The 72,089-nt window shown below is 35.2% G+C and overlaps 1 protein-coding gene and 1 long non-coding RNA gene across 4 annotated transcripts; both read left to right on the top strand.

Moving 5' to 3' along the window:
• The first annotated feature begins 2,220 nt into the window (after positions 1–2,220).
• Positions 2,221–22,361, top strand: LOC121418025. Its single transcript, XR_005970422.1, has 3 exons — positions 2,221–2,429; positions 8,159–8,269; positions 22,329–22,361. It is a non-coding gene; the product is annotated as an uncharacterized LOC121418025 (long non-coding RNA).
• Positions 22,362–36,066: 13,705 nt separating this feature from the next.
• Positions 36,067–62,495, top strand: LOC121419316 (tyramine receptor Ser-2-like). Of its 3 annotated transcripts, none has more exons than XM_041613723.1 (2): positions 36,067–36,090; positions 60,143–62,495. In XM_041613723.1, the coding sequence occupies exon 2, from the start codon at positions 60,235–60,237 to the stop codon at positions 61,603–61,605; it is 1,371 nt and encodes a 456-aa protein (XP_041469657.1). In that variant the 5' UTR covers positions 36,067–36,090; positions 60,143–60,234; the 3' UTR covers positions 61,606–62,495. The 3 variants fall into 3 exon arrangements, with proteins under 3 accessions (XP_041469657.1, XP_041469656.1, XP_041469655.1); XM_041613722.1 differs by lacking the exon at positions 36,067–36,090 and adding an exon at positions 52,034–52,056; XM_041613721.1 differs by lacking the exon at positions 36,067–36,090 and adding an exon at positions 55,162–55,464.
• The last annotated feature ends 9,594 nt before the right edge of the window (positions 62,496–72,089 follow it).

Here is a 72,089-nt window from a genome sequence, read left to right as displayed (position 1 = left end):
GAATGGCAGGGTTAGAGAAGCTATAATCCCCATTTAGATCCTAATGAAAAATATTTGTAATAAACAGTTTTTTCTGTTCATGCAAATTATGCAGATAATTATGCTTTTGTAAACCTCTGCTTATATTGTATTGTCACTACAAGCATGTGATGTAAAAGTTAAGTTGCTTTTGTGTACTCATGAGAGCATCACTTTCTAATTTGATATTATACTGAGTGAGTTATATAAAGTGAGTGCCTTTTTAAAGAGGGCAAGAGCCATGGATACTTGGTGAGTGCAAAACAAATTATTTATTGTTATACTTTCAATTATTTAGTCATGGCATCAGGAAATATGAGCTTGAATTATAGACGTATCATTGTTGTTGTGTGAGTGATGTAACTATTGCAGCATCTGAACCCAATGGACTTCTGCTCATATACAACCCTGAACTCGTTTTTGGAAAATACCTCTGAGAAGCTACCATAACTAAATGAGTAGATAATGCAAAATGGGAAAGATTTAAGTTAACCCAACATAAAAATTGTAATTTCTCTATTTATTTTTAACCCCCCCCCCACCCCCTTTGTCTTCCTAACCCTAAAAAAAAAAGAACCTTCTCTATTTTTTGGTGGATATTGCTCCTGAGAATGGTACTTGCTTGTGGCAGTCACTCACAAATACGTTCAGCAGGAAAGTGAAGAATGCATGCTTGAGAAGTTTGACTGGGAAAAGGTAAAAGCTTAATGCGAAAGGATCATTAGATTAATGTAATAAGTATGGATCACAATATAAATTTACAAAATAATCTCATTGAATGAAAACAAAAATATAATTAAGTTTGTCTTTCACTTGCTTGATTAGCTTGCATGTCTTTGTTTTGTTTTCTTTTAATTAGCAATACTATGTAATGTGCAGATTGGGTGTGTCCCATTATTTTGTTAATGTTTATTTATGCCTTTAAAGGCATGATTTTTGTTTGATGTAGTAAAAGTTATATTTGTGGATAGAGATTTGAAGGAAAAAGAAAAATTTATGCAGACTTTTGTTTGACTGATTAGCTTGTCTGTCTTCAATGAACAATGTATTTTATGATAGTTGATATGATAGTATGACAGTAGTTTCAGTAGTTCATAGCCATACATATTATACTGTATATATTTCCATATTCAGTCGTGTAATGCAGGTGAGATTCTGAGAGGCGTTCCACTTGTTTATTAAGTAACAGAGTTTCCATTTTAAAAAGTGATTCTTTTGATATTGATAACCATGCCCCATGGCCACTTTGGCAAACAAAATGTGGTGTGTGTAATTCAACTACATTTCACTTTTTGTAAATTTTACCCATTAATATTGGACATTAGATTGCATCTTTTATGTATCATGTCTTTTTATAGTATACTCTTTCAATATGCCTGAATATCAAACATAAAAAAATAAACAATATTTCCAAGACTTGATTCAGGCTTGAAGAGATTCGTAAAATAGTTTCGTAAAAGATTGAATAGGCATGATTTTCATGGTCATGAAGTCAACAGATACACAAGTCAATGCTCATGCTTTTCTTTTCAAGATAAAAAGGTATAGTTTTAAAATGGATTTGTAGTAGATATAACACTATTTCAAAATCTTAAAATAAGAATGAAACTGAGAGTTAATTCAGTTAAAACTTACAGGAAATACATGTCATTGAAAGCACAAGGGTTGATCCTATATATTTGATATGTTTGATATAATTAGAAAGTATTGTAATCTGAGAGCTCCAATTTAGTTCTTGAATTCCATGTAACTCGGTCATTATAATAAATATTAGATGATTTCCTTATTCTTGTTGCTATACACAGATGACTAATAATGGATTAAATATGAATATTCGTTCATGGATTTCACTTATAGTTTAATCAATATAATAGAAAATCAGCTTTTTTTACTTCAGAAATTATATAGCTAGAAATCAGTAATCCCTTGTTACTTTTAAGACTTATTGTACAGGTGTATATTTGAGGTAGACTTGGAGGGTGTGGTGATTTGTAATAGAATAACTTCCTATTGTTGTAGCATGGAGCCGGTCCTATTAAACGATTTTAAGTGAAGCCAATAAGGTAATATTGAAGGTGTTTATCAGGCAGGAAAATCGTCATGGGCAGTGTTGTGTAAAGCAATTTAGGACTGGGGAAAAGCAATTAGAGTAAAACTACACTCTTGATTGTATGTACATGTACGTCATGATGCCTTAGTGACTGCATGGACAGTGGGAGCAAACAGGACCTACTGTAATAGTTTTAATCATTGATTGTATTTAGAGTGGTGTCGTCCAGATGAAATGGAATCCCAATTGTCTGCTTTAGTTGTAGCTAGACTAAGTACTTTTACTTCATCAGGAAATGAAGCACATCTAGTACTTTGAACTTGGTAACTCTCGCTTGAATGTTCCCTAAGGAGTGAAAATGGTACATACATGTACATGTATATCGTGGGGGGAGGGGTAATTATAATTTTTTTCCTTTGGAGTGGGCAAGATGGCTTTGTTTAGATTTGCAACAAGATTTCATGTTTTGATGTTTTCAACCTAATTTTGTCATATATTTATGAATTCACCTTCTGCTGATGAGGATACTTTTGAAGACAATTGAAATGAATACATGTTGTGTAAGACCATATGACGTACATTCATCAATTTTTCCTACTGGTACCAAATGCATCATGCATTGTACTGTATTGTATTATATTCATTAAATCTTAGTAAGGGTGTGTTTATGCTTCCATTGCTTGGACAGAATCAGCGATTTCAAACGTTGATTCAAAACGCCGATCGTAAACGTAGTTCTTGGAGTGCTGTTTATGCTTCACTTTTCAGAGCAAATCATGATCTCCAGCTGGCTTCGCATCGTAAAGTGAGGTCAAATTGGGCGCGCCTTTTTTCGAAAGTTTTTTTTCCGATTGTTGTTATTACATAGAGATAACATGGAGCAATACGACTGTATTTGCCCGCGGATTTTCATCTCACCGGAAGCATGAACCAAACACGTTTACGATCATGGTTCTGTTTATGCTTCCCAAGAAAGCCTGATTCTGGTCAAACGCACCTTTTTGTGAGTTTACGATCGGCGTTTTGAAACAGCGTTTAAATGAAAGTAAGCAAGGACGCAACCGTGTTTTCGACTAACCACGTTTGGAAACGCTGATTCTGGCCTGAAAAGTGGAAGCATAAACACAGCCTAAAACTAATGTTCAGTCGAACAAACTGCTTCATCACAAACACAAAGAGTTAAAAATGACACTTTACGAAAATATTGTAAAAGTATTGCAAGTAACACAAAATGAAACATGCATTTAAATTTGTTTGTTTCACTTTGATATTACAATATGTTACTTTCATATTGGCATTACAATATATCTATCATGTATCTTTATTTTGAAAGGACAAGTCCACCCCCAACAAAAAGAGAAAAATCCAACAAGCATAACACTGAAAATTTCATCAAAATCGGATGTGAAAAAAGAAAGTTATGACATTTTAAAGTTTTGCTTAATTTCACAGAACAGTTATATGCACCTACTGGCTGGTATGCAAATGAAGAGATTGATGACGTCATCCTCTCACTATTTCCTTTGTATTTTATTATATAAAATATGAAATATTCTAATTTTCTCCTCATTGTCAAGTGAAACAACAATGATTTCTCCCTGAACATGTGGAATTGGCATTGTTTAATACTATATGGTTCAGTCAAGTTGGTCCTTATTGTTAAATCTATAAACAATGAAGTAATGTATAATTCAAACAGTAACAACAGAAATAGTGAGTGATTGACATCATCGATTGACTCATTTGCATGTCACTGAGTTGTACATAAAATGCCATAACTTTCTTATTTTACATCTGATTCTGATGAAATTTTCAGCAATATGCTGGTTTGATTTTTCTCTATTTATTCAAATCAATATTTTCCTGGGGTGGATTATCTTCTGTCCCCCAAAAAGAAAGTTTTTTTTTCTTAAAGGTGGCATGCTTTAATTCTAACATAAATATATCTTGATGCAATAACAATTAATATCAGCTTGTTAATCTGGCAGCTTATATTTTTGTAGGCGGTCTTCCGAACCGTCGTGTCACACATATAACGGTGCAAACCCATTTCAGAGAAAATTGACTTCAAAATTCCCCAGCCTTACAACATATTCATTGCTAGAAATATACATGATTGGAAATCAATTGCTTGACAATGGTATCCTTATTTTTACACAAAAGCAAGGATCAGAGAAAATATCGCTAAAGAGCTACATACTATTTTGGTTTGAGCGGTTTAGATTTCACCTGTACAAAAATGCCATAGGGAATACAACAACCCTGCATGACCGCGATTTCAATGCGCGCAGTCTGTCAAAATGTTGTATCGCTTTTCACTGGCAAAGTCAATGCAGTGCAGATGGCTGATACAACAGTTTGGCTGACCGCATGCATTTAAATCGCAGTCAGTCAAAACGTTACAGTTACAGTACACGTTTCCAATGGAATTTTCGCATTTTATGAAAAAAAAATGTATGGCATTGCCGGGAAAATCCTCTCGTATCTCAGAAAATAAAATGAATTGCTGCTTAGAAATTTAGTTATAAATAGAGTTGGACTTGTACTACAATTTTCTGCAAAAAAATCAAAATCAATTTTTTTGACCGAAATTGACTGATATGACGGTTCGGATGACCGCCGACAATTTGACCTAAAATCTTGCAAACAGTAGCTGAAAGTTACTGCATTTAAGATACCCCTTCAATTGAATCATCCTCTCACTTTAAAATGAAATATGAGAATGAGCGTCTTGAAAAAAGGACAGAATTTGTATGTTGTCATAGTGGATTAATTAGTATTCCACCTATATGGAACTATAGTACCCGTCCGGTAATTTAATCACACTTCCTGATGACATCCCAGGGAAAATCCCTTTTAGTGTCCTTCATGTGTCCATCTGTTAGGTCAGTCTGTCAGGATACAAAGTGACATATTAGTCCTCCCTGGATCGTGCTTGTGTTGCAACAGTAACCTTGTCAGTTATCTAGTTGCGCATGTACATACACGTGCCTTCTGCCATTTTAATTGTTAGTTGTGTCTGCCGAGATTTCTCTCTGTGCGATGCTGATCCATTTTCTATTTTTTACTTTTGCCTCTTATTGTCTAATTTTAGCATCATCATTATAACAAAGATTATATTTGGAACTGGCAATATGATTTTGCTATATATAGATATATATTTTCAGAATATGCTTGATTATAAAAGCACAAATTGAAAATGATATGGCATTCTTTAATTTAATTGTATTTCACACTTTAATGAAAAATTACTCTCATTTCTTTTTATACACTTTAAGAATATTACACGTATTAATCTTTTTGTTGTTGTTAGATTTCCATGTTGAAGACTATGGACAGCTGTCATATATGGCAGAGTATAAAAATGGCAATATTATAATGTCATAAAGATGTGAATTTTAGATAATATAATTGTTCAATATTTTGTTGAAAACACATATTGTGCAATATATTATGCATTCCTTATAAAATAAGACATTTTTCTACAATGAAATCTATCTCTGCTTTATTAACGGTGTTTTGTTTAGATTCCTTTGGGGTTCAATTTTTATTTCTCAGAGGACCTAATCACCAGTGTAGGATATATGTTGGTCTATTTCATGCAATACTCTTGTGATTGTGAATCAGAGAAGACTATGCCTGAGGATTAAAATGACACAAGATACTGTTGTTTTGAACTTGCTTGTTATTATCTCAATACAATCCTGAATTTGGACGAAGGAGGCTTTCCCCTGTTAATAACATTTTTCATTGTATGTAATACGAGATTTGTATTACAAAAAAAATGTATTACAATAGGTTTATAGCCAAAGATGTTTGTATTAGCCAGATTTTGATTTCGGTTGTCATGAAATTCTCATTATAGTACTACATATATTTACTATTTAAGGGACAGAACAAGAAATAAATAACTAGTAAAACTTAGGGGAATCTACAGACATCTGGAAGAGGTATTTTCATTCTTTCATTTTGAAATATATTTGTCATATGGGATGTTGCTAGAAATATGCAATTTATTTCAAGTAATCTTTAGGTCACAAAATCAATTGTAAATTTTGCACTTAATTTGAGACTTAAATGGTTGGACTGTTTCTTCAACTGAAAGTACAGATTGACTTGAAAAGAGTTGATTGAAAATTCCACCAGATTGCAATTTTTTTGCTACATAGAATATTCATGAGTGTCATATCATGGCATATTAAGAAAAAGAATATACATCTTGATCAAGCTGATGATCTCCAAGAGCTTGTTAATCAGTTATATTATAGGATGCTTCAATATATTTAAACTGACTAGAATTTGATGAAATAATAAATACATATAATGGAGATAGAAATGCTTATCAGTAATTCAGTTATCACACCACATTCATGATGAGCTCTTTGTGTAAATTGTCTGCCATTTTTTCTACTGATGTGCTTTCAACATCCTTCTTACAACAACCCTATTTAAAATATCAGCCTTTTTTGCTACATTTGTTCTCCCACCCCGATCATTATTTTGTTTTTGGACTGAAGATGACCCACTTTGATTTGTTATGCTTTAGAAATGCAGCAGATTTTTAATCGATGCATGCATAAAAACACATCAGGCCCATTTTCTGGATGATACTGGTCTGTTAGCATCTTTATTGCCTATTGTGTGCAAATTCATATCTTTACAATACAGTGATAATTACCGAATTCAAAGGAAACATATTTTTGTGATCATATAAAGTGAGTGTATATGAAGATATGAGTGATGGTTGAGGCTATGACAAGCCATTTGAGTTATCATTTCATTCAATTAATTATTCTTTCTTACACATAGTGATAATAATGATAATTTTGAATTTATAAGGATTACAATAGTCATAATACTTGTGCTAATAATAATGATAAAAATGATGCCTATATGTTTGTAATGATGCAATGCACTTGAGGGTATTTGTAATAAGCAAAAGCATAGGTGTTTTTTTATGTTATTTCAAATACCTGAGATGCCTGTATCACCTCAAACATCATAAATCTTAAATTGTATTATTTGTTTTCATAAAATGCATCAGCAGTATGAATTTGTAGTGAAAATATTGTTTGAATTCCTACAAATTTTTGAAGATCAAACAGATGAAGAGGTCACACCTGCTTTCTATTATGACATCACAAGGGTTTCTAGTATGAGCGCATAAAGTGACCATGCCTTTTGTTTCAAAGAATGCATATTTCAGATGGTGTCTCAGTTTTTATGCTTTATGGGGAAAATGATCATGTACCCAAAAAACACAGTGCTACTCCTAAAATGCATGGTTTGGATGTTGTAAAAAAATTGCATGAACATGTGACTTGGATACGCACTAACCATTGGCTACAGCCTATCTTTGAATTTGTGTTATTGAAATTATTTATTTATTTCATTTTCACAATTTTCTTTTGACCTAAAATCATTTAGATTGAAATCTGAAAGATTTCACTGGCCACTCTTCAAAGTTTAAAAGATGATAAAGGAAGTTGGGTGTTCTTTCTCCTCAAGAGCACTCGTCTCTGAAGTAATCTGGCAAGTGTACCTTTTCAGAGCAATTCGTGTCTGCTAGGTGGATCAATAATCCCAAACCTCAATTGTAAACAGAACATACTCACTGCCTATGTTATATGCATTGCCCAGACTGTACATATCTTTGTCACAATGATTAAGGAAAATGTGCATTTCAAAAGTTATGCTAAAAGAAAAAAAAACTGAGTTTAATAACAAGACCTATCTCCATTCGTTTTCCTTACCCACAGCTTTAAATATGTCTTCACCTGAGTTTGTAATCCCTACAAATGTACAGGGATTTGAATTGTTTACTTGCTAACTGAATATCATTAGGTGTTCTCAAGGGTGAAGTCAAGATTAATTGTAGAAATTCAGCAGAAATAGCTTGTTGAAACTGGAATAATCAATTCAATTTTTTTAGCTTTCCAATTGAATTGTTTTATTCGGTTAGAACAGCACTTTGGTTACACTAAATTGAAAGTCTCTTTTCTTTTCTCTCTGAGAGAAATCCCTGCTTGTAACATCACAAATTCACCTTTTTCCTCAAAGTGCATTTATTTCTTTTCTTTTTACTTCTAGATTACCAAGGATAAGTACTGGTCTACGATATAGTCTTCTCCTTCTCACTTTACATCTTACTCTGATCAATCATGCTAGCAGACTGGACAAGAAATATGTGCCCACCATTAAGTAAGTATATGTTCTTGACTCCAATAGGAATATTATAACACACTTCTACAGAGTGCAATGTTTCATCAACTGGGCGTTGTGGCGTGTGCCTGTAATCCAAGCTATGTGGGGAAGTTACAAATTGATGCAGAGGTTCGAGCCCCGGTCACGTCTTTCGGATGGTGACGTTAAAGGTCGGTCCCAAACCTAGATAATTATATCTGATTGATATACATCTGACAAAACTCAAATACACACACAATGTTTCATCTTTATTATTCATGACAAAGATACTTTATCTAGATTTCCTTGAAATTTTTTTTAATATTGTAAAGTTGATCTAGTGGGATAAAATAATTTAAACTCTTTCCACTACAGGATGAAGATAATCTGTACTTTTATTGATTGAGCTTGCAAAATGTGGTTTAAATGAATTTAAGCCCTTTTTAAACAAAGCAATAAGAATGCCAACATTGATAGAGTCTGCCTTTGCAAAAACTACCACTATAGGGTTTTCATACAAGTCCTTAATGCATCATTTTGAAGTCGGATATCAAGCAATGGATGTTGGGCATCCTTAAGAATTTTGTTTAGCAAAATGTTGCAAAATTAGAATATTCAAAAGATAGGTGCAGATAATAATTTGTATATTTTGTTTTCCATTGACACTGCAACATGTACATGATGACAGAGCCAAATAGTTATGGTACTTCCTCATAGAGTTAAGATGGAGAAAACTTATTATGACTGTCCAAACAAGCATAATTTTTTTTCTTAATGATTGTTTGCAAGCGTAGTACACAAGTGGTTGATGGGTAGCTGTGAAAATGACCCAATCGTTTCCATGCTCTGATATATTAAATACTACAGAATCTTCAGGGTTTTTATTAACTATTCCATTATTTTAAATTTTAACGTGATGAAGCCTTCTGTTCTCCTGTGAAAACAATCTAGATTCCATCTAGAATGTTGTATTTTTCAAAATTATGGAGAAAACTTTATACTGACTTGAATTTAACCTACTAATCCTTCTTTGATAAAAAAATTGTATAAGTGAAAAAGCTAAAATGCAAATTTTGTATTTGAATGTGTGTAAGATGTTAACATCTTCATAAGATAGCAAGTCACATGATTGACATTTTTCATATTAATCTTTAATTATGACTCATATTATACAGCTCTTCTTGTTGTTTATAATAAAGACCCATATAATTATGTCTGGCTCTGTAAGGAGTTAGTTCAAACTGATCCTGAATCTTTACCAAATGCACATCTTCTACTTGCACAAGTCTATATTAGATGCTGAGAAGATAAAGGCCCATCACTCGTGATTTTCTTTACTGATAAAACTTTAAAATCAATCTGCTGCACAACTGCAACCTTGTTTCACCAATGTGAGATGTAAACAACTTAAAAGATAAAGAGCCATATTATTCATGCATAATTCCGAAAGCATGATGTTGTACAAATGCATTTAATATGTTAACATCTTCATGAGATAAATAATTGTGTGCATTGCTTATTCAGACCAATATCAGCAAAGTTTCATCATGTCAAATTTACTGTGCCTTTTCCTCCTATATACTATCACAATAAAAAATCATAGAATATGCATTGTTCACAACATTTCTAAATCATAATGGTGTCACATTTTCCTAATATATTTACTTTTCACGATATTTTGTCAAGTTTCTTTGTAAAGTTGCTTCATTTTGATCATCATAGTGTTTTATATTGCAATAAAGTCTATAATTTTTAAGCTTGTGACTTAAAGCGCTAAATCATATTTTTTATATAAATGTATTCTCCTTGTATTCTCACATAGTACATGAATATGTCAATATCTTCATAAGATGAGTCATTCACACCGTCCTTAAAGGGGAATGAAACCTTTGGAACAAATAGGCTTGAGTAGAAACAGAAAATCAAAGGATAAGAATAAAGAAAGTTTGAGAAAAATCGGACAAATAGTGAGAAAGTTATGAGCATTTGAAAATTGCAATCCCTAATGCTATGGAGATCCTCCCATTGGCAATGCGACAAGGAAGTGTGATGTCACTGATGAACAACTTTCCCTTTGGTGGACTATAAAATACCCTCAAAATGTCTCTTTTTGCTTTTTCTTATGATGATACAAACTCCTTATCCATGATTTATTTTTAAAAATATGTAGTACATGCCCTCATGTTGAAAGAACACATGATTTATGGATAGATGTGATAAAAGAGGCAATTCAAGTGAAATATATACTAAAGTAATGGGGAGAGTTGTTCACAAGTGACATCACACATCTTTGTCGCATTGCCAATTTGCTATCTCCATAGCATTAGTGATCGCAATATTCAAATGCTCATAACTTTCTCATTATTTATCAGATTTTTCTCAAACTTTCGTTGATCTGTTTCTTTGATTTTTCTGTTTTCACACAAGCTATCTTGTTCCAATGGTTTCATTCTCCTTTAAGTCATGGTATTCCATGGTCAAGTCATCAATGATATTCCTCAGCTTGACCACTTGGCCACAAGTCAAGATGAAGTCACGTTATTTTCCTAACATATTTATTTTTCATATTTTGTCAAGTTTCTTTGTAAATTAAAAAATGACCATCATTTATAATTTTCTTAGTTTCACTTCACATTGTTTCCCTTGTACCATAGTTGTATAATTCAAGCTTTGGAAATATTGCAATGTATTTCATAATGGTAAGATACATTTGATTGACATGCATCAGACACCCTATATGTGTCTGATGTTGATTGCATAGAGTCTGCCATTGGCTTCAGACATGCTATATTTCACACATCGGGATAAATGAACTGTGTTAATTAAACAGTATGCTGTGATATCTTTTCATGCATGGTATGGCATCGCATGTATTGTTTCATTTGACGTCATTTATAATTTAGTAGGGAAAGTAATGGTGGATTGGGGGCTCTTTGAAAGCATACTCCACTTTATACCACTTTTTCTTCACGTTGGTGTATCTTTCTCATTTGTGTGTGACCTACATGTACACTCTTTCTTTCTCTCATTATACCTCTGTCTGTGTTTGTCTATTTTTCTCTCTCTTCCTCCTCTCTCTCCCTCTCTGACTTATATGCAAACAGTTGATGAAAATGAAAATCTATATTTTATTATTCAAAATAGGACTCTGAAATAGAAAATACTCTGAAAATTCATTTTGTCCAATCGATTTATGGGTCCAGCAGCCACTGTGCAGCACCATGTCGACATTGATCTATCCCTTGAATTGTCAAACAACTAACGGTAGCAGCAACTCGCATCTATTGATGTCTTTTGGGAATGACGTGGCTGTGGCTTGAACTCTCAACCTCCCGGTTGTGGGATGGACAACTGAGCCAACACACCAGTTCATGCATGTACACCATGCAGCAGACCATGTTACAAGCTTAAATTATCATCTTTGAGGATTTTTATCCTCACTTTTCAATGTCTTATGTAGTTTTGGCCACATTTTAATTAAAAATTTGTTCTAGTGATGTTAGTTTTGGTTTAATAATGTTGTGATTTCTTTAGAATTTTGACAAAGGATGAGTGTTCACTTTCTTTCACATATTGATTATATTAAACTAGTACATAATGTCACTCTAATATGCTTTTCACACTGCACTTTTTTTTTCTTAACCCCAGGAAATTGGTGGGGCTAAGGGGGGTCTCGGGGCTAAGTTGTCTTAGCTCCACCAATTTCCCGGGGTTAAGCATAGCCCACTTCGTTTTCACACTACGTTTTAGCAAAGTGGGCTAACAGAGCTGCCATGTAGTATGGATTTTCCATATTTAGTACTGAAAAGTGAAAAGAATACCGATGGTTTCAGAATGCAAATTTCTCAAGTTTCATTTTTATGTGTTGTCCTATGGTATTTCTTTGAAAATACTGATTACCTCGCCAAAATACTGAGTTTCAGCTTTGAAAATACTGAAATGTTCTTGTTCAGGTTGGCAGCTCTAGGCTAGCACGGTAAATAGTACAAAACTATCTGGCCCTGCAAAAAAGCAGGGTTAGCCAGCTTAATGTGGTGCTAGCACCACGATTGCGATGCTAAGAGATGCAGTGTGAAAACGAAGCAGGGCTAAGGAAAGTGGGGCTAAGCATTAGCCAATCACAGAAGTTGAATTTCACGTTTATCACGCTCTGTATGGTAAAACCATCAATATTCATGAGCTGAGGGATAGTCCGGGGTTAAGGCATTATTCCCGGCTGAGCAGACAGTATGGGGTTAAGAAAGACAGTGCGCATTGAAAAGAAGATAGTATGGGGTATGGGGTTAAGGAAATGCAGTATGGAAAGCATATAATTATACATAGAAGTCATTCTAAAAGAGGATGCTAAATTTGATTTTGATTTCAATGATTTGCTACTCTGACTGCAGAATTTCTCGAATTGGTAAAATCCTAGGTCGTTATTTTTGTACTTTTGTGTATTAAGGATTGTGCAAGTACATTTCCTTAATTGTTAAAGAAAATTCTTTCTTCATTTTAAACTACTGGCAGGATGTCTGTTATCACATTACAATAAAGTCTGTATATCTTTGAAGCTTGTGACTTTGAGTGCTTTCATGGCAAAGTACTAAGGAGGTTAGCACTGAAATGCAGGAAACATGAATTGTTATATAATCTTCTTTTTCTTAACTATTGATTTGGCTTCCAATATGGTCTTTATTAAATATTACTAAAGTAAAGAATAATTGATAATTATCGTTCACTGGGAGCATTTAATTCATTAAGGTGCACATTGTACGAGGAGGATTTAATCTCATGGGTTATTAGAAAATACAATTATAGGAAAGTGCAGTTATTTGGATAGAGCATGTGATGATACAAGTCATTATGTCTTCCTGGTAGCCGAGGCGTCTGTCTTTTGTGGGCAACATTCTTTTCATTATGGTTTATTGATAAAAAGGACTACTGCATTGATGACCTGCAGTTTCATTATTAAGTTTTTTCATTATACATGTACTAGAAGCAAAAACACATTCAGAATTCCATGGTCTTCTTGTCTCAGTGGAGAAGTTCATTTTGATTTTGGTGGTTCTGTTGATTGTGATCTATTATAGGAAAACTAAATATTACTTGTTATAACATTGATCATAATCTATGACAACTTTAGACATTGATAAAAAAAACACCAATGTACATCTGGTGTTAAGGTTTGTTCAGACCTTTCTAGTTTTCTTCTGCAGTCAATATAAGGGGCAATTTCATATGCATGGGAATCATTTTTTCTTACTTGACCATTATCTTCAAAATCAAACAATGAATTCTTGATTTATGAAATTTGATTATGATGCTCGTTCAAAAATGAAATGTTAGTTTTTACTGTGTGAAGTTGACTAGAAGTAAAGAAATCCCAAAGTCAAGCTAGTAAGTCTTACCATGTATTTAAAAAGGTACATTGTCTTGATTTCCTCTGAACAAGGTTTCCAATCTTAACACTATTGTGACCATTGAGTTAGTTGTTTTTACCAATGTAAAATATATTTTGACTTAAGATTTTTCATCGAAAAGAAGGATGGCTTTCTTGTCAACATCAAAATAGACCGTGTTATCACTCATGTCCGGAAACTCATTTCCTTCTCTGTTAATAATATGTTAAAATTGACCAACAATAACCATTACACGTACTTGATTGAATGCAGAGAAAATTCAGCAAGAGCTTAAAAAAAAATTAGAAAACAAAGTTTTAAGTTAGGGTTCACTCAAGCATGAGATGTGCATACTGTAATCTTGGTGAAACTTCCAAGCAGTCCGAAAAAGTAAGTGTCCAAGAAACTCTGGTATCTTTTCTTTTATTCAATTTCAAGACTTCAAATTTTCACAGTAAGAAGAATTGCTCTTTCATATAAGATTTTTTTTGGGGGGTTGGTTTACAAGATTTGTAAAGCAGATATATCTGTTATATAATGGCACTCAAAGTGCACAGTGGAAATGGACAACTGATACTATACAGAACTCAAATATGAATACATAGAAAATTATTTCATCAACAAATTTCAGACTCAGTTGGAGGTCAAAGTGACAATGCATCATTAATAGAAGACATTCTCAGATGTTCAACATTTGTTTGGCCATAATATGCTCATTAGTGCCTTACTACAAACACCAAACATCGGTGGTTCTATGTTATAGTTATGTATTGATGTTGAGTAATATCCCGGGGGCCTTCCACACCTGAATTGTTGGCTCTGACAGTATCTGTGAAATCATGTGTTTTTATTGGTTGAGAAGCACTGGTCTCTGTAACTATGGTAACTGCCAAAAAATCATGACTACATGAAATGGTGCAATGTAAACTGAGTGCCATATTTTTTGAAGAAAGAAAAGATTTGTTAAGTAAAATTTTTGCACTATCTCTTTTGATCAGTATTATATCAATATCGCAAAATAATTATCGAAGAAAGGGCAAGGGGTACATAAAATTACAGGACATTGATGATTTGTTGAGTGTATTTATGTTGTTTTTCAAACTCTTTGGAGTTGCCACTTCGAAAATATTTGTTTTTAAATTTGTTTGTTTCTAAATGCAGACTGCCTGTCTAGTTGAATTGGAAGGTAATTGTCTTCGGAAAAGGCAGATTAATCAATGAAATTTGTTTTGCCCTTTACCAAAGTGTTGTGGATGCTGTTAACAAGCTATTTTTGACAGTATTTTTAAAACTGAGGTCAGTGTTTGTTATTTGTTTACAGGAAGTTTACCTATTTTCTGATGTATGTTTCAAGGAAATGCTTTGTCACATTTTCACCCTAATTATGTTTACAAGTTTCAGGAAGGTCAGTGAAGGTAGTCAGCATCCTTTGTTTTTATTTTTATGCTGTATGGTATCCTGTAAACAAGCTACCATTATTAATGTTATAGGTCAGCCTTTTGCTTCAATTTCATTGTAAGTTGAGGAGAGTAGGTGGTGCTTTGTAGGAGGAGGATGCTCCAAATAGAGGGGTAAAGTGGAGGGAGTGGTATTAGACGATGAGAAAATGAGACCACCCTAATAATCAGGGACTAAACCTGGTGAAAACCATTGTTGTTAACCTTATAGAATGTATCTTTTGTTTTATCAGATCTTTGATCTATGAGAGACCTGTTCTACCTGTATTATATCCTAGTCTGTGGTGCTAGTGCAGGCAAGGATCTTAATGAGCATTTTATTTGTCTTGAAAAAGTCCAGCCTCCACCCTTCCCTCCTCTCCCTCTTCCTGTCTCTCAGCTGATCCTTCCACTTTGGAGATTATTAAAATCTTATGCTTCTTCAGCTTTTCCATCTAGCTTAGTGGGGGTATTCCTCAATAGGTGGTTTCAGACCGCCTCGAAGTTCGCCAGTTCCAGGTATTCTCTGATCGGGAAATTTACCCCGATCAGAAAATACCAGGTATTTTGGTAATGTGAAAGCAAACTACGCGTAATTTCCCCGAAAGAAAATACCCGCTAAATAGTAGGTACTTGGCGAAATTACGAGAACTTTCGTGGGGATTTTTCCAAGGTCGCAGGTATTTTGGCGATGTGAAAGCAAATTACGGGAACTTTTTAGCCCAGCGTGTCGTTGGGCGCGGCGGCGTGGGTGGCTGCTGGGCTAGTGATTTTGAATCTCGCGCCTTGCCTGCTTATCAGACCATACTGCGCATGCTCGTAACTTTGGGAACTTATCCCGAAGGATGTGTTTCGGGGCGGTGTGAATGCAAGAATAATTAACGGGTATTCTTTAGCCTTAAAAAGTTCTCGTAATTTAACGGGGATTCTTGTGATCGAGGCGGTTTGAAACCGCCTAATGTGAGCATTGAATGGGACCTTTGGCTACAGAGGCTGCACAATTTGGGTTCCTTGTTTGACTGTCGTATGGTACCTTGAATAAATCATTTCAAGCCAAAACTGGAGTGGGCCTTCACCAGAGACCATGGCCTCTAGCACCCCTGTGATACCCTCTTTCTTTTGATCAAAGTTGAGACCAACAAATATTGGTGCTCCTCAATTTGGGCTTGATGTCTTTTCCTGTCTTTCCTATTTGAAAAGTGTCCCATAAAGAAGTGGCCTTGCCATCTAAAATCTTATTTCGAGGTCTGTGAATCTCTAAAAATACCTCTAATTGCATCTCAATTATTTATATCTTTTGATTGTTCTGAACAGGATATGGCTTTTAAAAATGTTATGTTTTCCTCACAAGCCAAAAAATCAGAGAGTTTGGTCAGTCGTTTGATTTTATTTTTTTTCCTTATTTTTTTATTGTGCTGTACAAAGAAAATTATACATGGGATGATTTATTTATGCAGTCAACGTGTATATATTTAAATGTAGTTTTATTACCCATTGAATAAAGATTTGAGCAAAATTTTCACCCAAATCTGCTATTTTTTCACACAAAAAAAACATTGCATTGGTAATTTGGTATATGTTGGGTCTGCTTTAAAAAAAAAGCAACCCTGATTTTGTTTGAATTTTTAGGATTGGTCGGATCAGGGCAACTTAACACTTTTAAAAGCCTAATGTGGAAATCAAGGCTGATGGAGAAGGTCTCTAAGTATTGTGGATGTACAACATCTTTACTGTATGTACTTTCTTCATGACAAAAATCAAGCTCATCTGCATTCAGATTGCAGCACAGCTATTTATTGGTAAATCTGTTCATTTTCAAAGTTTGATTTTAATATCCAAAAAATGAAGGATAATATCATTAAACCTATGTTGTATTTAAACTGTATTCTACAGTCAGATATTAATGGGTAAAGTTTTCAGTCATACAAGTAGGTCACTTTTCTTCCGGATGAAGACATAGCTTACAGAGTGAGTCATATCATCTCAACCATTGAATTCTAAAAAAGTTGAAAATAGAAAGTAGTACTTAACCTGCGACTTTTATTGAGGTTGTTTCAACGCTTGCCTTCCTCCAAGATAAAAATAGAAGATTGCAAATTCTGGTAATTAATATTTCACTTTGATTTCTATTTGTAAGAAATATAGTGGAGGCGTATTTTTACTGTGCTATTTGCAAGGTTTGATCTATTTTTAGCTCATCCGGCCCGAAGGGCAAGATGAGCTTATGCCGTGGCGTGGCATCCGTCGTCTGTCCACAATTTCAAAATGCTACTACTTCGCCATTTCTAGTCCGATTTCAATTCTGTTTGTTTTATATGATAGCACTAGGTGGGGCATTCAAAAATTCTACACAGAATTTTGAAATTCATTAAATATGAGCACTAATTTATGCACATTTTTCAAAATTCACAAAAAATGCTACTTCTTCTTTATTTGTTGACCGATTTTGATTTTTTTGCTCCCATCTGGTAGAGCTTCATGAGGTTCACCAAACTTCTACACAGAATTTTGAAATTTTGACCAGAACAATTTTTATGCTAATTTATGTGAAATTAATTTATGCATATTTTTAAAAATTCACATAACATGCTTCTTCTTTATTTGTTGACCGATTTTGATTTTTTTTTCTTCCATCTGGTAGAGCTTCATGAGGTTCACCAATCTTGTACACAGAATTTTGAAATTTTGACTAGAACAATTTTTATGCTAATTTATGCAAAATTGATTCAGAAATCACAGAAAATGCCTCTTTTTTATTTGTTGACAGATTTTGATTTTTTTTCTTCCATCCGGTAGAACTTCATGAGGCCCACCAAACTTCTACACAGAATTTTGAAAATTTTCAGTAGAAAATTAATTCTGATAATTCATGCAAAATGTATTCATAAATCACAGAAAATTCCTCTTCTTTATTTGTTGACAGATTTGGATTTTTTTTTCTTCCATCTGGTAGAGCTGCACGAGGTTCACCAAACTTGTACACAAAATTTTGAAATTTTGTCTGGAAAATTATTTACAAAATTTAAACAGAATTTTGAAACTCATTGAATCTGCTATTTATTCATACATTTTCAAAACTCACAAAAATTGCTTACTTATTTGTTAATTGATTTTGGTTATTTTTGTTCCATCTGAGAGCTACATTAGGTTCACCAAGGTTCTACACAGAGTTTAGAAATTTCGACTAGATAATAATTAATACTTAATTCATATGAAATTTATTCATAGATCACAAAAAATGCTTCAATTTCAATTCTATATCCTCAATTTATGTCTCCAATATAATTCACTACAGTGTCAACTGGGCTGAAATTAAAATTGTGTTAAATTGTGTTGCGAGATGCCGGATGAGCTCCACATCATTGATGTGCTAGTTATTACTAACACCCACTTAGTGTTGTATGGCTTCTTTAGATAAATTTCAAATCATATTAACCTTTTAAATCTTCAATTGGTTTTTAATCCATTTGTGCTTTAACCTATAAGGTGTTTTGTGTATTCCTATTTGCACTGTAAGAAGAAAACTTAATGACCAACAGCAACTATTTACTTACTGATCATATTAGTTTGCTATCTATACTCAACAAAAAGTAAATCCCCCTTAATCAAAATACTTTAACTTTTGAACTGAATAATGGTTAGAATCAAAATATAATATTTCGCAGGTGTTTTTTACTCATTGATCAACTCCTGTGAAAAAATGAGAATGCATGAGTAATCAAAGATGAAAGTAAAATGACAGTTTTTTTAAGTCACATGAGTCCTTTTTATGGTATCATGCTCGGTGTCCGTCTGTCTGTCCGTTAACTTTTCCTTGTAAACGTGATAACTTCAGTTGAACTTAACCTAAGCTCATATAATTTGGTGTGTATGATATCAGCATGGATCTCAGGAAGCCTATTGATTTTGAGGTCAAAATGTCAAAGATCAAGATTGCAGTGACATGTTTTCGTCTTACCCTTCTGAAGTCCTTGTAAATGTGATAACTTTAGTTTAACCTAGGCTCATATAATTTGGTGTGTAGGATACTAGCATGGATCCCAGTTGGGTAAAGTTTGTTTTTGGTGGTTATGCTGTTATACTATCCATTATATAACTACTCCACACAAAATTTTGATAACATACTGGTATGTTCATGGTTGAGTGAGCACATTTTTTGTGTTTGAGACATATCATCATAAGGGTTTATGGTGCCCTCTATTAGTTTAAAAAACATGTTAAAATTTGAAGATTTTAGTGGCACCCTTCTCCACTTTCTTGGTATCCCTCCCCATTTCACATTGTGGATAAACCACTGATTTGTACAAAATTTCGATAACGTATGGTTGAGTGACCACATTTTTTTTTATTTTTGTGTGACATATCATCATAAGGGTTTATGGTGCCCTCTTTAACTTGTTAAAAATTTGAAAATTTTTGTGCCGCCCCTCCCCAATTTTTTCGCCTCCCCATTTTTACATTGTGGATCAACCACCGATTTGTCCATAAATTTGACTGATCCTGATAAATTGTTAGGAAAGAGGGCAAATGTACAATATGAAGAGTATTCCTTCTTCAGTTTTCAAGTGTGCTCGCTCAACCATGAAAGCGTAAAAAGTATGGATTTAATCTGTGTGAAGATGAAATGATGATAAAAATAACAGCAACTAAGTCACAGTTGAAATAGAAGTTGTCCCCAATATTCATTTTTCAACCACTTAAACTGAGTGTGTAATTCTGAAAATGTCATTCATGCTCACTCATCTATAAATGAATAAATTAATTTCATTTTTGCTCAGAAATCCACCCAAAGGTTGATAAACAATACTGTCAAAAGATATTGCTAAAGAATTTTTTTGAAAAAAACGTTCTACTGTATTGAATAAGGGGCTACTTATTGTTATACACATGCAAACATATTGTACAAAATATGAGAGGAAATCAAAATTTTAACAAAAGTTAAATGAGGGTTTGTTTCATCAAGGAGATTTAAGACATGAAGAACCATCCAACACTTTCCCTATATTGCCAATTTGATGCCGCAATGATAACATATGTTACACATGTGTTTAATACATTGCATATTCCTTGCAGATTGTAGACAAAAAATTCCTGCCTAACAACAGACTTACAGGCGAATTACAAAAGGAAGCATGCTTTTGTAATGATAATTACTTTACGCTGCTTCTGGTTGGATAATATGAGCAGACACATTGCTCACTTTGACAGGGAACAGTAAAAATAAATGTTGCAATATTTCTTAAAATATAATGTGAAATTACTCGACTGGCCGCATTTGGCCGCGGTTCTGACACATAGCATCACAAATTGATTAATTCCAACAAACTAATATAATATTTTGATAGTGTGTGGGATTTTGTAAAATGCTGATTTAAAAGATGTCAAATTATTTGGTTTCATCATATTTTTAAACTATTATCATTCAATATTTCGCTCAATATCAGTTTTTCCATGAAACTGGCGGCATCACAGGTTGCCACCAAAGACTGCACTGCACCTGCATATTTCTTTTGTACTTATTTAGAAATAGGAAGCTAATGGCATATCATTGTCTCTCCATTCTTGCTACTTCCATGGTTTCATGGACGATTTTTGTCACTTCTGTCTACAGTTTTGTCATAAAACTTTGCGCATGTCTGCAGAGTGACACCATCCTAAACGTGCGCTCACCAAAATAATCATTTGAACTTCTCATTTGCATAAATTTCGAATATAGTGTGCTTACTGAACTACTCCATGTAAAGTCACCTTGTTGCCGCTATGGGAATCCTCTCAGTTTGGGTGACATGGTTCGTGCAAAATTTGAAACCGCAGCATAGGCATTCTACTCACAGTGTGTGGAGTAGCATGCCCAAAATGTGCGAAGATCGCTTCCCTTAGAACGGTTGTGTCCTCACTTAATATGCTAAAACTAGTTTAACGAGGCTAAGCGATCTTGAAAATCTTGAGTCCAAAATGCATGTGCAAGATTTTTCTCAACTTTGTGTCAAAGAATTTCATTCAAAATTTTGTTGATTGTATATAAATCATTAATCAGTCAAGCTCAACATAACAACAGAATCAGAAACTAAATACCCAATCACATAGTTGAAGCCTGCAGAGTTCCACATTTGAATTATTGTTTCAGATTCCCTTTTGAAAAATATAAGGGCCTTTCCACACGTAAATCTTTATAATCATTACAATGATGATTGCAATTCGTCTTTAGAATCAGACTTTCACACAGAAAATTTGTACCATAAATAATTTGAGTGAAACTTAACTGGAATTCACCTTTTGAGTAATTTGAATTTGTGATTGTGATTAGCATTCATGATTCTAGTTTGGTTTCACATGTGCTAGAAATTCGCCACTAGCCTAATATTTCACTAGAATTATTCAAATTACGATTTTTTTACCGTGTGAAAGGGCAGTATTCACACTTGGCAATCGTACATTTGCACTTGCTGCTCCCAACTATGGAATAGCTTGCCAATTGACATAGCTCTCTATCTCACAATCCTCGATACTAAGTAAACAACCTTTCAAAGAAAGTGCTTTGTAGAATTAAGTAGAGTAAAAATAAGCGGAGCTTGATATATTCATACGCACTTTGATAAAATTGATCCCATTCCAAAAGCAGTTTAGTGAACCAGTGCCAGTGGGTTGAGATTGATATTAGGCTGAGATGAATAAGATATTGATTTTTGGAACAATGTCTGTTAGTGTGTCACCCCCCACCCCTTATCCATTCTTGCTTTTATATGATAAGGCATTAGTCAACCTGAACAATTCATATTTGATATATTATTAGCTACATTGTAACTATGCTATCTTGGGATATAGTTTTGGGGAATAAAACTGCTTCATCTTCTCTAATACCAGTATATTATCCTGTGCACCTGCCTTTATGCATGACCCAATTCTCAGAGGCAGTGGGTGTATTAACCTTCATAAATGAATACTTCATATTCCTCATGATAAAATTATTTTTTCAGTGGAATATATATTGTGTACATGTATTGGGTTTATCCTCTAATTTGTCAATTTCTCAAGGTTTATCATGTGTCACTCTTGAGCATTAATCATATTTGATTATCAAGCTATAGTATAAATTCATGAAGTAGTTTTACGCTAATGTAATTATTTGTCCATTTTATATGGAATTTTCTAAAACTGTTTTAAGTCAGTTGAAACAATTATTTTGCACTTGATTCTTGTTTTTGGTGAATAAATATTTTTGTTTGATATTGGAGAGTACTTTTACTATTTTTTATGCAGGTTCTTAAAATGTCTGTTACAGTATGCAGAGAATCTGACTACCCTGACAAGTATGGATAAAAACAAGTGGGAAGAAAGTGCTAAACTCACACAAGACTTCCTTGACCGAGTCCTCAAACATTATAGCAAGATGCTGGAACTCAATTAAAGGTAAAAGACAGTTGTTGCAGCAATCAATTATTTCATGAGAAAGTCTTTTAAATCAAGGTTAATCGTCAAAATATTATCATACATCTAGATCTAGTACATGTCATTAATGTAGACTTGCGAAATCATGAAATCTTAGCTCAAAACCAATAATTCTGATGATCACTAACACAGAAAGCATATTTGGGACAGTGTATTAATATTGCTTCAAAAAAAATACCTGACATTTGATGGAATTCCATGCTATGATTTTGCTCATTTCTCTGCATTACCAATTTTCTTCCACAGCTTTTTGGATCCTACTTTTTAAATTTATATATTCAAACTGGAATCCATGTGAACTTATTTTGAGATCGTTACCACAACTGGTATTTGTCTTTAATGTTTGTTATGGCTCTGTTTCAATGAAAACATGATTTTCAAAGAGACTGAATTCAAAATTTGTGTTTTGAAATGTGATTACTGCAGAACAATAGCAGTTATACGTCAACTGAATGCAATTGACATCTCAATCACTGATATTTTACTCTGGTCCTTCTATGAATTCGACCTGTGTTGCATACTTTTAAGGTTGATCTTTACTTTGTGTCAAACTGACAGATAAGAAAGAGGGTTTATGTTGTTTATGTTCTCTGCCCACAAAGTTCAAGCAAATGTCAGGTGTTTTCGTAAAATTATTTAAAGATATCATTAATGTATTATTGGTTGCCTTAAAAGGTTTGTTTTATTTTTGAGTAGTTGATGAAAAAAAAAAATGCTCAAACCAAGATGAACGAAACTTGTGTATGAATGCGACAAGTATATGTCCTCAAAAACCTTGAAACAGACCACAATATAGGATAAAAAACTCAAATTTAGGCACAAGTAGCAATTCAAGCCATTGACCGTACATAAAACACCTCCAGTTCAAACAATGCACCTGTATGGAGTATTTTGGAGGAATCCTACCAAGTACCAAGTAGTACCAAATATTAGCCTGATTTCCATAACCATCTGTAAGATGCATTCAGCTTATGCCCAGTTTTCTCAAGTTCAAAAAGTCTGGTGGCTGTGTTGACTGCCTTCTCCCATGCACACACTCATTAGCTGCACTGTACATTCAATGCTGGGTTCATCAAGAGTTTATGTGTTACAGATTCACTTGTCAGTGAAACCTACCCCCAATTACTTTGCCTTACATATCCAACGTTTCAAAATACTTCCTGTAAGGCTAGATATATATATATATGTATAATACTTTGAAGCTTTTAGAATGGTATTTTATACTATAAGCTTTATGTTTAGCCCATTTTCCAGAACTAAAATGATTTATTTGATAATCAGAACAAAGTGAAATGATCACTTTAATTATTTGACTGGAATATTTTTATGAATTATCTTTTAAATAAGAGATATAAACTAGGTAAAAAAAAATAATTAGATTTTTAAAGGGCACTGCACAAATTCCACTTATTGTATCAGCTACCCAAATTTAGACTATAGGCCTATGTATCTTAATTTATCTAGGAATTTGATTGCGGAGATTAAAGTCTGGAAATAGGCCCATAAATGTGAAGTCATTTCATGTGCAGTTTGTTATGTGAGTAATGCAATATAAATGGCTTCTTTTTTAAGCCTGTGTTCCACCTTCAGAAAAGTGTTATTTTTATAATATGTAAATGATATTGTCTTTCATTGTTACTCTTGCCATGTGAATGGGTAGTCACATGTATGCAGATGGTTAACCATCTGCATACATCATGATTTTTTACCATGATTGAAAGACCAGTGAACAACATGTCAATTGATATGCATAATGATTAGGATTGTTTTTGTTCTCTTACTATTAATAGAATATTGAACATGAAAACAAATATGAAAATAATAATAGCGGTATTAATAAAGCGCTTTTGCCTGAGGATACAAAGCGCTGCTATTATTACCCAGGCTTTAGCTCGAGCTGCCATCATCGGCGCTCAGTGCATGCAAGGAATTGATCCTGCCGGGTACCCATTCACCTCACCTGGGTCGAGTGCAGCACATTGCGGATAAATTTCTTGCTGAAGGAAAACACGCCATGACATTTACTCATTTCATTTCACAGTATAAACTGACAATAATTTCGAAGGAAGTGTCGTAAAATACACAAAATATATTTAAAAACATGCTGAAGGCCCTAAGCCTTGACAGGGGTAAATCTCAAACAATTAGATATAAGTACACAAAGGGATGATATTTGCATCAGGCAATTAGATACTGTATAGACTCATGATTATTATTTTCATCGATACATTATGTTGTTACTGGTTTCATCAAGTTTCACTAGAGACCACAGGCAGATCCAATGAAAAATGCAGGAAACAGGGTCGATTATTCATTGCTTAGTAACATTTAGTTATCAAGAAATTTATTACAAATCTGCTTAAAGCCCTCCCCCCCCCTTTGAGAGCCAAAGTAATAATTTGAAAGTGAAGACTTCTTTTTTCCCCTTGCTTGTGTCCCCCCCCCCTTGGAAAATCATAGATCTGCCCCTGGCTCTCTGTTAAAATACTCAGAGACATAGGGTGATTTGCAACGAAATGGCAAAAAAATGTCCTTTCAGTAGTAAAGGAGCTTCTGGTAATTACAAGTATGCCGAGTTTGTCATTAAGATATGGAAAGAAATAAAAATGATAGCCCCTTACATGCAAATTCATCTGTATTTCAATCTACAATTTCACATTCTTCCCTCCATCTGTCTTTTTCTCCCTCGGCCTTTTCCTGTCTTTCAGCTTGCTCTCCTATGACCCCCATATCACCACTAAATGTATGCAGTATATCCTTTTCTCATTTGAATATTTCCATTTTCTCTTTTTTTTTCTATTTTTTTCTCTCTTTAGTGTCTTAATACCTTCTTATGAAATTAATCAAAGTGATTCCGATTCTTTGTCATTTTTTTTAATGCATTATTTCTCACCTAAATTTTAAAATAGTTTGATGAATATGTTGTTTTCCGTAACTTGTTTGTTGATAGATTATAGATTGATATCCTAGACAATCACCCTAGTATTGTCATTCATTAATTCTATTTCATTGTTTTGACTACCATCTCCATGGCATACCACCAAATCATTATGACATTAGTTTGGTTTTGAAAGTGAAACTGGATGGTTATAAATAGATGATAATCACATGCTCATTTCTGAAGGGAAACTAAAATGAGTTGTATGGGAAATGGTAGCTATTAGAGTTTAATAACTAAATTAGGCTTAATGATGGGATGTACATCCCTTGAGAGCAAAACTAATGTGAAGCTCAAAATGCCTCATATGTATATCATTCTGATCTAGGTCTTTCTCACAGGGGCCAGATAGTTGTTAACTCACTGTGCTTAAGTGCTTGTAAAGTGTATTTGCTTTTATTTTTGTGGTAAAAATCCATTAAGTCTGCATTCTATTCATGATTTTTTTTTCAATTCCAAGTATGATTAAGAATACATTTTTTTAGTGTTGTATTTTCTTCTTTGTCAAAAGGCAACATGTCTCTGAAAAGCAGTGTAGGTTGCATGCATTACATAAACTGTTTCTCTTTTGGAATAAAAGAAATATGGTAGAAATCAAGAAATATTTGTATCAATACTATTTTTACATCATTAGGAAATCAGGCAAGTATGTGAAGGAAAGAATCTGAAAGTAGGCCCTGTGTTTGAAAGTTAAAACTTACTGAGATAGCAAGAGACAGGAGAGGAAAAGTACATTGGGGTGAGATAGAGTTCAGACATCAGTTCCTGGGGAGCATTCTTTTCACCTACCATTCCTTGTTACATTTTGTCAGATCAATCTATTGTCCTGTGTTAACACCATGCAGTATAGCGACTTTCCAGATATGCATCTTTCTCTCGCTACTTGCTTCCCTGTCATAGGGAAAAGCAATCAGGTTTCGGCTATGCAAATACCCAATGGAGGATGCCTGTCAGGCATGTTCCCATTCACAAAAGTCAATGAAACTTTCGAAATTTGATAATAAAATAGGTATCAAAGCTTAATGGGCTGTTTTTAGTGACTGCTCTAACTCTATTTTTTTTTAAATCCTATGATTCATTTTGGTATTTCATGATTTTAATTCAAATCTTCAAGAAGAAATGAATTTTAAAGGTCAAGTCCACCCCAGAAAATTGTTGATTTGCATCGATCAAAAATCAAACAAACATAACGCTGCAAATTTTATCGAAATCGTATGTAAAGTAAGAAAGTTATGGCATTTTAAAGTTTTGTTTATTTTTTCACAAAACAGTTAAATGCACAACTCAGCGATATGCAAATGAGCGAGTCGATGACGTCCATCACACACTATTTCTTTTGTTTTTTATTGTTTGAATAATACAATATTTCAATTTACATATTTGACAATAAGGACCAACTTAACTTAACCATAAACTTAAAAATTATGGTAATTCCACATGATTAGGGGAAAGAAAACTTTGTTTCACTTGACAAGGTGGAGAAAATTAAAATATGTCATATTTTATACCATAAAATACAAAAGAAATAGTGAGTGGGTGACGTCATCAGTCTGTGCATATAACTGTTTTGTGAAATTAAGCAAATATTACATCCGATTATGATGAAATTTTCAGTGTTTTGCTTGTTGGATTTTTCTCCTTTTTTCAAATCAACCTTTTTGTGTGGGGGTGGACTTTAAATACAGTTAAACTTTGTCATTGATTTTGTATTCCTTTAAACATACCTGCCTATCTAATGGTAACCTTTGGATACTGCTATATTAAGCTTGAGATCTGGATCACCGGTCATCATCCTCTGCTGGTGTCAAAATGTGAAGGTACCAGGACAATGACAAGTGTGAACTGATTTTAGTTTTACCTGTCAAACATTGAGCGTGTTATGACTCATGGTTTATATTCCCACACAACCAGAGAACTTGAATTACTCTGATTAAACAGAGATAGGTGTTGGCGAAAGCTAAATTTAGAAACAGCGGCTAAACCTGATTGGTTGATTTCTTGTATATATTGAATCGCAGTGTGTTGAATGTTTCCCCTTTTTACCAGGGATGTCGTGTTACTTTTGTCAACCACAGCTTCAAGTACTAATTTAGTCATCCTGTATCCTTTTATTAAATCCTTCATTTTCTCCTCTTCATGCTTTCTTTCACCTTTCCCTATTTCCTCTTCTGTATTTGTCTCCTCCCTTTCCTCCTCCCATTCCACCTCCACTTCCTGATCTTCCATCCCATCTTCCATTCCATCCCTCTGCCCATTTTCCCTTCTTCTTGCTCTCATAATATTTCTTTATCGTATTACCTTTCCCACTTTCCCTTTCTATTTCCCTCTTTCTGATTTTCCCTAGAGCTCCCTCCCTTTTCCTCCAGATTCCAGTTCTTTCACTTATCTTTCTCCATCTTTTCTAATGTCTCCCATAGCATTTTCTCTCTACATGTAAGTTATCTTTATTTTCTCTTTTATTATCAGTCACTAATATAGATTTTATGTGGTCACTCATTCTTGTTTTGTCTCTTATATCATGAAATCGTCTCCAATTCTGTGTTTATCCTTTGTAATTATACTTATTTATATCACATCTCTTCTTATAGCTTCACTGTCTTTCATTTAGCTGTGATTATGAATAGAATTCAAGAAGTATTTTTAGATTCTTTAAATATACATGCCACTTCATCTGCTAAGGCTGTCCATGACTTACATTTCACTTTGATACTATCTGACTCATGCTGTCTTTCATCAGAACATTCTAGATATAGAAGTACATGTATACGACATGAAAACTGAATTACTTGTAAGGAATAAATAAATTCAGTCTTAACATACCATATATGAAGAGGTGTGGTAACTCCTTAAGTATGTAGAGGTAGGTAGGCTCAAGATCATGTAACCTGGGTCCTTTAGTAGAGACTCAGAGTTGTTGGTCCTCTGGTTGCCGACTAACAAGCATTTGTGCTTCCTTAGGGGGTGTTGCAAGAAAACATTTGCAATCAGTTGCCAATTTTCTGTCGCGATTTTTACAAGTAATATATAAATTATAGCTGTTGCAAATCGGATTACATTCCTTGTCACAGGAAGTGTAATTGAATGGCAAGACATATGATTGACTTTGGGATCCTAAATAGACTTGCAATCGATCACAATTAAGTTTCTTTCAACACCCTATTGGCCAAGTAAAAGAATCACTACTCCACCACTGATAGTAGCAAAATACAGAGGCCTTGTTAATCTTAAGTAGATATCAAGCTATCTCACTCTGAATTTATAATGAATTTTCTTAAATAAAGGCTGCAAGGATGCAAAGAGGATGTAAAACATAAAAAGAATTTTATTTTATTTATTTATTTCTGCATTCACATCAATATCAGAATTTGCGACCATGGAAAACCTAAATCACCCTGGGCCAGTTATTTAAGTATCTAATCATGAGTTTCTTGACCTCGATGGGTAAAAAAACACTAAACTGCAATCACATATGCATCATGCCGATTCGAGCAAACTCGCTCGCCATCGCATGCTGTCAATTTTATTTCACTTCAATAGTTTCATTATTTCTGGGCCCATTTTCTTCGTTCAAAACTTAAAACAAATTAACATTGAATTTCAAATACAATATGCCGTGATACTGTCGGACTCATGCTGTCTTTCATCAGAACATTCTAGATATGTTAAAAAGTACATCCACTTCCATTCATATGCTAGGTTTCCGATGAACATTCATTTCACAACCGCGCTACACACTGCCGACATCCATTCTTTTTCATTATGTTTTTAACAATTTTTTCCATTTCTGGAGCAGATGAATATGGATGGAGCCACCCCAAAAATTTTACTTGTCCGCTGTGTCCTTTATGGATACGTTTTGTGTCAATCGGCCATTGCGTTCAGTCCTTTAAGAAGTATGTTGGGCTTTATATGTAATGTAGTTTCTGTGCAGTCTGCACAAAGAGTACATAGGCCTACTTATGTTTATCAGCAACGTGCAAGGGGATTTTTTAATAGTAAATGATGATTACCCACAATAATGATTAAATTCTATGTTTTATAATGCCTGATAATCATACAGTGCTTGATAGAAGGAGTAGATTTGCACTTTGAATAACAATCCATGACGGATTTATATGTGTGTAGTGGTGCTATTCCGGATGTAATTAATTTATCCTTGATTTTCCACATTGAAGCAATGTACAAACACAAAAAGTATCTTACTCTGATAACCCTTATTAAAAGTCATTGTAAGAGGCCCTTGGATGTCTTCCAAAATGGTCTTTGCTTTTCCACGAGTAAGTATATATTGTATAGTAATCATGTATGTAGTGATTAAATTGAATTCGGTGGATTCACGGTATGGTGCACCATCTATTGGTTGCAGTGAATAGGCCAAATTTCTAACTTTGGGGTCGACATTGCATGCAGGCGTTGGCAGTGCACAGTGTGAGTGCTTCAAATGGCAAGAATTCACTAAAAAGGTCTAAATTTTGCAATGATATATGGGGGAAAATGTCCTACCTCCTTTACCTGAGTAAACAGCAAATCTGGTCGAGCTGCATCAGCCAGCACTGAATAATTGCATGCATGCATGCATTCATTCTTAGTACTAACATGCACAAAGATGCTGACTTTTTCTCATGATGCATTGCGAATTTCGGCCTATTGTAACCGATAGATGGTGCAACGTATTGTCAATCCACTTACTAAGCATCACATTAATACATGTTTTTTTATTTTTCCAACTATTACATGTATATAATTATAGCGAACATCTTTAACATCTCATATTAATTGTTGTTTTCTTAATGTAATATTTTATTAAATTTATGTATATTTGAATTTGTTGTTGGAGGAACAAGTTTAACATTATCATTATAACTTTACGGAATGAAAGTAAAAAGATAAGTATAAACAATCAGAAACAATAAGCTTGTTATAAGAATGAAATACAAGAAAGGGAATCAGAAATGGTTGAGTATTTCTACTCACTTTGTATAGGATTACAAATGAAAAGAGAATGCCAATGCCCAGCATATAGACATCAGTGAACCGTTCATTCTATTGCAAGGAGAGAATTGTAGATCTTACAGAGATGCCAAGTCTTCCACTGACAAATCTTAATTTTGTGTTCTTACTAAGGATGTTCATACCTGCCTGGTCTAAAAAAATTGTTATTTAGGATGCTACCACAATTAGAAATACCAAGGCTCCGCTGCGTAAAAGTTGCTATTATAAAAAATAAAAAATATAATTATAGTAACTTTGCCATCCTACTCTCACTACCATTGTAACGCTGATCGTTTTCCAATTAGACTCAAGGACTCCATGCAAGTTACCATTGCATGGCAAAGTTACAATAGTGGTAACTTTAATGCAACCGGGTCCAGGTTGCCAATGTGATAGCACATTAGTTGTAACACATGGGTCTCTGAAAGAGAACATCAACCTAGTTGTGTGTCCTTTACCAACTTTTTTCATCCAGGTTGTGGGGATATTAATATGAAAGCAACTTTTGATGAGAGGAAAAAAGGATTGCACATATTTTATGCTAGGAACATGATATGCTTTTCACACTGGATTTTCTTAACCCCATACTATCTTTTTTGGTTTCACAATGTCTTTCTTAATCCCATACTATTTGCTTAGCTGGGGTTAACGCCCTTAATCCCGGACTATCGCACAGCTCATGAATATTGATGATTTTGCCACACAGAACGTGATTAACATGCAATTTTGATTTCTGTGATTGGCTAGCGCTTAGCCCCACTTTTCCATAGCCTGTTTCATGCTGCGGTTCTTAGCACCGCAATTGTGCTAGCACCGCAAAAAGCCAGCTAATCCTGCTTTATAGCAGGGCCAAATAGTACCATATTTACCGTACTAGCCCATTTTGGTAAAGTTGTGTGAAACCGAAGTGGGCTAAGCTTATCCCCGGGAAATTGGTGGAGCTAAGGCCCTCCCCCTTAGCCCTAGGGTTAAGGAAAATTTCTGTAGTGTGAAAAGCATATGAGTCTGTACCAGAACCTATTTGGTTTAGTCAGGTGTGAATGCATTGCATATCTAGATTAGTTATCACATATATTAAATACTTTCTTATAATTCATGACATTTATTGCTGATCAAGAAGATGTGAATATGCCTTGTGAGCAAGAGGTTTCTTGTCCATTTTATTGCTTTTATTTCAATTCTACCTTCTCTCAAGTAAAAGGTTTATGTCACAAGGGATTTGAATGAAAGCACGCATCTTGTGCCAGTTAATCACTGAGCCAGTAAAAAGCATGGATTGTTGGGTAGTCATTAGTGCTTTGATCCATTGGGATTGCCCACACACTGTATCTTCTGCCTAACATGGCTTGCTTTCTATTTGCCATTGTTGTAAGTGAATCTAGTTAATTAGTTTAAGATATGATAAAATCTTTGCTAAACTATCCTGGGGGTTGAAGTTCTGGATCTGAGTGCACTTTACTGTTTCCTAGGTCAATTGTAAAGCTTGTTCATGGTGCAACATGAATCAGAAACATTCTGTCTATGCATTATGATACAAGGTAAAGAGTTGCAGAGACATATTTAGGGAGTCTTACTTTGCAAGAAACAAAAAAAATTGTGGACCAATCCCATTTAGCTCATAATTAATTTTGTTGCAGGAATAGGTTCATGAAATCATAGCCATTATGCATGAGAGAGTTGATGTAATACACTTCATAAGGTATATGTATGTCTATTATTTTATAGAGAGAGAGAGGGAGAGCTTCATTCGATGCAAGAACTTCCTTAACACCACACTTATATGCTTTTTACACTACACGTTTTGTCCTAAATTGGTGGGGCTAAGGGGGGTCTTAGCCCCACCAATTTCCCGGGGTTAAGCTTAGCCCACTTCGTTTTCACACTACGTTTTAGCAAAGTGGGCTAGCACGGTAAATAGTACGGTACTATCTTGCCCTGCAAAAAAGCAGGGTTAGTCGGCTTATTGTGGTGCTAGCACCACAATTGCAGTGCTAAGAGATGCAGTGTGAAACGAAACAGGGCTAAGGAAAGTGGGACTAAGAATTAGCCAATCACAAAAGTCGAATTGCACGTTAATCACGCTCTGTATGGTAAAATCATCAGTATTCATGAGCTGAGGGATAGTCCGGGGTTAAGGCATTAACCACGGTTGAGCAGATAGTATGGGGTTAAGGAAGACAGTATGAATCGAAAAAAGATAGTATGGTGTTAAGAAAGACAGTGTGAATCGAAAAAAAAGATAGTATGGGGTTAAGGATAGTCCGGGGTTAAGTATAGTATGGGGTTAAGGAAATGCAGTGTGAAAGCATTTTAGTATATTGCATGCACGCAAAAATGTAGCAGCACACATATATGGGCATTGGATAAGGGCATTTCTGGACCTATGTGGTGCACAAAAATGTTTGCAAGGGAGTTCTTGCACCCGCACTTTGAAAGTAGATATTCAAAATTTTCTTGAGTGTATGGCATTATCTGCTTATCCAGTTGCATATTGGTTGTGTTGTGCCTATCACTTTTTATTTTCCAACCAAACAAATCTTCAAAATTTCATGCTTTTCTTACATCCAATATTTGTGAAATCCTCAGTTTTTATAAGAGTTATTTTTTTAATGATAATAAAGATGACATAAATATTTTTTTGCACTATAAAGTGATGGATGCCACCACAAGGCACTCTTTACACATCCAGGTGGGACAAGGAAATATGGCACCATGTCCGCAAGGCTTAGTTAGAGATTTCTGTGAACTGTAAATTTATTCAATCAAGAGAATAAATCTAGCCAATTACTTCAGTAAGGCTCCTTGCCAAACCCAACAGTATGTAAATCCTCATTGTAAATGAACTGATTGTATTTGTCATTAACCCTTCAGGTTCCAAAATCTTCATTCCCTATATGTTAAAAAGCAGGGTGTGCTTTATTTTCGCTACCTTAGGCTAAAATATGATTACTAGAAACTGCATAGGTGTATAAAGCATTGTGTGCATTTGCTGTTTGTATTAATACATGTATTTGTATCATATATTGCTGACCCTGTGAAACTATATTCATGTATTGTAAAAAAAAATTATTGACCCCATTTCTACAACTTCTTCACACATAATGAATGCTGATTCAAATTAATAGTTATTGTAAATTTTAAAAAAGGTTTTATTGGATAAAGTTTCTGATTTTACACAAAAAAATTGATTTGTTTTGGTGACTGATCAAAATAAAATATCTGCATTTTTTTTTTAAACACCAACACATAAAATGGATTTGGCTGAGATTTTCAGGATATAATCCTTGTAAGTAGCTTTTTAGTGTCCCATATACTAAACATATAAGAGTAAGTGCTCAAACTGCTATTTCAAATAAAAGTTTAGTCATTAGAGAGAGAGAGCTCTAGATTTAGATTTAAATCCCAACGGTGGGTGAAAAGCCATACGAAATAGATGGTTTAGGCTGGATATATTCATTTCTAAATAATTCATTTCTGTAAAATTCACAGAGTAAAATGCTGAAAATTTGATCAAAATCGGATAACAAATAACAGTGTTATTTAATTTTAAAGAATTTGCATTATTCTGGTTGAACAATTCTAGGCATGTCTTCATGAATATTCATCAGATGGGCTGATGATTGCATATCCCCACTTGTTCTTTTGTATTTTATTATGTGAAATAAAGTTTATTCAAGTTTTTTCTACCAAGAACTAAAACAATTGGATTGACAACTGATTTAGTGCATTTTATTAGCGCAACTTATTTCATCATAATGGAGACACATCATTTACACATGTATAAAAAAATGAAACAATTATAATTTCTTGTAATAACATAAAAAAGGAAAGTGGGGATGTGACATCATCAGCCCACCTAATGAATATTCATGATGATGTGCATGTAACTGTTTTCACAAAATATTGGTAAACTTTAAAACTCAATAACTTTGTTATTTGTTATCCGATTTTGATAAAATTTTCAGCATTTTGCTCTGTGAAAAGTGCATTCAATGACGATTATGTTTTTGTGATACTGTAATATTTGGTGATACTTGAGTAAAGTTTACACAACTGACCCTGTACTAAAGTTATAAAATGTCATGATCAATGGAATTGTAAAGTTGGGCTTGAAAATCCTTTAAAAATTCCTCATTTCACTTTAGAAAATTTTATGTGATATTTTGAAAGCCATTGTCATTGTTAGGCTTTGTATGATTTCTTCAAATATTGACATATATTTATACATATCTTCCTGCTGGGATTGTATATGAACTTTTGTTGTAACAATACGATTTTCATTAAATATCTGGAGTAAGTATGCAAGCTTCAAGAGATTCAGTCTTTTATCACTCATCATAATGAAGATGATGAAAACTGTGTCAATTTCTCTGAAGCCATACAGTAGAATGTGTTGTATGAATTCATCAAGAGATTCCTTGATTAATTTTCCAAGCCATACATTACTGCCTCCTTCAACATGTTCAATATCTTTTATTCTTACAGTTTAGTGAAATTTATAACTACATGTTATCGACAAATTCACCACAAAATGGTGAACCAGACCAAGAAAGCAAAGTTTGATTCCGGTGCTGCTTGGAATTCTGGGTACAGAATATGTACATAGTAATGACCTCATTTGCATATTGCTTCTGGTTGGCTGAAAAGGACATAGGTGAACTTCAACTCCTTTTTATAGTTTGTTTTTGATGCTGGAGAGCGGCCCACAGGTTTATATGGCAAGCATGAAACTTCTTTTTTTTTAAAGAAACTCCCACTGTACTCAGGCTTACTCTTCCGTCTTTGCTCATCTATGATAGATTAATAATAATAATATTATAGAGTGAATTTGCCTCGACTTTAGCATTTTCTACTGTTTGGCTGGTTGTTTATTTTCATATTGACAAGTATTGACATTTGTGTATTGCACAATCAGTTTGTTTGTAGTGAATTTCTTGTGGTTTCATAGTAAAAATCAAGGAGTAATTTAATATTTTCTCGAAAACTTATCATAGAAAAAGTTTAAGAGAAAGTGGGCATAGATTCCAAGATATGTCACAGAATAGAATTGCATGATGTTTACAATATATATTTTAGGTAATACCAGCTTAGGATATCATAATGGCATGTGGTCTTATCCTGAGAAAAATGCTTGGTGGATTGGTGCTTGGTGGGGGCATAAAACAGATATTTCTGTTGAATTATTATTTCTGCTTGGTTACTTTTTAATTGCTGGGCAATAATTATAAATGTGTATTGCTCTTGATGAGAATGTGATCCTCTTTAATGTATAAATTTGCTGTGCTCTAGAAGGAATTATTTGTATTCATGGCTTTGCCTACACGTAAAGTAAAATGGTTTATCTCAGTTTATGTGGGTGTTTTCTCATGCATTTCATTTTCTTTCTGAAATATACTTATATATTGTGCAAATGACAGTGAAAGTTTTTTACAAATCCTGTGTGAAATAGAAAGCTCTAATCCTCCTTGATGGCATAGCCAATGTGTAACATCTTAATTGCAATTGAGCTGGGGTAGTGATATCCAAAGCCAACCGAAAGTGCTTCACAGATTTTACTTTTTTGTTTGTTTACGTTATTATTTTCTTTCTTATAGGAGTTCATAAAATTGCATCAAAAGTCTGCCTAGAGCTGGGTTCAATAATGTGAGTTACTGGAGTACCATCTTTAATACCAATATGTGTAGTGACTACTGAATCCTTTTCCATTATTTGATTCTATGTAAAAATTTGAATTGTACTTTTTGAAAATATCAAGTGCCGTCAATCTGTAATTCTTTTTTCTCTCTCTCTCTCTCTGATGAAGGGATCTTTTGAACATTTATTTTATGGACACTTCCGAGGGGGAGGGGGGTGTTCAAACATGGCTTGATAGAAAGAATTTGAAATGTCCATGTTGATGGTGTTCCCACAGTGATGGAAACTGTCCTAGCCTCTACAGCTACCCCCCCCCCCCCTCTCAGATATATTTATCTCACAACATCCCTTAAGGGGTAACTAAAGTGCACCTGCTTCTGCAGCAGTTAAGTCTCTCTACCATTAAGAAATTCAAGGCTTCTTTATTCAATTATTCCAATATCAATGTATTATCTTTCTCCTTCTCATTCTCCGGAGAGCCATTTACATAAGATGTGTAAAGAATATAACAGCAAATTGTCTTTTATCTCAGAGAATTGGGGAAGGATTAAAAATAGCAACAACCCACTCTCTGGGAATATTGTTTGTCCATGACATTTTCACTTCCAAATGATATATTTTTTTTCAATAAATGATAGGTATTTTTATAGGACCTTGCATGTCTAAAATTATATTATACAGTATACATCCCCCTCAATCATTCAACCTTTATTTGGTAACTTTATTTCTACATGCAACTTCATTTTCAATTTGATACTTACATATAATTACTTACTTAATTACTTACTTATAATATACTTACTGTAATAATTTTTTTTTACAATTACTACTATGCAGGTGTGGACATAAAAAGAAGCAAGAGCACCATATATTTTGTTGTCTATTGAATGAGTTACAAGTTTATAGCATTCATGTGAAGACTTGTACTTTCATTTTCTGCAAAGAACTTTAAATACACTTTTTGACCAAAATTTATTGTCTGATATGACGGTTTGGATGATTTGACAAATGGCCTAAACATGCACACAGTCTATATGTAGATTCAAGGTCTATTTAGAATATCCCATTGTCTGAAATTCATTCTATCTCTGAACATTTTGAGTTGTCATTAGTATATGATATGTTACCCTGAAGCAATGCTTATTTTTTTAATGAGAATATGAAGTGTGTTGCCTGTGGCAAAATATGAGTACTTTTGTCTTAGCTTGAATTTGCTATTTTAGTCTGAGGTATAAAATGAAACTTCAAGGGAATTACATCCTATATTTTGGTCCGTGTCTATTGACTAACATGTAATGCTATAAACCCTTTAGCTTTTTTCATATCTGACAAAATTGGCAATTAGGCTGATTTGATAATATGATATGGTACCAGGAAAGCTGGGAATAATGAACTTGGAAAATTACAAAACAGCGTACAATTAAATTTATAACTTCATCTAGTATTAGTATTAAAAGCTCTTATTTTTTCCCCATAAAATGATATTATTTCTTAGAATTTTATGGGAGTTAATATATGAAAGTATTCTTCCTTAAACAAGAATGTCATGACATTTTCAATACAATACTCGTATTTCAGATTTTCAAGGCTACTCAGAGATTACTATAAAAATAAAAGCCACTGGATATGAATTAATTTATCCTGTTCCCATTTGATCACATGAACGCTTTGCTAGCATTCCCATTTGATCACACGAAAGTGGTTTTCAAAATCACTTCACGTAAAGCGATCTTGTTGCTATTGGAATGCTCTCAGTGGGGTGACACGTTTTGCGTGAAATTCTAAACCGCAGCGTAGGCATTCTACAGACAGTGCGTGGAGTAACGTGCTCAAAATGTGCGAAGATTGCCTTCCGAAGAATGGTTGTGTCCTCACGATAAAACCAGTTTAACGAGGCAAAGCGATCTTGGAAACTACATCTCAAGGTGGTTTTATAAACTGGTTTGGAAGATCGCTTCCAAGATTGCTTTGACCGTTCTCATTACACGTTAAACTAGTTTCTAGTAAACTAGTTTTAGGAAGGTAGTGAGAACGGTGCCTCACATCCTTTCTAAACCCCTCAAAAAAGTTTGGAAATCTGTGTTTGGCCATTAATCTCTCCCAACTCCCAATTTTACAAAGTGCACATTTTTATACCATTTAAAATTTAATTTTCTTTTAAGTGATACCATGCTTGTTATGATCATGACATCACAAAAAGAGCAGGATTCAAAAGTGTTGGATGAGGTCTGAATTGAAAAGCTGCAAAACGCGCAAAAAGTTTGGATATCTGAGTTTGGCCATTAATTTCTCCCAATTCCCAATTTTACACAATGCATATTTGATATCATTCAAAAGTCATTTAATTCTCTTTAACATGATACCATGCTTGTTAATTGTTATGATCATGTCATCACGAATAGAGCAGGATTCAAAAGTGTTGGATGAGGTCTGAATTGAAAAGCTGTAAAATGAGCAAGTGTAGTCATGAAGAGTCAATACAGAACATGGTTCTTTTGTCTGTGTCAATAGAGATGAAAATCCAAATCAATCCCCTGCTTCTGTAGTGATGGTTCTGTGAGATAACATGGTTTGAGTCGTGGTTTTAAATACCAATGCATGTTTGATGTTGTTTGAAGGTTTGCATGGTGGCATGTACAATTGCTGATGTGGTTTACGGTACACCTTGTGGAGTGTTATAGAAACAGTGGATAGAAGAAGAGAAGAAGTGGATAGGCGAGAAAGTGGAGATTTGAGAATAGAGTATTCTTTCTTGAAAATAGTCCTGAAAAGGACTGTAAACCAGAAGGAATGTTGAGTGAGAACAGCTTGAGTAGTAGAGCTGATGAGGAGATGCTGGCTTGAGTCGGCGAGTAGAGATGATGAGTAGTAGAGAGACTCGACGTTTCGGACAGGTTGACTGTCCGTCTTCAGGAGTGAGTGTTCACTCCTGTTCAATGCATGTTTGTTTGTTATGTGTTTGCTTGTGCAGAGGTGTGTTTGATTCCATGTTATTATTGATGTTAAGGTGCATGAAAATGATTAAAAGAAACTGCTGAGAAACTCGCTCATCACCACTGAAAAAAGAACAGTGACTTTCAATATTGTGTCATTTTGTAACTTTTGAATTTTGCATTGCCCCACATTTCAAGACACTGCACCACAATGTGAAAGATAATCACATCATGTAGGGTATCATTTTTAAGAAAATTAAATGATATATTTATTGATATTAATTACACATTGATATGTACTAAAACCGATGAGGAATTATCGATGAAACTCAAAAGAAACCGCTGAGAAACTCACTCATCACCACAGAAAAAAGAACAGTGACTTTCAATATTGTGTCATTTTGCAACTTTTTAATTTTGAACTTGCCCCACATTTTAAGGCACTGCACCTCCATGTGAACCATAATCATATCATGTAGAGTATCATTTTAAAGAAAATGACATGTTCTATTCATTGATATCAATTACACATTGATATTTAGTAAAACTGAGGAGGGATTATCAATCAAAGTCAGATTTCCAAACTTTTTTGAGGAGTTTATTTCCATGCTACTCTCCTGATTCAGCTCCTGGTCAAACTTCTTAAAACAGTTCTGTCTCCATAGGCGGCGGAAGCGGGGGGGGACGTGTCCCCCCTAAATTTGAGGTGGGGGGACGGTCCCCCCAAAAAATTTTTTTTTGATAACCTTATTTTTTTTTTTTTGCTTGTCAATTTTTTTTCCAACGTCCCCCCTAAAGTAACGTGGACCCCCCTTGAAACGTGTGTTGTCCCCCCTAAAATTTAGGTTGATGAGTCTAAATTTTTTTGGGCTGCTTGTCCAATTTTTTACCTGTGTCCATCCCAAAATTTCAGGTGGACACCCCCTAAATTTTTTGGCTTCCCCCGCCAATGTCTGTCTCCATTATGTTTGAACTATTGCAAAGTATAGGCATACATGCATTCACGTGTAATACCAAGTGTATTACTCATTTTTGTCTCACCTGCGAAGCAAAGTGAGACTATAGGCGCCGCTTTTCCGACGGCGACGGCAGCGGCGGCGTCAACATCAAATCTTAACCTGAGGTTAAGTTTTTGAAATGACATCATAACTTAGAAAGTATATGGACCTAGTTAATAAAACTTGGCCATAAGGTTAATCAAGTATTACTAAATATCCTATTAGAGTTTCATGTCACATGACCAAGGTCAAAGGTCATTTAGGGTCAATGAACTTAGACCATGTTGGAGTAATCAACATCGAAATCTTAACCTGAGGTTAAGTTTTTGAAATGTCATCATAACTTAGAAAATATATGGACCGAGTTCATGAAACTTGGACATAAGGTTAATCAAGTATCACTGAACATCCTGCATGAGTTTCACGTCACATGACCAAGGTCAAAGGTCATTTAGGGTCAATGAACTTTGGCCGAATTGGGGATATCTGTTGAATTCCCATCATAACTTTGAAAGTTTATGGATCTGATTCATGAAACTTGGACATAATAGTAATCAAGCATCACTGAACATTTTGTGCAGGTTTCAGGTCACATGATCAAGGTCAAAGGTCATTTAGGGTCAATGAACTTTGGCCGAATTGGGGATATCTGTTGAATTCCCATCATAACTTTGAAAGTTTATGGATCTGATTCATGAAACTTGGACATAATAGTAATCAAGCATCACTGAACATTTTGTGCAAGTTTCAGGTCTCATGATTAAGGTCAAAGGTCATTTAGGGTCAATGAACTTTGGCCGAATCGGGGGTATCTGTTGAATTACCATCATAACTTTGAAAGTTTATTGGTCTAGTTCATTAAACTTGGACATTAGAGTAATTAAGTATCACTGAACATCCTGTGCGTGTTTCAGGTCACATGTCCAAGGTCAAAGGTCAATGAACTTTAGCCGAATAGGGTGTATCTGTTGAATTACCATCATAACTTTGAAAGTTTATGGATCTGATTCATGAAACTTGTACATAAGAGTAATCAAGTATCACTGAACATCCTGTTCCAGTTTCAGGTCACATGATCAAGGTCAAAGGTCATGTAAGGTCAATGAACTTTGGCCATGTTGGGGTTTTTTGTTGAATAACCATCATATCTCTGTAAGTTTATTGGTCTAGTTCATAAAAAGAGGACATAAGAGTAACCATGTATCACTGAACATCTTGTGCGAGTTAGAGTAGTATGCAAAGTCAGCACTGCTGCTATATTGAACCGCGTGATGCAGGTGAGACGGCCAGAGGCATTCCACTTGTTATGTAGAAATCCCACTGGTCCAAGATTGTCGACTTTCCCTATCAGGGATAGGAGGGACTACCTTTTAGTAAAAAAAGCATGTAAAAAAAAACATTTTTCAAGTTTCCAGACTAAGAAAAAAATTACAATAAATTCAAGATAAATGTTCAGGTTCACAGGATTTCATATTATTAATAGAAAGTCATAACTTGCAAAATAGATATTATAATGTAATAATTTTATATTTGTTTTAGACTCAGATGCATAAATCAAGAGATATTTAGTGTTGTCGACAGCTCAAGTTTATTTATTCTTTGTGGAGTTTAATACCTTCTCTCATTGCATTACATTCTATAACAAGCATACTTCATTTGAATCTTCTTCAAGCAGAAATTTCAAAGGTTGATGCTTGGCTGAACAACCTGTAATCAATACTTGGCACAATTCTGCACTCTGGCGGTGTAGGGAATAGGGGAGTTTCCCTCTTGCCTCCTAAAACACATCTCAAATGGCATCTGCAGATGTGGTTCAAAGTATGTGTCTGGCGAGAAAGGAAAATGAAAGATCTGCGGTTAATTGATAGCTTTTAACAAAGGAGTCTATTAAACCGTTTGAAGTTTGATTACAGATGATGAAATTAATTGGTTGGAGTACACTCTAAATTCCAAGGATTTAAAATAAATCCAGATTGGCTGTGAATAGTGACCAGCCAAATATTAGATTTAGTTTTAAACCTTGTACATTTCAATATAAATCTAAAAGATTTGAATTTGAATCTTCTGAGATTTGAAAGTCAATCCTAAAGATTTAGTTTTAAAGCTTGTACATTTGAATATAAATCTGAAAGATTTGAATTTGAATCTTCTGAGATTTGAAAGTTAATCCTAAAGATTTAAAATCAATCCTACATTTGGTTGGTCACTATCCACAGCCGATTTGGATTTATTTTAACTCCTTGGAATTCAGAGTGTATGACTTGTCGCCTCTGAATTCCTAATTCATACCAGGTTTAGATGTAATTAAATGTTATGATATAATGATTTTCTTTAAGAACCTCTGAAAATTATAAACTAATGTTATTAATAAACTTCATGGTTTACAATCCACTCTGCCCCTTTTTATGGAGACAATACTGGGCACCTTGATGAAGATACAGAGTACCAAGGGGCTAAGAGGAAAGGAAATCTGCTGGAAGCTGTAAGCTGATACTAAAAATAGGCTCTAGAAATAGGCTCCCTAATGGGGAAGACATTGACAGATCTTTCGAGCCAGCTAACACTCTCTCTCTTTCTTTTGAGGTAATTTAGCTGAAACAAGGGATTTAAGCTTCTTTATCTTACTCTTAACCAGTATCATCTTTAGTGTGCTGAGAGCCAGAAGGATACTAACCTTGGTACTTGCTGAAAAATAGAATTAATTGCCTTCTCAACGGAGTGTTACACACGAGAGTTTACAACATGAAACTGGCTTGTTTTATTGTTGTATGAATCTACATGTATCAAACTTTTATGTGATTAATAACCAGGAAAACATCACATAATGGTAAATGGATACAGATGGTGCTCCTCAAGGAGCAGACAATTATTTGGCAATTTGAAAATGAGATTTTATGAAAAGGAATTAAGGGTATAAAGGAAGTTATCTGACTTAACTCTGAAATTTCAACTAAAAAATGACATATGAGTAACCAATAACAGGTAGTGGAACTTTTGGCACACCTGCTATCAGATAAACGAAGGTGTTTTTTTTTGTTCTTTGTTCTTTTTACCTTTTTTGGTCAAGGGGTCAGATATGTCTAGATGTGTGTTGCATTTAGAAATACATGTAGATGTTTACTTTTGATTTAGCCTCATCTACACATTCATTACATGATACATGTATAATGGTTTGTGAATTTCATGTGACCTTTACCTGCATCAATTTTTAGACAATAATGTTGTAGCTTCAAATATTAGATATTTTGGCATGAACAATTAATTAACTTATTGACAAGTGTGTGTTTCATTCAGTGACAGAAATGCTTTCATCAATTAGTGAAGATATTTGCTTTTTTTATCTCTCATTTTTGTGTAATTGTTCTTTTTGCGATGTATTAAAATAAAACAATATTTTTACTGTTGAACAAAATGAATCATACATTTCAATATTCTTTTGTCAGTTGCCACACTGCTGTGATAACTATGGTAGGCCTACATAAGATAACCTTAGCAAAATCAGGATAGAGAATAAAAACAATTAAAAAAATTATATATCTTTATAGTGCCTTTACAGTTAAAGTAAAATTCATTTGTAGTAAACAAATATAATAGTATTGAAATCACTCTGATGAATCTATTACACTGCTGGGTTAATTTTAGGCCCACATGAAATATTTGCCTGGCAAATTCAGTATAGAGTTTTTATGGCATTATTCATGTTTTCTATTGTTGTTTGCAACATGAACTGAATTGTTGTTTATATATATGGTTCCACATTGACACTAGACAAATAATGTGATGAAATTGAGTTAGAAATTGCATGACATACAATGTGAACATATTAGATTTTGCATGTAATGATTTAGCACCTAGTAGGCAGTGCAGCGAAAGCCGGGTAATAGCAGCGCTTTGTATCTTCAGGGAAAAATGTGCTATGTAAGCACAGTTATCATTATTGATATTATCATTATTATTATCATAGTCATTATTATTATTATCATTATTATTATTATCATTATTAATATTATCTTTAGTAGTAGTACTTAGTAGAATTAGTAGTATTATCAGTATGTTAAACAATATATATTCACTCTTACTGTATAAAATTCAATTGAATCAGTTGTTAGCTATTGTGGCAGTAACCAATTAACCATGATTTTTTAAATGAATTAATGTCAATCTAAAGATACAAATCTTGAACAAGTATTTCTCTTTGGTTCACAAGGTTTCATCTGATCTTACTATCTAAAGAACAGCTTTTTATAAAAAAAAACTATTAGGTTTATCAAAATGAGATGATATAATGCTTTAACTTCCTATTTTTTTATTAAGCCTGGTTAATTTTCTTTTAATGACTTGAATTGGAATGTAAAAGTGAAACTCTATTTGTGTGTCATTTCTCAACCAACTTGATTTTGTTTAACTACAGTAACACAAGAGAGAGAAAGATTGTTCTTAAGAAAACAAATTAACTGTACCTATTTGGAATAATGCATGTGAACATGTCTCCGTGTGACATCAATATTGCTTTTATTATTAACTTTCTATTAACAGGTACATGTATAATGAATTATCAAACCATGGAGCTAGCATGATCAAACCTAGCGAAGTCTTAGAAATAGAAGAAATAGCTGTGGTTCATGAAAATTGATGAGTGTAACTGTAAGTTTAGATCCTTCCAGGGAACAGAAAAGACTTCAGATGGTGTTTTGCTTCACATTATCATATGAAGCTGGATTAGTTTAAGTAACGAGAGGAATATATAATGGGTGCTTGTTATTTATCTATTCAAACAAGAAATGGTACAGATACACACAGATCATTATTCTCACAATTCATATAGATGTCAGGATGTGCATTTTTGATGGCCTTTCAATACAGTATTTTCAGCTAGTGTCTTTCCCTGTTTTGTTAAGTTGCATTTAACATTACATAAATAAAAAAAAAGTTGAATTTAACATCCCATGAAGCAATGAAGAATAGAAAATAGTATCTTTCTTTGTGATAGAACCTTCAAATTGTGCTAAGTGAAAGAAAAGTATCAGCTCTCACAACCTTTTCCCCATCTCATATAACAGAAACATATAGCCCTTGCTTATTCTTGAAATAAAGGCATGTAACATAAATTTATAAGCATTATATACCATTTATAGATGCTATCCTGAAGCTATGGATGCACATACTACATTTAATTTAACTCTAGAGTATGCACAATACTATGATTTTCAACCTCAGCATGCACTATATGTATGAAAGAATTTTCTGGAATAAATTATATCCGATGAAGATATTAACTTACTGTTTATCTTCAGGGTATATATGTCTACATCCTACAAAAGGGCGAAGTCTATGAATGGTTTTATTCCGTCATAATACAGTGTGTGTGTGTGTATTTGAGTTTTTTCAGATGTGTATCAATCAGATATGATTATTTACGTGTGGGACCAACCTTTAACGTCACGATCCGAAAGACGTGACCAGGGCTCGAACTTATGCATCAATTTGTAACTTCTCCACAGCTTGGATTACAGGCGCACGCCACAACGCCCTGTTAAACATATAGACGAAGGTAGAGGAGGTTAAGGCGCATTACCAACATTGAAAGAAGACAAATAATTCGCCTTAAACACAGATGTAGAGAAATATATATGTATATATATATATATCTTAGATCACTTATCTTGAGATTGTTTTTCATGGTAATTTGGATAATATACAAATAGCGAATAGGCATGAGTGCGATAGTCCCCAAATATCGCACCATTGCACGAATAAGAATATTCGCTATTTGTGTTGTACAACGCCTCAGAATTTAGCGAAAATATGAAAAAATGAGAGATTTTCCCTGCAGTAATCTATGAAAAGGGAGCAAAATAAATTGAAATCGAAAAGTAAAATCCCACAAGCGCACATGACCTCTGGCAGTATTGCGCATATTTAGCCAGCAAGTTTATGTATACGCGTATTGCACCTTCATTTTACTGAGCGCAATGAATTAAATCGTATTGTGACGTCACCTCCTAAAGCCGTGCAACGGTACATTTTGGATGGTACGTCTTGCTGTGCAATGGTATGAATGTTTGACATTCAGCCTCCCATTTGCATGCGTACAACAAGCTAATTAGGCGTTGTACAATATATAATATTCAGAGTTTGGAGGAAGTTTATATGTGATGCTATGGATATATTTGATATAAAAAAAGTCAAGTAGTATGTACAATACCTATCATCTGATGAAAATGAAAGTGAAACATGGATTTATAGAATCAAAATTTATATTGATTAAATAGTACAAAACATGCTGCAGAATGTATGAAATATACATGTAAATATGGAATATTGGTATCAAGCAGAAGAACAGGAGAATCATTTGTCTATGTGCTTTAGTTCTTGAAAATAACAGATGTGATGGTTTTAGATGATGATTATGACATGGTTGGTCTACATTTATATCAGTATTCAATTTTATATTTTTGATAAGGTGGATAAAGTCATGCTTTGTGGAAGTCAAATCAACTTTTTGAATAGTCATTTAGAATGTTCATTGATTTCAAATAATGTATTTGCAGCTCTCAGCAGGCCATATTATTATTTTCTCCAACATGAAAGTGGAATTATGCTTCCTCAGAATTTCACACTTTCTTTTGTCTGCTATTGGCTAGTTAGTTGTTTGCTCCTAGTAGTGTTCTCTGCAAGAGAAACACTTTGTTTAAAAAGAAATTAATTGAAGTGAGGTATCATATGTTTTCCATGAAACAGGGCTCATTGATGATGCTCCATCCTAATGACAGCATCACTGTGTTAGTGATGGTACTCTCTGATTGGGTAGTCATACTCTGGAATATCATGAAATCAGAAAAAAAACACTGGAAAGAAGGAGGAACTGTAAGCCGAGCTCATAATTGACTGCTGTGTAATTCCCTGAAGTACTCTGGATTTTGTGTTTTAAGAAAAGAACAAACCAGGCTTGCTCTTCGGAGCTCTATATGTACATGAGCCGGTTAGATGCTTCAACATCTGACATACAAAAAATAATAACAAAATACATATACATATATATGTATATATATATATATATATATATATATATATATATATATATACAGTGCGTCCCAGAAAAGACGAAACCGAGATTAAGCAACGATTTATCAGAACTTAATCACAAATACAATAGACAAATGACCTACCAATGTAAAGCTTAGAATCTCCTCTTTCATCTGATATTAATTAGATTATTCCTCATTCATGCATGAGTGAGCAAAAAGAATTTAAAGAAAGGATACCAAAAACTCATTTGGCGGGGGTATCTGAATTTCAAAAAGAAAATTACATGTCTAAAAAGTTCAACATCTGCTCTTTTATTTGATACCTTAATCACAAAAAATGGTCAAGAAGTTAAAAAAACTTATGTTCCCTCGAAACAATGCTCGTATTTCCATGATTTCATTAAATATGTTTTCACCGGTTTCCCACAGAAGCTATCGAATGGTTAACAAAACTGATCGTCAACAAAACGGAGTATCGAGTGAGTTTTAATGCTGGCCTGTAAAACCTCTTCATTTTATGAAATTATTGAAATTCAAGCCTTATTTCAAATAAACAGAAACCCAGATACAGCCAGCCAAATGACTTTTCGGTATCCCCTTTTCAAATTCTTTTTGCTCATTCATGCGTGAATGAGAAATAATGTAAGTAATTTCAGATGAAAGAGGAGACTCTAAGCTTTACAATGGTAGATCATTTTTCTATTGTATTTGTGATTAAGTTATGATAAATCATCGATAAATCACGGCTTCGTTTTTTTCTGGGACGCACTGTATATATAAATGCCAGGTATATTGCCACACCAGTGTGAAAGTAAACTACTCAATGTTCTCCTCTAACAAAAAAGCATGCAAGTTTATATTGGGTGATTTTTAAAATTGCAAGGACTTGGAATTTCTAAGCTTGCAGTGGTTTTTGTATCGTGAAAGCATAGTATATGAGAATATTTATTGAGTCAAGACACAGCGTACATGTTTTGCACAGGATTGTTAGTCTTTTAGCAAGCTCACAATTCAGCAAGTTTTGTGCAGGTATGAATTTGCAAAATATTTGAGACTTGATTGTTTTTTCTAATTTTTGAGTATTTTTATGCATCATAGGTGAAATTACATCTAGTCAGATTAAAGCATGAAGTCAAAACCCAATCTGCTCCCATTAGGTGGTTTCAAACCGCCTCGATCACAAGAATCCCCGTTAAATTACGAGAACTTTTTTGGCTAAAAAATACCCATTAATTATTCCTGCATTCACACCGCCCCGCGACGTACCCTTCGGGATAAGTTCCCGAAGTTACGAGCATGCGCAGTATGGTCTGATAAGCAGGCAAGGCGCGCCCAACGACACGCTGGGCTAAAAGTTCCCGTAATTTGCTTTCACATCGCCAAAATACCTGCGACCTTGGAAAAATCCCCACGAAAGTTCTTGTAATTTCGCCAAGTACCTACTATTTAGCGGGTATTTTCTTTCGGGGAAATTACACGTAGTTTGCTTTCACATTACCAAAATACCTGGTATTTTCTGATCGGGGTTAATTTCCCGATCAGAGAATACCTGGAACTGGCGAACTTCGAGGCGGTCTGAAACCGCCTATTGTGAATCCGCTTTGAGAATATTTAACCTCAATTTTTTTTCTTTTAAAGCCTGTCCAAAGTGTTAATAAAGGGTCAGAATATGTGAATTAGACTCGAGTCTTATCTAACTTTCCAATATCAAGATTTCACTTCACTGTCCCATTTTTATTCATATTTATCATTACCTCTACCTCAGAAAAAGAAATTATTTTCACAATATAGATTAATAACGTATATAAAATAGAAAGTATTCAACAAATCATGCTGCTTGCATATTTTTATCCTTGTTATTGTAATAGACACTAGCTCTTTATAGAAAGCCTTTCTATTTAAAGAATATTGATGTAAATCTGTTTGTATTTTTAGTGTAAACATGAACAAAAATATACTAACTCTAGTAGTTTGGAGGAAGACATTATCTTGCAGTTACTGAAGGACTGAGTTATTTCCGGCACAGTGTAGCTAAATAAAGGTATGTTTTTTGTATAGCATTACATGCATGAGTGATATGATTCTTAAGTTGGTGTCAGTGACTTACAACTTACTAAAGATACTCTTATTACATCCAAATTAGATAAGAGAGTTTATTGGATGGGTATACTTGCCAAATGAGTTTAATGGATTTCAAGGGGTGAAGGCGTTCAGAAGAAGAGTGATATATAAGTAAGGGTTACTGAATAGGGGATACAAACATATTATAGGATATGTGAAGTGAGAGGGTTAGTCAAGAGGCTTAAGAAATCATTTGTTGTCCAATGTTGGATGATTGTATTTATGGATTAGAACTAAAATAGCTCTTTGAATGAACTTGACCATTGTAACTGTTTACAAAACAAAGGACAAGGGAGGTCCCAGGGAGGTGGGTGGTTTAACTGTAGGTAGACAAATTAATGAGCTCTCCTTCAGTGTAGCTTTTTTCTTGAGGATCATATCCTGTTATGCAAGCATACTCAGCTTTGGGTGTGTATATGCTTCCATTGCGAGGACAGAATCAGCGATTTCAAACGTCGATTCAAAACGCCGATCGTAAACGTGGTTCTGGGAGTGCTGTTTATGCTTAACTTTTTAGAGCAAATTGTGATCTCCAGCTGGCTTCGCATTGTAAAGCGAGGTCAAATTGGGCGTGCCTTTTTTCGAAAATTACCAATTGTTGATTTCTCAGAATGATTACAAAGATAAATTAAGGCTTGTCATTGCAAGGTTAACATCCCCAGACAGACAAGCTACTGTACCATTAACTGGCAACTGAATTATTATTGAGGGGTGCACTATCAGAGATGATTTCTTTTGAATATACAAACTATTTCTAGGAAGATCTCTTATGTATCTATCTCTCTATGTAATCTTAGCAGTAGTAGTCGTCCTTACTCATCAGACTTGTTAATATAAGCCCTGTTGTTTTGATTGCCGAGATGTGCTCTGGACACCGATGAGTGAATGCGCAGGCAAGTGCAATCTATTTATCCCCTGTTTATCTTCATTTGGATTTTATTTCTGCCCTTAGTCTCCTTAAATGAGAATACATACATGGTTTTTAGTGATAGCTCAATCATGATTCTTTACTAATCCGGATAATTTTATATTAACCATATTTTACAATAATCTGATATTAGCATCTTTTCCTGCGTGCGTATACTGTTCAACAGTACTCCTCCTTGTATTTATTTTATTAAACGAATAATATACAAATCAATTTACATGTATTTCTTATCAAAATTGTTGAATTCTTAATCACACATACACTACAATGTGATAGCAAAATTAAAAATCATTTGATTAATGTGATTATTGATTTTGAGTGGATTTTTGAATACATATTTTTGTTTCATGGCTCTACGTAAGTCCTTGGTTGTATACAGGTGAAATGACACTGGTGCATTTTACAAATTATAAATCTTTAATTGGTACGTGAGGATCCTGCCCTACAGATGAATTCCAGGAATCCTCTCCACTAGTTGTAATTCCCTTGGAAATTTGCTCTGGTTTTCCTAAACAATAATTTGTCACCTTTACTGTAGCAAATGATTTTTGACATTTTGTGAAGATAATTCTAGGAAAGTTCTCTTGTTTCTACCCTTTCGATACCCTGAAGGACCAGTATCTATATTGTAAACAGGTATGAGCAGCTTTGGTTACATGTCAATGATGGTAGGTGTCCAAGCAAGTTGACTAACCCACTCTCTATGACATCATCTCCTAAATAAGTACTCTACTGATAATATCATGGTGCCCCTCTCCAGATTTGGATCAGATCTTTCAGGGCAAAGAGATGGAGGGAAACAATATTCCAGGAAGTTTTATTACTGTATCTGTTATGACTGGCAGGGGAGAGAGAGAGAGAGTTGCGATGAAAGTGTCACATGGGAATAGTCTAAACAGCAGACATTAATTGACTTTGTCAAGAATTTGCAAAAGAAAAATTGTTGGGATGAAACGAGTCCTTCCTGTTGAAAAATCAAATATTAGTAAACCAAAGAGATATTCACTGGATACAAATACAAAAAAATATATTGTATGTCTTATTTGATCATTGATCATTATTGCCTGAACTGTATCTTTATAAAAAAAACATGATTGTTGCCAAGATAGGATATGTAATAAAGTAGGAAAAATCTGATAGTTCTCAAAACTTGATCTTGCTTTGAAACACTTGATGTCATTTCACTTTTTCCTGATTGTCTTTCAAGCTACATGCAATACTGCTTTTCTTATCTTTAAATCATTTAATTACATTCTTTCATTGCCTTTGAACGTTCATTCCATGCAAGTGATGATGAGGATCAGTATAGCCCTAAAGTTACCTTGTAACCTGACCTTAACAAATATATTCATCCTGCCTTCTAAGAAGTACATCAGGTATAATCTAAATCAAATTATATAAAGGATATACCCGACCTTCGTCATAGCTTGTATTGCTATATAACCTACAAAGGAAATGTTACGTGCAACAACACCTCGAAAAAACACACGTTGGCACTGGGTGATTCGCCCTCTAAAATGTTTTCTCAAAAGAGCTCCTATTTTTTATTTGGGAATAAGTGACAAAATAACCTATCACCCCCATAGAATTTTATGTACTTGTGTTTGCTCTTAGAGGAAGGCAGTTTTCTAGGCCAGTCATTCTTGTTTTACAAAACTCATATGATGACAATTTCAATTTTTTCTTTAGTTTATTTAGATAATATCCCCTTTCTCACTTTCCCTCATGGATTAAGTTGAAGCTTACACACTTGTATATGTCACAGAATGTAAATATAGTGGTATATTTCAGTCTCTGACATTTGAATAAGTCATTTTCCCTCCACCTTATACCTTTTGTTCAGACATGTACATGTTCAGGTCAGGATACATTGTAGATCTTTATACTTCACATATGGAGTCTGAGAGTGAGTGAACTGAAATCATTGTTTCCTATACTCCGAGGTTGCATGCAATTTAGGCTTACCGGTATGTACATTTATGTTAATTCTTAATTCTTTTTATACAAATGTTTTAATGTTATTGTAACAGGATGAAATATTACTCTATTATTACATAATAATATATCCTACATTCATTAAACATGCATGGTCAGCACAACTGCGGGGGGGGGGGGTGAATTTGAAACTCTTCAATAAATGATGATGAGGTTGCTGTCTCATGTACATTTTAAAGTTCTAGAAAAATATGAACTGTTTCTTTTTATTTTTTTGTTATTATTTTGTGCAAATTGCTATTACATGAATTATAATTCAATTCAAAGTTTATTTCAATCATTCAGTCATAGAAATACAAATTTATACAAATTTGAGGAAAAACCTTGGATGGGGAGCCCCCGGAAATTTTTTAAAAATAACATATGGGTGGGGCACCACCATGATACAAGTAAATACAAATCAATACAAAACATACAGAAAGAGTAAACAAGTAACAACATTGAAATACAATGCAAAGCAATATGGACTAATATAGAGGAAATGAATACAAAACTAGAATTTAATTCGTCATGCGGACGAATTAGGTGGTCTGTCATGATTTTTCATTCAGAGTCGGCTAATGTATAAAATGAATAATTTAGATATGATTGATAATCTTGATTCTAGACATCCTAAGAATAAATTTTGACCATTGCTCAATGTGATTATTAATGTTTCCCATAGACTTTACACGTAAGCAATTTTGAGAATTACAATTCCATTATTGCAAGTGAAAAACGGGCATGATCCCGGCATCTGATCAAAAAGTGGAGGGCACATTACCGAAAGCCCAGAATCTCAGCTATAACATATTAAAAGCTCCGGCAATCTGACCAGAAGAAATGGAGATATGGCTCACGAAATAGAGGAATGTCGAATCTAGTTTTGAGAAAAAGTCATGTCCCATAGAGATTACACACAAAATACATGTGATATGAAAAAAACAATTCTAATCTGTTTTATCTTGCTAAATTTTAACTTTCATACCTTTTAATTATCATAAAGGATCATGTAAGAGGTGGCAAAAGAAAAAAAAATGAAAAAAAAATCATCTTTTCTACCCCAGGAATCGAACCTCCGCCCTCGAGAAAGCAAGTCAAATGCGTTATCCATTGAGCCACGATATTCCCCATAGAGATTACAGGTAAGCAATTTTAAAAATTACAATTCCAATTTTGCAAGTGAAATACGGGCATGATCCCGGCATCTGATCAAAAAATGGAGGGCACATTCCCGATAGCCCAGAATCTCAGCTACAACATGTTAAAAGCTCAAGGAAAGCTGACAAGAAAAAATGGAGATATGGCTCACGAAATAGAGGAATGTCGAATCTAGTTTTGGGAAAAAGTCATGTCCCATAGAGATTACACGCAAAATGAGGAAAAATGACATGCCTCTTTTCATCGCTGTTTTACGCAATGATGCGTTTCTCAAAACGAATATTCATCTAAACTGAGGAGAAAGAGTACATTATAAACTACAACATATTGAAATCTGGGCGAAAAATGATCTATATTCGAGAAGTTACAGCCAAATTTGCATAAATTTGATGACGTCATTTTTGAAAAAAATGAAATTTTTAGTTTGGGCGCCTATTTGATGACGTCACGATATAATTAAGGGACAATGGTGACATGAAATCAAATTTACAATTAATACTCTATCGATATATGAAAAAAAATTGGGGGTCAACGGACTTTTTAAAGAGCTACAGTGAATTTACAATAGGCATGTTTTTGCCCATATATGGCCTATAGTGAGAGCTCGCGCGCAGACGTGCTGCAAAGTTTAACGGGTGTTAATTTCGTTATTAATGGTTGTAGAAGAATTTTATTAGCAATGCAATGATATTAAAGAAACGGTTTTTCTGCGTTGCGTTAAGGTGTAACGCGCGGAAACGCGCGCGCAAATTTTTGAAATGCTTAAAATGACCTGAAACGTACCCAAAAAAATTTATAGGTCATTTGGACGATTTTTTTACCTTTGACGCGCGCGTACGCGCGCGTCATGACCTCTACATGACCTTTGATGACATTGACATTTGACCCTTGACATGAAGTTAATGTCATGTAAATATTGTTAATTGTTGACAATTGATAATGAAGATATGATCAAATGAAGAATTTTACAAAATGGCGCGTAGATGACGTCATCATGACCATATGACCTTGAAAAGCTTATTTTGCCGTCTCTATGATAGATTCTATGTATGACGAAAAAATCAGCCAAATTGATTCAGCCAATTCCGAGAAAAGTTGGCGACAAACATAGGTGCCAAGAATAAATAAAGAAAATTCTGACGAAAACAATAGGTGATCTGTCGTAGACAGACCACCTAATAAAGAAAATTCTGACGAAATCAATAGGTGATCTGTCGTAGACAGACCACCTAATAATAATTATGACTTCACAGTGACCTGTAGAGTGTGCTATACATTACCTAGTTTGGCAAGATTTTCATACTGAGAGAAATATTCATCTTTCAGAAGTTTTTTTAAACTGTTTTAACTATTTTTCAACCCAGATAACCTTTTCCATCCCTCAAAATACTGCAGTCTGTTCTTTGATCTTAAAGAAAAAAATCAAGTCACCTACGTGGGTAATCACCCCTCCATCAAAAGGCCTTGCCACTAGCTTCAACATGCATCTTGCAACAAGTTAACCAATATTGTGAATGAATTACACTAGATGTATTTGAAAAGAACAACAAAAAATGTGTTATCATAAATTATGACGAATCCTTAGGCAAGATATACATATCAGAGCATGTTGTTTTGGGATTAATGCATGAAAATATTTTTCATGAGTAACAGAATAGCAGACCTTCATGAAATCACGGCTCTCCATTTCTGTGCAAACAATGTGTCAGCAGCGGTTTAGAGATTTGATTGGTTTCTGTCTCATCTACCGTGGCAAGCCTTCGATCGAAATGCTAATGGAGTTCCATGATGAAGAAAACCGCTTCTAAAAATAGCACACCTTCTATAACAGGAAACTAGTGGGTGGAGCTTAAGTCTGGGCAGGCAGCCAGTCACTAGCCAATCATGAAGCAGGATTCCTTTCTATAGTGACAGTCTGTGTGTGTGTGCTTGCATGAGATTGCTCCATAGTGGCTAGTGAAAGTGACTTGCATTAGATACTCAGATGCTGACTTCTAGGTATTGGATAGTGTTATCTAGCTTGGTGATTTTCAAACCAAAAGACATTATTTATGTAGTTCCCTGGATCATATTTTATCACTTGCCAACTATCAAGGAGTAATCTAGTATGATATTTCCTGCTGAAGAAAACGGTTCTTTGGGATTTTTCTATTAAGGTGTTTTTTATAATCTAAATGATTATATAGAATATACCGAGTGGAATATTTTCTTGAGTTGAGGTTTTTAACACCTTTTTTGTGGTAAGTTTATATTTCGTTCTTGTTTATTATTACTGTTTTCGTAACGTCTCATACTTTTCATAATGTCTTTATATTATGCATGTCTTGTATATGCAATCAGTATACATGGTATAATATTTAACATTGCTTTACAATGTTTCATCATAAAGTGTTGGTGTAAATCTTCCTTTATCCTTCTAAATTCAATTTGTGTACAAAGATTGCAATTTGAGCTACATTTGGAGATTTATGTAAATCCTTCAATCAAAAGAGAAATGTTTCACTTCAGCCAGAAACTAATTTGTGTCTTAGTCTTAAGTGGATATAGATGCAGCTGTTAGAGCTCTCTTCATTTCCCAGAGGCTTGTTGGAGTTACTGGAAGTTAGGAACATGAATCAAAATCACATTGCCTTACGATCTCAATTTCTTTAAGTTTGTTGATGTGGAATGATCCATCATAAGGTTACAACTGAGTTAGAGCAGAATGGGATCGGAAAGAAAAGAATATTTGAACATTTTGGATTCTGAATAGAAGAGCATATATAGTATGTTATTGCACTAAAATGATCTGCATAAAAACATTAAACTACATCAATTATCTACTGTATATTAGTACTCCTCCATTCCTTAGTAATTCCAGACAAATATTTCTTGAGTAAGAGAAATTTGTACAGAAAATGTGTTATTAGTTGCACCCCCCCCCCCACACACACACACAGCATTATTCCTCCCGTTTCGGATTCCATTCAAGACATTTTGATATTAATTCACACATTCCCATTCTCCACATGTATGTCTTTGGGGTCCCCATCGTTGCACATTCTTACATAACATTTCCTAGAGAAGACAATCATTGCCTTGAGTCTCGACTCTTATTAACAAATTATTGAATTTGTCAACATTGACTCTATCACTAGTACTTGCACATGTAATTAGATACTTCGTACAAATATTGCGATCTGTTTTATGTTATTTTTCTATTGCAGAAATCTCAGCCCAAATCATTATATAAATGTATGTGGATATTAACAATAATTGTAAATTATTTAGATTATGATTTGCTGTATGAAGAATGATAGGGAATATCTTTGTTTTGTACATGTTAAAAATGACCTTGGCATTCAGTGCAAGCTACTTGAACCCTAACCTAAATATTTCAACCCCCCCCCCACAAAAAAACCTATAAAATAAAAGCCTATGGATGTTTGCCACATCAGGCATTACTGCAATGTCAATAATTATTAGTCTTATGTACATTGCACAGAGGATATCATGTAAACAATCAGTGCTTTTTCAATTATCCCCCACACTATTCAGGTCACGTCACATTGATATTACAATTGATATAGACAAACATAACCATACGGCAAGAGATATCCAAACTATAACTATATGATATAGTTTCTAACTTGGGGCCCTCTTGCACAAGATGACTCTCGTAACTTTGACATCACATGTTATCTGCCTACCATAGTTACTAAGCTCAACAGCCAATAAAAAATCTAGAATTCCAGAGAAGTAACCATGATTATAGTAACCTTTTTAGCAATTGGCTCTGGGACTGCAATTGTCCCAAAATGTAACTTTTTGTGTGTTTGTTTCCAGTCATATTTTGTCTGTTTCTGTTTGTGTGTTCTGTTTGTTAGTGTTGTTTTGTTTTGTTTTTTTTAAGGAATCATAAGGTGGCTATGTAGTCTAGACTAAACATTTTTCTTGTCTTGTTTTGAAAATTTCCATTCATTCTATTTAGGCATCATAACTTATTGTGTGTGTAGAGTTGTAATTTTAAAATAAAAACATAAACCTTTATTTGTTTATTTTGTCTATTATCATGTTTTTTTTTTTTATTTAAATGCCAACAATTTCAACATATGATGAGCAAATTATATGTGTATAGATTATAGTTAGCTTGCCTGAGTTTGAGTGATTTCAGCCTTTTTTAAACCTTGACAAGCTTTTAAACTATTAACCTAGAGAAACAAGTACAGGAGCTATATCACTTAAATGTTATAAAGGCTATGTTAGGACACCCATAATCTGTTAGATGTTTATTCCTTTAGAATCCATTTAAGGGAATCAAATAACTTATTTGGCATTTACAGTTTTCACACCCATAATAGCACTGTAGTCTGTATGGCAAGGTGCTATGAATGACTGTAATACAACAATTATTAAAAAATACACACAAAACCTGATAGACAACTTTGATTGTTTGCCATGTTGGCACGCGTGGCATTAATAATGATAGTATCAATTAGTGATGCCCTCTTTAAATGAAGCTACAATAATATGACAAGTAATTAACGTCTATGATATACTCTGCAACCTCAGATCTTGTAGATATCTACACACACACACCCATATACAGACGTGCAAAACTTAATAAAAATCTGTTATATACTCTGGCGATGATATTTCCTTTCTAAATATATTCTTCCAGGGTTTGTTTTGTTGTCATTGTAACTGTCCTTGTTGATCTATAAAGTGATCGCAACTAAATTTTGCTATAAATAGATCCTATTCATCCTGAAAGACTACATTGGATAGTACATTAATTTAGTGGTAATTTCATTGGATTCTGTTCGAACTCATTTTGAGATCATTATACCAGAACTGGTGTTTATGTTTAATCAGGTTAGATGGTCTTTTTGGAATTCGCAGCTGGATTCTTAACAGTAATGAGGAACTGATTTATTTCCACCATTTTAAAGGATAGAAAGCATAAGATTGTATATTTCCATCATGCATTTTATGCAGTGAAAAAGTCTTACTATGGACCTGACTTGCAGTGGCTGCGTCTTAAAATTTTTAACTTTACAAATGTATAAGGTTGGTTGAGAGGGCATACGTAACATATTGTACAGTAATGGAATATACTAGAGAGAGTGAGTTTAGCTTGAACTGTGGTATATCTGTACTCTCCTGGGTCATTGGAAGAAATGATGACCCTTTGATGACCTCTTCTTATCTACCCTCAGGCAAGGCCAGTCTATATATAGACACACCATCTGAGGTCACTTAGGACAAGGATGACACTAGTCTTGACCATCACACCCTATTGGATATTAGCTATAAGATAATTACAAAACTTTTTGGCTTTGATGTTTGCATGTGTCCATATTTTTGTCTTCCAGAAAAAAAAATGCAAGCTAGATATCTATGAATTGTGGACTGAAGAGCTTATATTTACATCATATTCTCAGTATAAACCACATCAACTATGTGTGGTTTAATTTGATTTCTGGGTCAGGCTTCCTTGATAATTGTGAGTGGTAACAGACATGTACTCTTAAAACTTACAACCATCCCTCACTTTCAAGTGTTTAGCTGATATGCCAATCATCATATCTAATGAATTGTACAAGAGGCATGGGAAATACACTGTAGAAGGCTCAGCTGTGACACTTATTAATTCTATGAAGGGCTGAACAATCAAGACTATTAACTGCCCATAGCATTCAGTGCAGATTGATGGAAAGAGTCCACAAATAGCTAGAAAAAATCCACACCTTCCTTTTGACTCAGTGCTATATTTATCCATTCCTATATCTGTCCAATACTATTTTTGTTTCAAGCAGATTTTCTCTCAAAATACATTTGAATCCATTCATTTATCTTTAGCCCGTTTTAGATATCAGTCGAGCAGCTGCAGTGCTTTTCTCTTTCAATTTCTTACGATTGTTTTGTGTTGATAGCTGCTTTTAACGTTCCTATGTGATTTGTTTCTCAATTTGTTAAGAAATTGTAATTTAATTGATGCCCTCTCTATGTTTTTAGAATTTTGATATATTTCCTCCTGAAAGGGAAGGAAAAAGATTGTGCTGATTGTGTCTGAAAACAACTTGATATAGTAGGCTTGCCTGTCTTGTATAAAAGTAGAATTTGTAACTAGATAAAAAAACAATGAGAATAAAAAAGGTTGGAAATTGACAAACCTACAATAATTCTAGTTGTGCACTTGTGCTTATTACATAGATGATGCATGTGATATTATGGATTATACTGAATTAAAGCCATGGGATTGATTTAATATATGATACTGTGATCAAGCCTTAAGTTTTTTCTTCTACTCAAATAGAAATTTGAAGTCAAGTCATTGTTCATTTTGCCACATTCAGGTATCATCAACGAACGATTATTTCTTTGGTTGAATCAGATCTTTTCTATTTGGGGAATTCAAGGCGTTTATAGGGCTCAATGCCAAGTTCAGAAATTATCCCCCCTTGTATTGCAGACCCCTTCCTTACACCCATTGTAAAAAGCAGTCTGTTGCTCAGACATGACACTTAATGAAAGGTCATGACACCCAAAGTTATTTTCATCCTGCTAATGTAACTCAAAGCCTGTCTCTTGGTTACTATCCTAGGACCAACTAATTAGATTTGATGAAAGATATGTACAGTTCAACCTGTGTGCTTAGAACAATGCAATGTTGAGACTAGAAACAAGACTATATCTGAATAGGAAATATGAGAGGAAGAGCAGTTAAATGAGCATTGTTGGACTATGATTAGTCCATGACATGACTCATGATTTCTCAGAGATACTGTAATTGTTTTATCTCCATGATCAGTTAAAGTATGAATTGGTTTGTTTGATTTTTTCTACCTCATGTAGATTTTGTACTGGGCATCCTAAAAACGTTCAACATTTTCAAAAATTTAATCAAGCTCATTCACCCTATTTTTGTTCTTTCAGATCCCTGTCTTACTGCCTTTTGAGCAACTGGACTCTTGTTGACCATCTACTTCTTTGAAGAGTGCAATGAGAGAAATAAGGAATGACTCGAAATGAAGCAGTTACATCTATCTTCATCACACACTAACCTCAGTGAGGATCGGGCCATTGTTATCATCATGCAAGAATCAACAGTCACACCAACGTCTCATCTCCTTCCTAGCAATAGCACCAGTCAGGATATTCCAACTACACTTTTCACAGAGAGTGAAGATTCTGAGTGGAGCTTCCAGTCTTACATCGCCCTGGGCATCATCTTTGTCCTCATGACCATAACCTTCATTGGAAACATCCTCATAATCGTTTCAGTTGCCAAGTTCAAGAGGTTGCAGATACCACCCAACTACATCTTGGTGAACCTTGCAGTGGCTGATCTAGGCGTGGCTATCATGACCCTTCTCCTCTTTGCATTCAACTTCTTGAGCGAGACAGGAGGGGTACTTTGTTTGTTGCCATACTGCTTCATGTCACTCTTCAGTGGTGTCTCTGTGCTCAGTCTCAGCATCATCGCCTACGACCGCTACTCTGCTCTGGTTGAGCCTCTGAAGTACTCTGCACGCATTACATCGTTCCATATTGCAGTAATCTGCCTTGTGGTATGGATCTATGTTACTATCATATCTGTTATCCCTATGATTGGATGGGTCATTCCTTTACCAGGGACCAGTATGGACATGCTCTGCTCACTCAACTTCTACCACAACTACACCTCCCTTGCTCAGGTCATAGCCATCTTCTTACCTGCTTTGGTGTGTATGTTTTTTTGCTACTGCCGTGTAATGCTTGTTGCTAGACACCACACCAGGGCTATTTCAGCCGTCCAGTTCTCTCTGTTCCCTGGTGCCATTAAAAACTATAACACTTTTAAAGGAAGCAAGTACTGGAAGACACTTGCTCTCATCCTAGGTGTATTTACTTTAACATGGGGTACGTTCATCACTACAGTCATAGTTGAAGTCTTCTGCAAAGCATGTGCTCAATTCCTGACCATGCACAACTACTCAGGATTATTGCTTTTACTGAATAGTTGTCTCAATCCATGGATCTACGCGTTCCGCAATCAGGACTTCCGAGCAGCATTCAGGCGAATTTTAAGGTGCTTTTGGAGGCCATGCAAAAAGGGATCAAAGCGGTCCAACTCGAGTTCAGTCAATGAGCGAAGGAACTCACGCATGTCTGTTGCATTGAGCAGGACAAACAGTCTCTGTGGAAATCTTCAGACACTTCAAATGCTCTATGAACAAGAAATGGCTCTCAAAAACAATAATCAGCCAAACTTTAAAGATGGTGAAGTAGAAACCAGACACACCTCCATTGGAAATAGCAAGACCTCCGTTGAGAAAGAGGAGGTGACTGAACCACATGTTCCTTCCAGAGAAGACCAAGTTTCGCCCAGAGAACCAATGCAAATTCAAGAAGCTTAAACTCTTTATTGAGTGATCAATGGTCTTCAGATCATTAGAAAAATGAAATAATGCAAACTGTCCAGAGCAAAGAAAATTTGTCCATTAATTTTTTCATGTTCAGTACTTGGTTTGTAATGCCATTTTTTTTCTTCAGAGAAAGGTACATGTTACCATAAAAATATTAAATTTGTAATTTACCCATAGAATATTCATTCACAGGTTTGCAATTGTGGATATTGTATTACTTGGAAGACAGATTCAATTTAGGATCTTATCCTATTCTGCAAAGAAATTTGCTGATATTCCTGTTATGGATTTAATGAAGCAACCTGAAAGAATTAAAAGGAACATATGTTTATTTTTTGAAAGTACAGTTCCGGTCTGAGAAAGTTAATTACTCGGGCGAATTTACAGTGTAAAGAACAGATTGGGTTGAAACATTGAAAGGGGATTTGAGAGATGTTGCGTTCTGAAAAGTAAATTAATGAAATAAAAAGAAATTGAATTGAATATTTTGCACTATGGTTTGAATGGCACCTTGCCTTTGTATGAATGCTTTATTTAAGGTTTGACAGAAGAAAAAAATGGTCAAATGTATAGCTGATTGAGGTTAATGGAAGACTTCTGACATGGTGCTAATTTGCATGTAGGAGATACATGTACTGTATTTTCTAGTAAGACTAGATTTTAGGTGACTAGAATGTTCTTATCACATGACTTCATGGAGACTGATTGATTTGTAGCAAGATATGGAATATGTTTGTGCAATCTTGTTTTTCATATGTGTGTACCAAAGAGATCATGTCTGAATTGCTAGGGAAAATTGATTTACTTAACAGTTGTCTACCTTTGTTCTATGATGTGATGTCATGCATTATCTTCTCTATGTGTGTACGTACCTTTACCAATCATTTTTAATGTTCCAGAGCAGTCAACACTGGACAAGAAGCATGAGAATGTAATTTTATGAATGAAATGTTAATAACAGTTCTGTTATTTACATGAAAGAAATATGACATGTGTGCAATTTTTTAACTTGGGACAGGACTTTTTCTTTATCAGTGTTAAACTAAAGCTCTGATCAGAGAATTGAAAAAAAAAAAGTTTCAGTCATGGGAAAGAAAATTAATTACAAGTTTTACTGAGTGGAAATATAATGTACAGAAAAGTCTTGTCCCTGTTTTTAATTCAATATTTTGATATACTTCTTACATCATCATTTGTAAAGAACAATTATTTAGGATAGTGTAAGCTGTTTTATATGCTCAAATTTGTACATTGAAGTTGTATTTATTCTTGCAATGATGGTTTTTATACTTTTTCAAAACGTGCAAATGTTACATTTGCATTTTTTTTGTACTACTTGTTCTATCTCGTGCATTTATATGAACATACAAAGATTTAAAACCACTTGTACTCTGAAGAATTTTGTGCCAAGAATCACATTTATTTGTTGGTCAATTACATTAGAATCAAGAGTCAACAAATTCTATTTTATGATTTTTGTTTACGAAACTGTGAGTTGTTAAATGGGATGCTTTTATTTAGGGGTATTAGATAAGTGAGCTTGGTAAAAAAAAGAAGCTCTTTAAAAATTACCTTTCAAAAAAAGACAAAGGCTATTTTTTATAGATTTGCCAAACCTAAAAAAAAAAGCAGGGGCCGCGGAACCGTGTACAGAAACAAAAAAATGACCATACTATTGTGATTTTTAGCATGGTCAGCCCCCCCCCCCACTTTGAAAACCGTTCCGCGGCCCCTGAAAAGTACACACAAATCACATTATGTTCTGCCGAAGTAATTACAGATTTCTTCAGTTACTAGTGGATTGAAGAGTACATACACATTTTAAAAACTATTAGAGATTAATCAAGTATTTTGGAGATTTGTGTTTAAATGATTATATGGAACAATCCACCGTTATTTACTTTGTGCTTATTCGTTAATCATGTCTTATTGGCCTGGGAAGAGGGTTCAATTCCTTACTGCTTATTTCAAGCCATCACACACTTCACAGTCTATCACAGCATTTGATTTACAGACAAGGCAGAGATTAAACTTTAAATCAGACTTCATACTCTTGTATACAGTTGATGCCTTGAGTAGAAGTCAAGTTGACAGGGTGTGCAATGATGTTATTGACATAGAGGTGTGCTTTCCATAAATATATGCCATTTTCAGGCTTTTGATTGCCATACAATCCATACCCTTTCCATCTCAGAACAGTTTTACAAGTGTGTGTTGGCTTGGTATAGTTGATTGTCTGCCAAGTGATTCACCCAATTTTTATCAGTTGTGCAATTTCATTCATATTGATTTGTCATTTATTTATCTGATTTCTGGTCACTTATTTTACACTGCAATTGACCATTGCTTGTCAAACTTGTCAATAAAATGATGCACTTAAGTTTTGATTATCCTCTTGAGTGTAAATATGAATTTAATGAGAGGAGAGAGAGAGAGAGAGTGGTAGCTGATAGAGAAGGAAGAGTTAAATGAGAAAGAGAGAGAGTGGTAGCTGATAGAGAAGGAAGAGTTAAATGAGAAAGGGAGAGAGAGAGTGGTAGCTGATAGAGAAGGAAGAGTTAAATGAGAAAGGGAGAGAGAGAGTGGTAGCTGATAGAGAAGGAAGAGTTAAATGAGAAAGGGAGAGAGAGAGTGGTAGCTGATAGAGAAGGAAGAGTTAAATGAGAAAGGGAGAGAGTGGTAGCTGATAGAGAAGGAAGGGTTAAATGAGAAAGGGAGAGAGAGAGTGGTAGCTGATAGAGAAGGAAGAGTTAAATGAGAAAGGGAGAGAGAGAGTGGTAGCTGATAGAGAAGGAAGAGTTAAATGAGAAAGGGAGAGAGTGGTAGCTGATAGAGAAGGAAGGGTTAAATGAGAAAGGGAGAGAGAGAGTGGTAGCTGATAGAGAAGGAAGGGTTAAATGAGAAAGGGAGAGAGAGAGTGGTAGCTGATAGAGAAGGAAGAGTTAAATGAGAAAGGGAGAGAGAGAGTGGTAGCTGATAGAGAAGGAAGAGTTAAATGAGAAAGGGAGAGAGAGAGTGGTAGCTGATAGAGAAGGAAGAGTTAAATGAGAAAGGGAGAGAGAGAGTGGTAGCTGATAGAGAAGGAAGAGTTAAATGAGAAAGGGAGAGAGTGGTAGCTGATAGAGAAGGAAGGGTTAAATGAGAAAGGGAGAGAGAGAGTGGTAGCTGATAGAGAAGGAAGAGTTAAATGAGAAAGGGAGAGAGAGAGTGGTAGCTGATAGAGAAGGAAGAGTTAAATGAGAAAGGGAGAGAGAGAGTGGTAGCTGATAGAGAAGGAAGAGTTAAATGAGAAAGGGAGAGAGTGGTAGCTGATAGAGAAGGAAGAGTTAAATGAGAAAGGGAGAGAGAGAGTGGTAGCTGATAGAGAAGGAAGAGTTAAATGAGAAAGAGAGAGAGTGGTAGCTGATAGAGAAGGAAGAGTTAAATGAGAAAGGGAGAGAGAGAGTGGTAGCTGATAGAGAAGGAAGAGTTAAATGAGAAAGAGAGAGAGTGGTAGCTGATAGAGAAGGAAGAGTTAAATGAGAAAGGGAGAGAGAGAGTGGTAGCTGATAGAGAAGGAAGAGTTAAATGAGAAAGGGAGAGAGAGAGTGGTAGCTGATAGAGAAGGAAGAGTTAAATGAGAAAGGAAGAGAGAGTGGGTTGGTTGATAGAGAAGGAAGAGTTAAATGAGAGAGAGAGAGAGAGAGAGTGGTAGCTGATAGAGAAGGAAGAGTTAAATGAGAAAGGGAGAGAGAGAGTGGTAGCTGATAGAGAAGGAAGAGTTAAATGAGAAAGGGAGAGAGAGAGTGGTAGCTGATAGAGAAGGAAGAGTTAAATGAGAAAGAGAGAGAGTGGTAGCTGATAGAGAAGGAAGAGTTAAATGAGAAAGGGAGAGAGAGAGTGGTAGCTGATAGAGAAGGAAGAGTTAAATGAGAAAGGGAGAGAGAGAGTGGTAGCTGATAGAGAAGGAAGAGTTAAATGAGAAAGGGAGAGAGAGAGTGGTAGCTGATAGAGAAGGAAGAGTTAAATGAGAAAGAGAGAGAGTGGTAGCTGATAGAGAAGGAAGAGTTAAATGAGAAAGAGAGAGAGTGGTAGCTGATAGAGAAGGAAGAGTTAAATGAGAAAGGGAGAGAGAGAGTGGTAGCTGATAGAGAAGGAAGAGTTAAATGAGAAAGGGAGAGAGAGAGTGGTAGCTGATAGAGAAGGAAGAGTTAAATGAGAAAGGGAGAGAGAGAGTGGTAGCTGATAGAGAAGGAAGAGTTAAATGAGAAAGGGAGAGAGAGAGTGGTAGCTGATAGAGAAGGAAGAGTTAAATGAGAAAGGGAGAGAGTGGTAGCTGATAGAGAAGGAAGAGTTAAATGAGAAAGGGAGAGAGAGAGTGGTAGCTGATAGAGAAGGAAGAGTTAAATGAGAAAGAGAGAGAGTGGTAGCTGATAGAGAAGGAAGAGTTAAATGAGAAAGGGAGAGAGAGAGTGGTAGCTGATAGAGAAGGAAGAGTTAAATGAGAAAGAGAGAGAGTGGTAGCTGATAGAGAAGGAAGAGTTAAATGAGAAAGGGAGAGAGAGAGTGGTAGCTGATAGAGAAGGAAGAGTTAAATGAGAAAGGGAGAGAGAGAGTGGTAGCTGATAGAGAAGGAAGAGTTAAATGAGAAAGGAAGAGAGAGTGGGTTGGTTGATAGAGAAGGAAGAGTTAAATGAGAGAGAGAGAGAGAGAGAGTGGTAGCTGATAGAGAAGGAAGAGTTAAATGAGAAAGGGAGAGAGAGAGTGGTAGCTGATAGAGAAGGAAGAGTTAAATGAGAAAGGGAGAGAGAGAGTGGTAGCTGATAGAGAAGGAAGAGTTAAATGAGAAAGAGAGAGAGTGGTAGCTGATAGAGAAGGAAGAGTTAAATGAGAAAGGGAGAGAGAGAGTGGTAGCTGATAGAGAAGGAAGAGTTAAATGAGAAAGGGAGAGAGAGAGTGGTAGCTGATAGAGAAGGAAGAGTTAAATGAGAAAGGGAGAGAGAGAGTGGTAGCTGATAGAGAAGGAAGAGTTAAATGAGAAAGAGAGAGAGTGGTAGCTGATAGAGAAGGAAGAGTTAAATGAGAAAGAGAGAGAGTGGTAGCTGATAGAGAAGGAAGAGTTAAATGAGAAAGGGAGAGAGAGAGTGGTAGCTGATAGAGAAGGAAGAGTTAAATGAGAAAGGGAGAGAGAGAGTGGTAGCTGATAGAGAAGGAAGAGTTAAATGAGAAAGGGAGAGAGAGAGTGGTAGCTGATAGAGAAGGAAGAGTTAAATGAGAAAGAGAGAGAGTGGTAGCTGATAGAGAAGGAAGGGTTAAATGAGAAAGGGAGAGAGAGAGTGGTAGCTGATAGAGAAGGAAGAGTTAAATGAGAAAGGGAGAGAGAGAGTGGTAGCTGATAGAGAAGGAAGAGTTAAATGAGAAAGTGAGAGAGAGAGTGGTAGCTGATAGAGAAGGAAGAGTTAAATGAGAAAGGGAGAGAGAGAGTGGTAGCTGATAGAGAAGGAAGGGTTAAATGAGAAAGAGAGAGAGTGGTAGCTGATAGAGAAGGAAGGGTTAAATGAGAAAGGGAGAGAGAGAGTGGTAGCTGATAGAGAAGGAAGAGTTAAATGAGAAAGGGAGAGAGAGAGTGGTAGCTGATAGAGAAGGAAGAGTTAAATGAGAAAGGGAGAGAGAGAGTGGTAGCTGATAGAGAAGGAAGAGTTAAATGAGAAAGAGAAAGAGTGGTAGCTGATAGAGAAGGAAGGGTTAAATGAGAAAGGGAGAGAGAGAGTGGTAGCTGATAGAGAAGGAAGAGTTAAATGAGAAAGGGAGGGAGAGAGTGGTAGCTGATAGAGAAGGAAGAGTTAAATGAGAAAGGGAGAGAGAGAGTGGTAGCTGATAGAGAAGGAAGAGTTAAATGAGAAAGGGAGAGAGAGAGTGGTAGCTGATAGAGAAGGAAGGGTTAAATGAGAAAGGGAGAGAGAGAGTGGTAGCTGATAGAGAAGGAAGAGTTAAATGAGAAAGGGAGAGAGAGAGTGGTAGCTGATAGAGAAGGAAGAGTTAAATGAGAAAGAGAGAGAGAGAGTGGTAGCTGATAGAGAAGGAAGAGTTAAATGAGAAAGGGAGAGAGAGAGTGGTAGCTGATAGAGAAGGAAGAGTTAAATGAGAAAGGGAGAGAGAGAGTGGTAGCTGATAGAGAAGGAAGAGTTAAATGAGAAAGGGAGGGAGAGAGTGGTAGCTGATAGAGAAGGAAGAGTTAAATGAGAAAGGGAGAGAGAGAGTGGTAGCTGATAGAGAAGGAAGAGTTAAATGAGAAAGGGAGAGAGAGAGTGGTAGCTGATAGAGAAGGAAGGGTTAAATGAGAAAGGGAGAGAGAGAGTGGTAGCTGATAGAGAAGGAAGAGTTAAATGAGAAAGGAAGAGAGAGTGGGTTGGTTGATAGAGAAGGAAGAGTTAAATGAGAGAGAGAGAGAGAGAGAGTGGTAGCTGATAGAGAAGGAAGAGTTAAATGAGAAAGGGAGAGAGAGAGTGGTAGCTGATAGAGAAGGAAGAGTTAAATGAGAAAGGGAGAGAGAGAGTGGTAGCTGATAGAGAAGGAAGAGTTAAATGAGAAAGAGAGAGAGTGGTAGCTGATAGAGAAGGAAGAGTTAAATGAGAAAGGGAGAGAGAGAGTGGTAGCTGATAGAGAAGGAAGAGTTAAATGAGAAAGGGAGAGAGAGAGTGGTAGCTGATAGAGAAGGAAGAGTTAAATGAGAAAGTGAGAGAGGGAGTGGTAGCTGATAGAGAAGGAAGAGTTAAATGAGAAAGAGAGAGAGTGGTAGCTGATAGAGAAGGAAGAGTTAAATGAGAAAGGAAGAGAGAGTGGGTTGGTTGATAGAGAAGGAAGAGTTAAATGAGAGAGAGAGAGAGAGAGAGTGGTAGCTGATAGAGAAGGAAGAGTTAAATGAGAAAGGGAGAGAGAGAGTGGTAGCTGATAGAGAAGGAAGGGTTAAATGAGAAAGGGAGAGAGAGAGTGGTAGCTGATAGAGAAGGAAGGGTTAAATGAGAAAGGGAGAGAGAGAGTGGTAGCTGATAGAGAAGGAAGAGTTAAATGAGAAAGGGAGAGAGAGAGTGGTAGCTGATAGAGAAGGAAGAGTTAAATGAGAAAGAGAGAGAGTGGTAGCTGATAGAGAAGGAAGGGTTAAATGAGAAAGGGAGAGAGAGAGTGGTAGCTGATAGAGAAGGAAGAGTTAAATGAGAAAGGGAGAGAGAGAGTGGTAGCTGATAGAGAAGGAAGAGTTAAATGAGAAAGTGAGAGAGAGAGTGGTAGCTGATAGAGAAGGAAGAGTTAAATGAGAAAGGGAGAGAGAGAGTGGTAGCTGATAGAGAAGGAAGGGTTAAATGAGAAAGAGAGAGAGTGGTAGCTGATAGAGAAGGAAGGGTTAAATGAGAAAGGGAGAGAGAGAGTGGTAGCTGATAGAGAAGGAAGAGTTGAAAGAGAGAGAGTGGTAGCTGATAGAGAAGGAAGGGTTAAATGAGAAAGGGAGAGAGAGAGTGGTAGCTGATAGAGAAGGAAGAGTTAAATGAGAAAGGGAGAGAGAGAGTGGTAGCTGATAGAGAAGGAAGAGTTAAATGAGAAAGGGAGAGAGAGAGTGGTAGCTGATAGAGAAGGAAGAGTTAAATGAGAAAGAGAAAGAGTGGTAGCTGATAGAGAAGGAAGGGTTAAATGAGAAAGGGAGAGAGAGAGTGGTAGCTGATAGAGAAGGAAGAGTTAAATGAGAAAGGGAGGGAGAGAGTGGTAGCTGATAGAGAAGGAAGAGTTAAATGAGAAAGGGAGAGAGAGAGTGGTAGCTGATAGAGAAGGAAGAGTTAAATGAGAAAGGGAGAGAGAGAGTGGTAGCTGATAGAGAAGGAAGGGTTAAATGAGAAAGGGAGAGAGAGAGTGGTAGCTGATAGAGAAGGAAGAGTTAAATGAGAAAGGGAGAGAGAGAGTGGTAGCTGATAGAGAAGGAAGAGTTAAATGAGAAAGAGAGAGAGAGAGTGGTAGCTGATAGAGAAGGAAGAGTTAAATGAGAAAGGGAGAGAGAGAGTGGTAGCTGATAGAGAAGGAAGAGTTAAATGAGAAAGGGAGAGAGAGAGTGGTAGCTGATAGAGAAGGAAGAGTTAAATGAGAAAGGGAGAGAGAGAGTGGTAGCTGATAGAGAAGGAAGAGTTAAATGAGAAAGGGAGAGAGAGAGTGGTAGCTGATAGAGAAGGAAGAGTTAAATGAGAAAGAGAGAGAGTGGTAGCTGATAGAGAAGGAAGAGTTAAATGAGAAAGGGAGAGAGAGAGTGGTAGCTGATAGAGAAGGAAGGGTTAAATGAGAAAGGGAGAGAGAGAGTGGTAGCTGATAGAGAAGGAAGAGTTAAATGAGAAAGGGAGAGAGAGAGTGGTAGCTGAAAGAGAAGGAAGGGTTAAATGAGAAAGAGAGAGAGTGGTAGCTGATAGAGAAGGAAGGGTTAAATGAGAAAGGGAGAGAGAGAGTGGTAGCTGATAGAGAAGGAAGAGTTAAATGAGAAAGGGAGAGAGAGAGTGGTAGCTGATAGAGAAGGAAGAGTTAAATGAGAAAGGGAGAGAGAGAGTGGTAGCTGATAGAGAAGGAAGAGTTAAATGAGAAAGGGAGAGAGAGAGTGGTAGCTGATAGAGAAGGAAGAGTTAAATGAGAAAGAGAGAGAGTGGTAGCTGATAGAGAAGGAAGAGTTAAATGAGAAAGGGAGAGAGAGAGTGGTAGCTGATAGAGAAGGAAGAGTTAAATGAGAAAGGGAGAGAGAGAGTGGTAGCTGATAGAGAAGGAAGAGTTAAATGAGAAAGGGAGAGAGAGAGTGGTAGCTGATAGAGAAGGAAGAGTTAAATGAGAAAGAGAGAGAGAGAGTGGTAGCTGATAGAGAAGGAAGAGTTAAATGAGAAAGGGAGAGAGAGAGTGGTAGCTGATAGAGAAGGAAGAGTTAAATGAGAAAGGGAGAGAGAGAGTGGTAGCTGATAGAGAAGGAAGAGTTAAATGAGAAAGGGAGAGAGAGAGTGGTAGCTGATAGAGAAGGAAGAGTTAAATGAGAAAGTGAGAGAGGGAGTGGTAGCTGATAGAGAAGGAAGAGTTAAATGAGAAAGGGAGAGAGAGAGTGGTAGCTGATAGAGAAGGAAGAGTTAAATGAGAAAGGAGAGAGAGAGAGTGGTAGCTGATAGAGAAGGAAGAGTTAAATGAGAAAGGGAGAGAGAGAGTGGTAGCTGATAGAGAAGGAAGAGTTAAATGAGAAAGTGAGAGAGGGAGTGGTAGCTGATAGAGAAGGAAGAGTTAAATGAGAAAGAGAGAGAGTGGTAGCTGATAGAGAAGGAAGAGTTAAATGAGAAAGGGAGAGAGAGAGTGGTAGCTGATAGAGAAGGAAGGGTTAAATGAGAAAGGGAGAGAGAGAGTGGTAGCTGATAGAGAAGGAAGAGTTAAATGAGAAAGGGAGAGAGAGAGTGGTAGCTGATAGAGAAGGAAGAGTTAAATGAGAAAGAGAGAGAGTGGTAGCTGATAGAGAAGGAAGGGTTAAATGAGAAAGGGAGAGAGAGAGTGGTAGCTGATAGAGAAGGAAGAGTTAAATGAGAAAGGGAGAGAGAGAGTGGTAGCTGATAGAGAAGGAAGAGTTAAATGAGAAAGGGAGAGAGAGAGTGGTAGCTGATAGAGAAGGAAGGGTTAAATGAGAAAGAGAGAGAGTGGTAGCTGATAGAGAAGGAAGAGTTAAATGAGAAAGGGAGAGAGAGAGTGGTAGCTGATAGAGAAGGAAGAGTTAAATGAGAAAGGGAGAGAGAGAGTGGTAGCTGATAGAGAAGGAAGAGTTAAATGAGAAAGGGAGAGAGAGAGTGGTAGCTGATAGAGAAGGAAGAGTTAAATGAGAAAGAGAGAGAGAGAGTGGTAGCTGATAGAGAAGGAAGAGTTAAATGAGAAAGGGAGAGAGAGAGTGGTAGCTGATAGAGAAGGAAGAGTTAAATGAGAAAGGGAGAGAGAGAGTGGTAGCTGATAGAGAAGGAAGAGTTAAATGAGAAAGGAAGAGAGAGTGTGGTAGCTGATAGATAAGGAAGAGTTAAATGAGAAAGGGAGAGAGAGAGTGGTAGCTGATAGAGAAGGAAGAGTTAAATGAGAAAGGGAGAGAGAGAGTGGTAGCTGATAGAGAAGGAAGAGTTAAATGAGAAAGGGAGAGAGAGAGTGGTAGCTGATAGATAAGGAAGAGTTAAATGAGAGAGAGAGTGGTAGCTGATAGAGAAGGAAGAGTTAAATGAGAAAGGGAGAGAGAGAGTGGTAGCTGATAGAGAAGGAAGAGTTAAATGAGAAAGGGAGAGAGAGAGTGGTAGCTGATAGAGAAGGAAGAGTTAAATGAGAAAGGAAGAGAGAGTGTGGTAGCTGATAGATAAGGAAGAGTTAAATGAGAAAGGGAGAGAGAGAGTGGTAGCTGATAGAGAAGGAAGAGTTAAATGAGAAAGGGAGAGAGAGAGTGGTAGCTGATAGAGAAGGAAGAGTTAAAT

Source organism: Lytechinus variegatus, chromosome 7 (genome assembly GCF_018143015.1).
Source record: "Lytechinus variegatus isolate NC3 chromosome 7, Lvar_3.0, whole genome shotgun sequence".
In the NCBI taxonomy this organism is placed as follows: domain Eukaryota; kingdom Metazoa; phylum Echinodermata; class Echinoidea; order Temnopleuroida; family Toxopneustidae; genus Lytechinus; species Lytechinus variegatus.
Note: the sequence above shows the minus strand (reverse complement) of the source record. Positions and strands in the feature narration are given on the sequence as shown.

Coding starts and splice junctions, on each gene's coding strand:
- LOC121419316 (XM_041613723.1), top strand. CDS start 60,235: ATGAAGCAGTTACATCTATCTTCATCACACACTAACCTCAGTGAGGAT.